The sequence below is a fragment of the Nansenia antarctica genome (assembly GCF_963989245.1).
Source record: "Nansenia antarctica genome assembly, chromosome: 15".
NCBI lineage: Eukaryota > Metazoa > Chordata > Actinopteri > Argentiniformes > Microstomatidae > Nansenia > Nansenia antarctica.
The window spans coordinates 23,512,021-23,584,109 of NC_137685.1; the positions used below are offsets into that span (position 1 = coordinate 23,512,021).

Sequence of the window (72,089 nt, forward strand, 5' to 3'; positions counted from 1 at the left end):
GCATTGAAATGAAACCAGGCCTCTTCCTACTGAGTCTCCCTGAACGAAATATGCCATTGAATCAGTCTAATGTTCTGCTTCTCCAGAAATTGCTAGTTCTGGCTAGGAGATGTATTCTATTCAACTGGATTATGGAAAAGCCCCCAACAATCACTCAATGGTATCGTGAGATCTTCAAAATCTTACCGATGGAAAGACTGAGTGCTAGAGTAAAGGGCAACGAACAGCTCTTTATTAGAATATGGAAACCCTTATTTGACCACCTGCCACGTGACGTTGCGAGTCTGTGTATAGATTAGTGTGTTGTGCTGACTGATGAGCTTGTGAAAGGTGCATATTGACCCCCATTTCTTTCACATTTTGTGTATATGTATGTATATATTCAGATTCAGATAACGTTTATTGCCATTATGCATACACATATAGGAATTTGCTTTGGCGTTACAGTAAGTGCATTAATATGCATATATAGTGTATATGTGTACGCGTATGTATGTATTAGGGATGCACCGAAATGAAAATTCTTGGCCGAGGCCTAAGCCGAATTTAAGGAAACACTTGGCCGAATACCGAATACCGAATGTGTATCGGCAGTTTTTAATTTTATCATTGCATAAACTAAATACATTTTGCTTTTTATTCATGCTTCTCAAAGAAAGAAATTGAGATTGAAAAAAAAAGAACTTTTATATATAACTTATTATAACTAATTATCATGGGATTTAATCTCTACTGCTTTCCAGGGTTCAAGTTAATGATATTCATGATTTGTCTCTACATAGGCTTCAGAAAGTATTTAGACCCCTTCACTTTTTTCACATTTTTGAATAGATTTGCCATCAATCCACACACAGTACCCCATAATCTAAGTAAAAACGTTTTTTAATGTTTGCAAATGTATTAAAATGTAAATACAGAAATACCTCATGTACATAAGTATTCAGACCCTTTGTCACTCTTAAAATTAGGTCAAATGCTAAATGTCTTCAACAAGTCATTCAACAAGTTGAATTGAGTCCACCTGAGTGTAAGGATAATAGTTCATGTTATTTCAGAATGAATATCTTTTGTTTTTATAGTCTCTGGTTTGCATAGAAACCACCGCATGATACAGCTGCATGTCATAAACTCGTGTAGAACAGCTGGGAGTCTGAATATGTTTTCAACAAGGCAACAACTCTGCTTCTTCCGCTACGACTGCTAAGCTAACTAGCTAGATGAGTGTAAGGTTGCGTTCGTAAAGTCGCTCTGAGAGCGCTGGAGCGCACACTGGGCCCGACGTCATAGAGAAACCGAGTCATTTGATTGGACGAGAGGCATTCCACGAGTGCTGATCGGACTTCCTGAGTGAATTTACGAACGCAGCCAGTTTTGAAAGCGCGTCGCCTCGCGCCGCGCGCCTGTTGAGAGTTATATTTAATTGTATTGCGTCATCAAAACACGGCCACTATTCGGTGGTAAACATTCGGTGTTTTCACACATTCGGCCGAATACCGAATGTGCTTTATTTTGCGATATTCGGCCGAATACATTCGGTGGCCGAATGTTCGGTGCATCCCTAGTATGTATGTGTATATATATATAATGTGTAATTTATGTTTGTTTGTCTCTTGTATGTAGGTATTGTGGAGGTTTGTTTTGTTGATTCAATGTAGTGTTATATGTATTGTGTATCTAAATCTAATAATACAATTTAAAAAAATAAAATAAAATAAATAAATAAATAACATATGGACATTTGATTTTCATTTGAACAATATTGATGGATGGAGGTAATATAACTAATCAAATGAAACATCAATTATTATTTTCTTAAATATTTAATCTATTTGTAAAATGGAATTAATGGAAATACAATTTTCTTGTGAGCAAAAACAAGACATATATTGCTACTTTGTGTATTGCTATTCTGTGTGTAAATGATTAGAACATTGTTAGAGAGGATTTTGGAGGAGCCTGTCTTATTTAAACCTCAGACATTTAGTTTGGTTCGCTCTTGATTGTTGAAGTGAGTGGTGTCACCATGGAGAGATAAATCGAGCTCTCTGAGGCCTGCAGAAAGAGGGTTGTAGATGTGTATGAGTCTGGGAAGGGATTTATAAAGATATCCAAACAATTAGAAATCAGCCATTCCACTGTCCTGAAAATAATTTACAAGTGGAGAACATTTAAAACAACTGCCAACATGGCCAGGTCAGGCCGTCCAAGCATGTTCAAACACCATGACTTCTGGAACAATGTGTTTTAGATGAAGTATTTATGCACAGTAACAGAAGACTTGTTTGGTACAAACCAAAGACAGCATTTGAGCACAAGAACCTCATAGCAGCTGTGAAGCCTGGGGGTGGAAATGTAAGCAACTTACCATGAGAGGAAGGGGGTTGTGGGTGGGCATCAATGATCGACGATCGATAAGGATCTTGGTCATCACAAAATATTTTGCTCGATAATCTTTTTTTTATTTATTTTTATTTTTTTATTTTAATAATAATAATGGAAATGAGTTTGTCCACGTGTCACCAGATTGCGTTCGTCTCTCACCCCTGAACATGTTAACATGATCATCTTTCTGAAGAACCAGTAGGCCTGCCGCCTACAGTCTCTCGCTTGAGTTTAAATTGAAGTTAAGCTGGACGCTCTTAAGGACACTAACGTTTTCAGTCATCCTCCTATTTGTGAGTAACTGTTTTTTTACTGCTCCTATGGTGAGTTACTTATTTTCTATATGTTTATTTATAACGTAAAATGTGTTTTTAAGTTAAACAATTTAGGCTACTCACTGCCTTGTTTAAGAGGATTGTTATCTGACTGTAGTGTCTAGTTTGAATGTGAATGAATGAATGTGTGCAATAGCAACACAAATAAAGTGTTTTCCCCAAGGGAAAAATAAAAAAAAAAGCTTATCAATTAATCGATAATTGATCGTTAATTATTGCGATTATCGAAAAATAAATTTTGATTGTTTGCCCAGCCCTAGTTGTGGAGTACCCTGTACCAGTGGTAAATGTCTCCACAACCCCCTGCCCTCGAATGGTTAATTGCTTTTCTACAAAAGCTACCACATAATATAAAAAATACACAGATGTAACATTATAAAAAATACACAGTTGTAAGTTGTAACATTAAATTCATTTATTTACAATCATTAATCATTTCTTGACTTACTTGACTTAGGTCCTTTTTCTTCAGGGGGGTATTCCATCAACAACGCTAAAAGAAAATCCAGGTTTCGTCTGACAAGTCTCGCGAGAGTTCCTAAAAATATCCAGGCATATTCTGATAAGTCTCGCGAGAAGTTATCAAAAATAAGCCAGGATTTTCCTTTAGCGACGTTGATGGAATACCCCCCGGGTGTGAAGAGTAGGGCCTCCAACGAGTTTACGCCACCGGTCTCCGTCCCTCGCCACCGGTCTCTGTCCCTCGCGACAGCGGCCGCCGCCTCCCCGGGTCTCAGACCCGGCATGTCCCGCTGCCTCTCGACGGTTCTCCTCCAGGTTTCTTTGGGGCGTCGTCCCCTTTTTCTCCGCCCATCAGGGGTCCATCTGAGGGCTCTGCGTTGATGGTCATCCGGGCTTTTCCTCAACACGTGGCCGATGTACTTCCATCTTCTCTTTCTGATCTGCGTGGTAACTTACCATCTCTCTACCAGCACGTTTTCTCACTTCTTCGTTTGACATTATTAATATCACAAGATATCACAAGAAAAGAGGATATTACATACCTGGGCTCCATCTTAGAGGCAAATCTTTCCGGAGATAAAATGGCAGCAAAAGCAATCAAAAAAGTGAACCATAGAACTAGATTCTTGTACAGGATATCCTCACTTGTCAGTAAAAACACACTGAGGACCCTATCAGGAGCTCTCATTCAATGTCACTTCGACTATGCCGTAACATCATGGTACTATAGAACCACAAAGGCCCATAAAACAAGACTCCAGACAGCCCAAAATAAACTGGTTAGGCTTCGGCTAGGCCTCAACCCTAGGACACATCTAACCGCTGCTCATTTTTTGAGCCTTGATTGGCTACGAGTAGTTGACAGAGTGCAGCAGCTTGCACTGGGCCTGGTCTTCAAGATACGCTACACCACAAAGACACCCAAGTACCTGTCAACATACTTCCAAAAAGTGAACAACGTCCACACATACAACACCAGAGGAAGCTCCACGAACCACGTTCAACCGCGTTGCACCACAAACAAGGGGTTAAACTCGTTTGCAAACTATGCAGTAAAAATGTGGAACGCCCTTCCAATAATCTTAAAGGAGTGCAAAACACTGCCCACCTTCAAAACCACTCTCAAAAAACATTTACAGGAGGCTGCAATCCGTAACTGGACCCTCTAAATCAAAAATCAGATTAAAAGACCCGAACTACCCACTGTACATACTTTGTGTTTTGTCCCCCGCCCCCACCTGTGGTGTATGTCCCCACCTGTCCTACCCGCTGTACATACCTTATGTTTTGTTGTATTGTTCTTCCCATGATGGATGTGTGTTTATCTTGTAGATAGTAATAGTTATTTGTCTGTATTATCTTGTAGATAGTACTAGCTTTTTTGTCTGTCTTACATGTAACGATGAATTGAGAATCAAGGACCCCAATTGAAATAAGCCAGTGGCTTTCTTGGGTTTTTATCCTGTTAGTTGACCTTGTATGTAATATGTACTTTCATGTACCTACTTCTGCAAATCTTCTAATAAAGTTTTCAATCAATCAATCAAAACACCCATTTCAGAATACATATATCCTTCCGCCACAGAATATAGTCCCATAAACAACATTAACGATTGCATTGTAGGCTAGGCCACATTCACTTGCCTTTGAGCCAACTTGTTCGTGATTGGTGCCTTGGAATGACACTCCAGATTGGTAGACTGCTATTGGCTAAACAGTGGGCGGAGTCAGCACAGGTGTTCTTTATCAGATTGATTGGGAGGCGCATTGATACTGGAAATGCGGTCGGAGCTGAACTGAAGGGAGTTGGGGGTATTTACCACTGTTGCTAGCCAATCAGAATCCAGTATCCAAACATGCTGTTAGAGAAGTCATTGCTCACCATCATAGAATCCACTAGGAATTCTATATTGTATCACAGGGTGCTTGAGGAAAATGTGAGACCATGCAGAATTGAAGCTAAAGCAGATGTGGACCATGCAACATGACAATGACCCAAAACATTCCAGTAAATCCACCAACGAACGGCTCAAAAGAAAGAAATGGAGAGTTCTGGAACAGGCCAAGTGAAAGCCCGGATCTGAATCCTATTGAGATGCTGTGGGGTGATTTGAAACGGGCTGTGCATGCAAGACAAGACACCCCTCAAACACCACACATCTGGAATAATTCTGCATGGAGGAATGGGAAAAAACTGTGTCAGAGATTTAATTGAGGTTATTTCAGCCAAAAGTGCAACACCAGCTATGAGGGCGAGTTAGTTTTCATTGTTTTTTTTAACACATTTCACATACTTTCAGAATGTCCTTTTGGCCATTTATTTGTTATTTATCTCAATATATCCCGTGTATCAACCAGCCAGTCCAGGTGTGTCCCAATGATCTAAAGCAGCAGTATCCTCCTCTCTCTATCTACATGTCCTTTATGCTAACTCATACATATACATACTAGACCAAGAGGTTAGTCTAGCCTAGCCTGGGACATGGCCCGCTACACCAAGAGGTTAGCCTAGCACGCCTTAGCTTAGCATACATGGCCCGCTACACCAAGAGGTTAGCCTAGCACACATGGCCTCTATAAAAGTCATGACCTATTTGCATACTTCATGGTCAGGTAGTATGGTTGCATGTAGGTATACTACAAGTTCAGAGTCTCACAAAAGCGAATGGAACGAATGGCTATGGTTTATTCAGAGGAATCTTAACTTGAATAATGAGGAAGAAAGTGCGAAACAAGCCAAAGACAATCCCCCAAAAGTGAAACTCTGGTAATATCCAGTGCGTCGTAATGATGTTTGTGTAACATCTGGCAACTTACCATCTTGCCATCGCTGCCAAACAGCACCAGGCCTGCCTTGGTGACCAGACCAGGTCGGCTGGCACCAGGGATCTCCAGGGGCTGTCCGTTAGCAGCGGTGCCGTCGTTTACCAGAGTGGAGCCGTAGAACGTCATCTTCTACAGAGAAAGGTTGGCATGACAACAGTGGGATGAGTTTCTGAGGTGCATCTCAGTACTCACTTTCACCTCTTGTGTTTTCAAGTCAGTGCTGATGAGGGAGAGGGAGAGGCCACTTTACACTACTGTGATTCAGTCTCTGTCTCAGAGGATTTCCACTATAAGTGACTGTGGGCGTATTCTTTTTTTTCTGAGTGGGGCAGTCCCACTCATGGTTTTCTTTTTAATGACAGAGACAGATAGAGATTATGACAGGAAGGATGGGTGAGAGAGAGAAGGGACGACATGCAGGATATGTCCCCGGCCGGAATCGAACCGGGACCCTGCGGTTACATGGTCAGCACTTTAACCCGCTACGCCACCCAAGCGCCCCACTGTGGGCGTATTCTTACCTGTCCATCAACATCAGCCCAGGCACCGGGGACTTTGTCATGACCTCTGATCCAGTTGTGAAGGGCCTCGGCTGACTGGTTCCAGTCAATCTACATCACAGACAAAATGCAAAAATACTGATCAATTGTACATCTCATTCTAACAATGGAGCAATATACACAGCAGAAACCCTAGTGAGTAAGTACAAATGTAAGTACGTCTGGTCATAATAGATTTGACATCACCGAATTTCTATGGAATTCCAGATAGCATTGTAGTAGTACTTGTGGGAAAAGCAAGATGGCAGGAGCAGTCTAGAGTGTTCTGTCCAGGACTAGGTCTTCAGTACCTTTGCGTTGTCTTTCTTCTGGATGCCCTCATAGGTGGCTCCCTCCTCTGATTGGGTGATCTTTGGTGCTTTCCCCGCTGCGATCAACCTCACCGCCTCCACCTGTGAACAACCATGCATACTCAGCCCCCCCAACGGCATGGAATGGATATGTGTGAACCTATTCAAGTGTTATGACGGTGACATTTGGCATTTCCATGTTCATGCTTCATGCATCTTTCTCGAGACAAAACATGCTGGCTGTTTGAGATGTCACGAGTGTCGGTGTGCTTTTGTGTAAACACATCTTTACCATTCAGTATATCACATACAGCCAATACAGCCATTTACCGATTGTGATACTTTGACACAGTAACCTATCCCTCCATTGAGATACATTTGATAAGTGTCAATGTTAGGAATGTCTCCCATGGCCGTAGGCTGCCACTGATTCTATTCAAATGTATTTAATACAGTATTTAATACAGTACGTGTTTATATTTGGAATGTCACACATGGCCCTACCCCCCAATTTACAATGCCATTGTCTGCAATTGTGCCTCTCTGTAAATGTATATATTTGTTTTTGTTATGATGACTGATGTATAGATGATTCACTTACTTTAGACGTAAGTTGCTTTGGATAAAGGCGTCTGCTAAAGGTCTGCTAAAGGTCAATGTAAATGTTACTTATAACACAGTCATTGATCATATTATTATGCCCGGCTGCAACAGCTAAGCATTAGTACATGATGCCTTTTATGGATAATTATAATGCCATAATTGTAATGTCATAGCAAGTTTTATGGTAACCAATCAGGTCACCATGATTAGTCACCCTGACACATGGATATGCTCAATGTTATATCTATTTCAACCACAGGGCGGCGATTTTGTACAGGAAAAGTTATTTTGATTGCTTATGCCTGCCAGCTGCTTCCAACATTGCCCAGGTTAGGATCTCAAAATCACACTAAGTTCCTATACATATTTGAATATTCCCTGATTGTAGGTTAAAATAACATACAGGTTTCAATCGTCAAATCTCAAGTCAAGTCAAGTCAACTTTATTTATATAGCACATTTACATACAGCAGCAGCTGAACCAAAGTGCTTCACAGATGTAAAACAGGTAAAGTGCAGGATATTAAATAAAATGCAACACAATACAAGATGTGATAACAATTTAAAAGAAGAGAAGATAAAAGGACTAAAAACAATAAAACAATAAAAGCCAGGGACATAACAATGGCTAAGTGGGGGGGAAGGCCAGGGAAATTTAAAAACCTCCAGATCTCTGTTGCTATCCACACATCTGTTCTGCTTAGTATTAAAAGTAAAGCAGAAACTTGTCCTGGTTAAAACAGGAAGAGGAGCTTTTTAATATGGAAGCATATAGTAGACTAAATTCAAATGCTAATGCAATATGAGATTGCAATTGCATGTTCCACTTTTGCATGCATTCTTTCAGACAATATTCAAATTCAAATGCAATTCTAATGATTTTCATTTTCATGTACCTGATGTGCACATTCACTGTCAATATTAAAATGATAATGCAAAGCCATTTGACATTTAATTTTCAAAGTCATGCGCTGCTTTGTAACTGACAAAATTCAAAAGTTCATTCTAATGTGCAAATGACTATGCAATCCCAAAATAGCATATTCATTTGCCACTTTTGCCTGCGTTATTTGAGTCAATATTCAAATTGTAATGCAATAATGTGATTCGCAATTGCATTTACATGTTCTAGTAAACACATCCGCTTTGTAGCTGACAAAATTAAAATGACTATGCAATCCCAAAATAGCATATTCATTTGCCACTTTTGCCTGCGTTATTTGAGTCAATATTCAAATTGTAATGCAATAATGTGATCAGCAATTGCATTTACATGTTCTAGGAAACGCATCCGCTTTAAACATTCAAACTCTCTATGCAATTCTAACGCATCCGGGTAGTCATGTCCACGCCCCTTTTTGGGTGATAGCAGTGTAGAAGTTTGACTGGCGGTCAATGGAAATTTCTGGTCTTTGCTACTTTAATCAGATAAAATAAGAAAACCGTAGTGCTTTTTAGATATTAGGAGCCCAAATCCGATTGCCAGTTAGGCAAACTATTATATAGTGTCGTTGCCGATCAATGATCGACTTCGTTATAGAGAGAAAATTAATGAAATAGGGGTTGATTCATCAGAGCAGTCATACGTCCTCTCCCTGTCATCAGGGATGTGTCGATCTTTGATTTGATTTGCCGTGTAAATCCCCAGATGCGAGTGTTACATTAGTTTTCTTAAGATAGGATAATGAATAAATCTGTTCAATGGGCATTTGCCTAATGTTAATCAGTGCCTACTGTTAATCAGTAGCCTGTATGGTGTATATGAAGATGTTATAGCTAGCTAGCTACAATTTATCATGAAAATAATGAACAGCAAGCTAGATCCAAAACTAGGGCCGGTGGAGGAGGGCAAGTGTCACATTGGACAGACTACCGAAACAGAAAAATAAAGTATCTTAACGACAGCAAAAGTGATGGTTGTCAGAAATTGCCTACATTACCTGGAGATTCAATAACATACTTTTATATGACAGGATATGGGTTAGGGTTATATGACACCTGTAGCGAGATAGATAGATAGAGCCAAAAGTAAAAAGTCGCTGAGAGACGCAAGCAGGGTCTGGGCTCGTAATTGTATGATGCGCCAAACAATCCGCTGAGATGAAAAGTACGTTTTAGAGCATTAATTGAATAGAACAATCAAACTTGGCGACGTACAAAAATAATCCATAAGCGATCAAAACCAGAAAAACAACAAACAATGCGTATAGAATATAGAATAGAATATACTTTATTGTCCTTGTACAGTTGCCTATACAATGAAATTGTAGTGGTTCTTCTGAAGGTGCAAAAACAGAAAAACATATTCACATATTCACAAACCTATACACATAACATATCACAAATATTACACACTAGAAAAATTCAAAAGTGAAAATGCTATAAAACAAGCTAAGAGACAATGAGGTCCGTGGTGTCAAGTGCAAATAAAGACAACAATATTAAGAAAATAAAAACAACTATAAAAGCAAGCTAAAAGACATGAGGTCAGTGTCTCATCATATGACTTCTCAATACGGTGATCAAGGCAATAAACAAACAAGTAAACTCACAATAAACCCAGCCTGTTATACTAAATACCCCCTAAATCATATTCATGCCTCCGACAACACCTCAGGCCTTTGGGTGGTTCATCCACATGGATGGAGGCAGACTGAAAGTCTGTAATCCTACTTTGATTGTTTGTTTATTGCCTTGATCACCGTATTGAGAAGTCATATGGTTATGGGGGGTGATATTGCAAGGTATTTTAAGCACCTGCGCACCTTGCATTGCGGTAGTGGAGAGAGAAGGGAGCAATGTATTTTTGTTGACCGCATTATACGCATATGACGCAGATGAACCACTGATGAACCAGATGAGACACTGACCTCATGTCTTTTAGCTTGCTTTTATAGTTGTTTTTATTTTCTTAATATTGTTGTGAATACCGGTATGTGAATATGTTTTTCTGTTTTTGCACCTTCAAAAGAACCACATTTTCATTGTATAGGCAACTGTACAAGGACAATAAAATCTATTCTTTCAACCCTTCCAACTTTCTGAATGAGCAGGGAGAGTTTGAGAAGCCTGAGGCCTTCCTGCCCTTCTCTGCAGGTATATAGCGCAAAACAAAGTACATCGCTATAGATAAATGTTGATGATGGATGGAAATAAATGGCTGATTTAGCTTTTTTCTTGTTATTGTTGTTAATGTTTCAGGGCCTCGTATGTGTCTTGGGGAAGGACTAGCTCGTATGGAGCTTTTCCTGATTATGGTGACGCTTCTGCGACGCTTCCAGTTTGTCTGGCCTGAGGACGCAGGGGAACCTGACTACACTCCTGTGTTTGGAGTTACTCTGTCCCCCAAGCCCTATAGACTAGGTGTAAGGCTGAGAGGGAACCAGTGAGGGGGAAGAGGTCAGGTATAGTCTGATATTATTGATGTGATATAGTTAAACCCTGTATGTTGTTGTTGTTGTTGTTGTTGTTGTTGTTGTTGTTGTACGTAAATCTATTGTACTTGCTATTGTGTTTTACACAAATAATTGTTGCTGTCAGTTTTGCTTTGTATAACCTTGATTAAGATTGATGGAACACTTGGCGCACTGTGTGACAAAATGTTGGTTCAAGTAAATATGTCTTCCTCCTTCGTCTCCTTCCTTACATGCGTTACCATTGAAGAGCATACGTTGTTAAAATGTTATTGGACTGGTATGTAATATTTTTGTAAAATAAATAGTTAGCAAACATTCGTTTAACATAAGTTATGTGGAATGTTTGGCTTGCTGAATTCTTAATAAAAGTATTTATAAATGATTGTTCTGCAGTTGTTCCTCGTCTCTAAAGCATCTTTCACACAGGTCACAACCAATGAATCGAGACTAGCAACCTGTCTTGTACAGTTGCAATCAAAATTATTCAACCCCCAATTGCACATTAGGTTTATTGGCAAACTATTTCTCAGCTGTTTGCAATAAACAAATTACACAATAACTGTTTAAGTAGTTCAATGAAACTAATATTACACGTAAAAAAAAAAAAAAAAAATCAACACAAAATTCTACTTGAGTAGGCTACAGCTCAAGCAGGAGTTGAAAATGTGAGAAAGATGCGGTGCCAACAACAGATTAACATCGCTATTAAAATCGATTTTTCTCGGACCTAGCAAAAGTGAACCCTCGCATATGGAGTATACGGTTTTAGCAACAATGCATATCAGACTGAAAGGATATTATGGAAGGAGTCGCAGAGCTATATTATTTACAGTGCAATAAAATATGAAATAAAATTGTATTGGTCATTTAAACACAATATGCAAGACACAGCGTAATGAAGTGCTTTTGGGCAAACAATGATGCAACAATCAACAATACATTTTGTTGTCCTGGTGACGCCATGACGTAATAATAACGTAACGTCATCATACATTGATATATAGCCCATAACAATCATCAACAACATTCAGACACGCTGTATCTATCAGAGAGTACACGTATTGCGACAGACTGCGCTTACTTATCTATAGCCATGGCGATGTTACCGGACCGTTAACATGTCAGCCACTTCAACCAAATTCGTGCGCTTCCGCGTGCCCTTGCAGTCGTCTGCAAGCTTGGATCCAAGCTCGGTTCCAAGGTTGGTTCCCAGCTCGGAGCTTCAAGGTTTCGATGCGGTCATTGGATTGCAGCTCATGGTGTGTATCCTCTCCTTGCTCTGGCTCCTGAGCTGGATGATTAACCGGAGGAAAGGTGGCACCGGCGCGCTCCCGGCAAGCGAGGTAAACTGCGCGTCAATATTAATATTAATGAGCGTAAAGCACCGTTGGGCTAGTGCTGTGTGTTATGATTAAGGTTGTGTGTCAGGGCTGTGTGTTTTAATGCTGTGTGTCAGGGCTGTGTCTTAAGGCTGTGTGCTAGGGCTTGCGTGTATTTAAAAGGCTAATACTTACATTACATTCCCATTTTGTATTTGAACAGGAGGAAATCTCGACACCAACAATTGACCAAAAAATGTAAGTGTCATTAATTATGATTTGTCATAATTCTTTGTTAAACTAAAGTGGTTTGATGATAACATGAACAGCCTAAATGCCTGCTGTGTTAGCCAGAATGAGAGCCCTGTTTGTTGTCCTCCTGCAGAAAGCTGTTGAAGGAGTTCACAGACCAAATAAAAAAAAAGCGATTGGAGAAGATGCTGGACATCCTGGAGTTTAAGCTGGATACTCACCTGGGCTCTGACTCCTCCTCTGACTCCGCCTCCTGCTCCAATTGGCCCTCCTCCTCGGCTCAGTCGTCCAGCTGCTGGTCTCAGAGGCCCTGTAGAACGTGTCGCCATAGGAACAGAAGAGGGGGGGGGGACAGGTGTCCAGGCGTGCCAGACTTCTTCCAGTCAAAAAGTTCAGCCTGCCAGCAAGACTCCGGTGCCTGTCACAGTTCCTCTGAGAACACGACCCGTGACCCCCTGCTGTCTCTGGAATTTCAAGACTCTGACCCGGACCTCCATCACAACCAGCACAAACAAGACCTGACCACTAACCCCCACGCCACTCTCAACCAGAGCCCCGAGCAGAGTACTACCCACGCCACTCTCAACCAGAGCCCTACCCCCAGACCGGGCCGGCTGGTCGTGCAGTGGAGGCGTGGACCCCCGGAGGCCCAGTGCCGCCCCAGACGCCCCCTGGAGTCCGGCACGAGTGCCTCCTGCCCACGGGCCAACTCTCCGTGCCAGCCTGTCACCACGGCAACGGAGGGCAAGCCCATCATGATGTTCCTGCGGGCCGCCTCCGTCCCCTTCATCTCTCAGGAGACCAGAGAGAAGTTGGAGTCGCACGTCCGAGGCAAACTCAGCCATCGTCTCTGGGGCTTCCCCCAGCGGGTCACCAGGTACGTGGGAGACCTGACGCCTCTTCTGGTGCCCTCGCTGGCCACGGGAGACAGCAGGGTCATGGGCCATGTGACCGGCTCTGTGTTCTCTCTGTGGGACAGCCGGCTGAGGGACAAGAGCAGACCACAGGTTAACCCCAACCTGAACACAAAGCCTAACCTGAGAACGGTCATCCTGCCCCACCCGGCTAGTACTGGTGACACCAACCCTTCCCAGAGGGCTTTGCAGGAGAAGCAAGAGCCCAGGCTGGACATGAGCCTGAGGAGGAAGTGTCTGGAGGTCAAACTGTCTCACAATCAGGGAGATTCCCTCCATGAACCAGCCAACCAGGGAGGTACCCTCCACCAACCATGTCATCAAGGAGGTTCCCTCCACCAACCAGCCAATCAGGGAGGTTCCCTCCACCAACCATGTCATCAGGGAGGTTCCCTCCACCAACCAGCCAATCAGGGAGGTCCCGTCCACCAACCAGATCATCAGGGAGGAGAAAAAAAAGCTCAGTGGCTGTCAGTGGCTGTCTCAGTGGCTGAGTCAGTGGCTGTCTCAGTGGCTGTGTCAGTGGCTGTCTCAGTGGCTGTCAGTGGCTGTCTCATTGGCTGTCTCAGTGGCTGTCTCATTGGCTGTCTCAGTGGCTGTCTCAGTGGCTGTGGCTGTCTCAGTGGCTGTCTCAGTGGCTGTCAGTGGCTGTCTCAGTGGCTGTCTCAGTGGCTGTCTCAGTGGCTGTCTCAGTGGCTGTCTCAGTGGCTGTGTCAGCGGCTGTGTCAGTGGCTGTGTCAGTTGCCGTGTCAGTGGCTGTCTCGGTGGCTGTCTCAGTGGCTGTCTCAGTGGCTGTCTCTGTCACGTCCTAACTCTGTCACGTCCTAACTCTGTCACGTCCTCTCATTTGAGTGAGGATGCTGCAGTCATGGCTGATGCAACAAGAAACAGCAGAAAAGCTGGTTCAACCCCATGGCTCCCGGACATATTAAGCATTATATTTTGGACATTTTGGATACAGTGGAAGATGTATACATTAAACTGTCTATCTTTCTCTACATATTTCTCAATTTTGTGTTCCTGAGCTGATTGTTGACTTCATGTAGCCTATGGGACCAGCCTCATTTATAAAGCTTTGCGTATAACTGGCGTAAACGGCTTGCGTACCAACGCAAAGCAAGAACATTTACCCACACCAACATTCGGATTAATAAAACGGTGCGCACGCCAGTGGCATTTGCAAGTCCCACACCTGCTTCCATTTATGAATCACAATCAACTCTAAAATGTTGTGCACGTGAACGAGCATCTTGTACCACCCTTTTGACGCCCATAGTTGCCTATAATAATAACTTTGTATTTGTATAGCACTTTTCCTGCAAACGTTGCATATAAATGGTCAGTCAAAAGCCAGACAGAACTCCGAAAAATGCCTGTAATAACTCCGCATAACCAGTAGGTAATGTGCGTACGTCAAGTCAATTACCTGACGTAGAGCTACGATCGTTTCCACGGTCAAATTGACTCACGTTGAAATTTTATAAATCACTACTTTGACGTGGTTTTCTACGTACGACACGGGTAAGATCAAATTTGATCCAAAGTACTTTCTATAAATGAGGCCCCAGGAAACGCAGATGCATTTCATGATCATCGACACCCCAAGAGGCGAGATCTTGTGAAACTGTGCGCACCTCTAAGCACACTGGCAGCCATGCGTACGCATAGAAACTGGAGAAATTATCAACTGCGCCTCCGCTGGCAGAAGTATGAAAGAGGAGAAACGCTTTGAAATGGATACCATTTCCACCGACATAAGAAATATTGCCTCATGTATTATGAAGGAGTGCACAAAGGATACGTGCGCACTGCACATATCTTATTCGTCCTTGTCCTGTACGCATCACACTGTATAGATATATCTTTACTGTACATATTGATATTCATGCAAATATATTTACTTTTTACATTCATATTCAGTGCATGTAGCGCGAGGCTACATTAACAACTTGACCACCGTCCGCATTGACTTCACAGTAATCAACGTCAGTAATGACTATTCTGAAGAAAATATGCTTGCTTCAGCTTGATAAAAGTATGTACATGTCAATGAATAGACAGTAGGCTACAGTGGTTAATGTGGGGTAATATAACCAGGCTATCCAATTTTATGGAGAGTGAGGACACGATACTGTACTCAGGGGCGCCGCTAAGGGGGTGGTAAGTTAGGACGATTCTAAGGGCCCAGCACTGACAGGGGCCCATGAGAATCTTAAAAAAAAATATATATATATTTATAAATAATATTATTATTATTATCATAAGGACGTTAATGTAGCCGAATTCAAATTATAATTATATGTATTATTCTCTATGTTTAACAAAATTAAGCCTTATTATTTACCCCTCTATTTATTCATTGCATGGTTCAGTCCACCGTGCGCGAGCTGCTAGACTAGACTAGAGGAACGTTACCGCAAATATTCTGACAAGGAGAGAGACGATGTCGTGAAAGGCAAAGCCAAAGTCAGGGTCTCAAAAGAGAAAAGTAAAAGTAAAGAACGAGGAGAGTGACAAAAAAGGGCGACAGCTAGTATGTAGGCTATCTATCTAGACAACAGTGGTTTAGTGATCTAATCACTGCGTGGATGATCTAGTTAGCTCGCTATAACTAATTAACATTAACTTCAAGTAATGTTAACTTACAGTGCACTGTCAGTATAATTTCAGTTAAATGTATGAGATGAGTGCAATTTTGGTCCAAATATAGGTTATTAGAGCTCAGTGAATTTGTATCCAGCAGCTATGCACTCTTGCTATAGCTAGCTAGCTAACTAGTATAATGTTACATGCTAATCACGTCATGCACAGATGCAGGATCAGGACTCCTTCCCTCAACCCACCTCCCAGTTGAAGGAGAAGGAGGTGAGCAGTAGGAGTTTGGGGTTAACAAACATATTTTGAATATTTTAATGTATGCTGCATTACCATGCATGCATTGAATACAACTTTAGCTAATATTCATATTTAGTTAATAGTTCTTCCAGTAATTGCAATAACATTGACCACTGGCATCTTAACTCATTGACTGCCAAAGACGCCAATTGGCGTCTTATAGAATAGTAACGTTGACTGCCAAAGACAGATTTTTTTTTTCTTTTCGCGGGGATCGCGTTATTGACATGTTCTACACCTAGCGAGTGAATTTCAGACTTGGGTGTAATGTATTTCGGTCCCAGATGGGGGCAGTAGTTCGATAAAAGCCTGGAGAAGGAAGTGGCTTGCTGTGGGTTGGTAGTAATGGCGAAACGGATCAGGGTATGTGCCAAACGCGGCGCGGAGCATTGCGGCGCGGAGCATTGCGGAGCATCGCGGCCATCGCGCGACTCTTCAAACAGTTCAGAGTCGGATGATACAGAAAAAGTGCAGAAAAAAAAAAGAAAAAAAAAGTTCTGCAGAAAAAGCTCGTTTTCTCTGTTTATTGGTCAAAATCAGGTGTTTTTGCTGAAACCACCCTATGTTCTACGGCCGATTTCTAAACACTCAAAGAGGCTAGAAACAAACTTTCTTTTTCTGATGAAAGAAGAGAGTCTAAAGTTTTGGTAGATATGTTCAATGTTTATGTAGTCCGAAAAGTCAATATTTGGTGGGTCTTCAAAGTTCAGCGAAAATGCCCCAAAAGTCTGGCAGTGTGGAGCTCTCCGCTCTGAACATGGCTGGCAGTCAAAGAGTAATATTGTTAGCTAGCTAGATAACATCTAAGTTAGCTAATCTGGTGTAATGTATGTATTATTATGTTAATACTATTATAGGACATAATATGAATTATGTACCTATGGATACTCCATGCCAGGGCCCTCTTCAAGCAAGGCAGCCAGAGAGGAGAGCAGAGGTAAAGAGGCAGAAGAAGCAGAGCAAGAAGTAACAAAGGACAATGACAGCAGCACAGCAAGTTGGCTTCATCACTAGATTTCAAGGATCTTATTAAAGATGTTGCTACTAAGAAGGCCCAGCGTTTAGCTTTGATTTGATTTGATCTCTTTACTCCTATCTTGAATCGTTGTGCATTAGGCTAGATATAGTTTTTAGCTCTCCAGGTATACTATTCCACAGTACTGCCGCAGTGTAAAAATAAAAATCTTCCCATTTCACATTCAATTTCGCTGGCACCATGTCTGTGTTGCTCCCTCTTGTATAAGACACGTTTGTCTTTGTGTGAAACAAGCAATGCTGAGTCAGTAAATATCTCTCTGCTGTAATTCTTCATTGATCTAATCCTGACAGTATTATGGCCAACTGATCTTTACAAGATCTACATTTATTTAGACACAATACCACCCCATTACAATTATATTTTTTACTTTTTGTGTGATTTATACTTTTATAATTGGGTTCCAATCTTCATTTAATTATACTTTTGTCCTTGTGTTGTTCAAGTCTTAATTTAATAAGTTAAAGAATGTTGAGATTTCTTTGCTGAATTGTTGATTCCTGTATTAACTGTAATTTTAAATTACATTTACAAAAGACGTCCATCATTGGATTTCTTGCAGTGCATCAATAGTTCATCAACTTCAACTGGGTTTAGGTTGATGGGTGGTTTAGGTGGGGGGGCCCAAAATGATATTCTGTCATGGGGCCCAGAATCTCTAGCGGCGCCCCTGACTGTACTATCAATGAGCAACGACATGGTCACTAGGCTACCAAGGTATGGAAGCATATAGTAGACTTAACTCAAATGCTAATGCAATATGAGATTGCAATTGCATGTTCCACTTTTGCATGCATTCTTTCAGACAATATTCAAATTCAAATGCAATTCTAATGATTTTCATTTTCATGTACCTGATGTGCACATTCACTGTCAATATTAAAATTATAATGCAAAGCCATTTGACATTTAATTTTCAAAGTCATGCGCTGCTTTGTAGCTGACAAAATTCTAAAGTTCATTCTAATGTGCAAATGACTATGCAATCCCAAAATAGCATATTCATTTGCCACTTTTGCCTGCGTTATTTGAGTCAATATTCAAATTGTAATGCAATAATGTGATTCGCAAAACCGATTGCTAAACCGTATACTCCATATGCGAGGGTTCACTTTTGCTAGGTCCGAGAACATCGATTTTAATAGCAATGTTAATCTGTTGTTGGCACCGCATCTTTCTCACATTTTCAACTCCTGCTTGAGCTGTAGCCTACTCAAGTAGAATTTTGTGTTGAATTTGGATTTTTTTTTAAACGTGTAATATTAGTTTCATTGAACTACAGTTATTGTGTAATTTGTTTATTGCAAACAGCTGAGAAATAGTTTGCCAATAAACCTAATGTGCAATTGGGGGTTGAATAATTTTGATTGCAACTGTACAAGACAGGTTGCTAGTCTCGATTCATTGGTTGTGACCTGTGTGAAAGATGCTTTAGAGACGAGGAACAACTGCAGAACAATCATTTATAAATACTTTTATTAAGAATTCAGCAAGCCAAACATTCCACATAACTTATGTTAAACTAATGTTTGCTAACTATTTATTTTACAAAAATATTACATACCAGTCCAATAACATTTTAACAACGTATGCTCTTCAATGGTAACGCATGTAAGGAAGGAGACGAAGGAGGGAGACATATTTACTTGAACCGACATTTTGTCACACAGTGCGCCAAGTGTTCCATCAATCTTAATCAAGGTTATACAAAGCAAAACTGACAGCAACAATTATTTGTGTAAAACACAATAGCAAGTACAATAGATTTACGTACAACAACAACATACAGGGTTTAACTATACCACATCGATAATATCAGACTATACCTGACCTCTTCCCCCTCACTGGTTCCCTCTCAGCCTTACACCTAGTCTATAGGGCTTGGGGGACAGAGAACTCCAAACACAGGAGTGTAGTCAGGTTCCCCTGCGTCCTCAGGCCAGACAAACTGGAAGCGTCGCAGAAGCGTCACCATAATCAGGAAAAGCTCCATACGAGCTAGTCCTTCCCCAAGACACATACGAGGCCCTGAAACATTAACAACAATAACAAGAAAAAAGCTCAATCAGCCATTTATTTCCATCCATCATCAACATTTATCTATAGCGATGTACTTTGTTTTGCGCTATATACCTGCAGAGAAGGGCAGGAAGGCCTCAGGCTTCTCAAACTCTCCCTGCTCATTCAGGAAGTTGGAAGGGTTGAAAGAATAGACTTTATTGTCCTTGTACAGTTGCCTATACATTGAAAATGTGGTTCTTCTGAAGGTGCAAAAACAGAAAAACATATTCACATATTCACAACAATATTAAGAAAATAAAAACAACTATAAAAGCAAGCTAAAAGACATGAGGTCAGTGTCTCATCTGGTTCATCAGTGGTTCATCTGTGTCATATGCGTATAATGCGGTGTGAGAGAAAACTATTATATGTAATAAGACATTTTTCTCTATTTAAGATTCAAACTTCACAACAGAAAATTGAATATCTAGAGAAAGCTATAGAAACTGATTTCCTGTTGTAAACACAAAATGAAACCAGTTTCTCTACTTGAAGCTTGACATTGGCTAGACAACAGACATAATTAAATGATTACAAAGACCTGATTGCTCTCTTTTCTACCTAGATGGACTAAGCCATCTAGAGCAGTTTTGGACTTTTGTGTTTCCCCAGACCCAGTACTCTAAGACCAGACTAAACCAGTTGTAGCCATTGTGTTCCTTTTTCACCTTTGTGTCTTTAGGAGAAAGTGGGGGCCGATTCCCCCTTAACCTTCATCCCCCATCATCTTCCTCGATGTACAAATCCACACCCATTGCTCATGATTGGTCTAGACCTCACCCGAGGGCGGACCTCTTACCTGAGGGTACCTGAGTGCATAAATACTGAGATGTAATGAATGATCTTGACTTTACGAGGAACTTTGAATCTTCAGATGCGTCTGACGAACCTGTAAACTTCCTCCTTCTATAGAGGAAAATATTAAATATCATTTCTTATACATCTTGAAATGAAACAGGCTGCCTTTATTGATAATTTGCTCTAACAGCGGTCAACAAAAATACATTGCTCCCCTCTCTCTCCACTACCGCAATGCAAGGTGCGCAGGTGCTTAAATTACCTTGCAATATCACCCCCCATAACCATATGACTTCTCAATACGGTGATCAAGGCAATAAACAAACAATCAAAGTAGGATTACAGACTTTCAGTCTGCCTCCATCCATGTGGATGAACCACCCAAAGACCTGAGGTGTTGTCGGAGGCATGAATATGATTTAGGGGGTATTTAGTATAAATTTAGTGGGTTTATTGTGAGTTTACTTGTTTGTTTATTGCCTTGATCACCGTATTGAGAAGTCATATGATGAGACACTGACCTCATGTCTTTTAGCTTGCTTTTATAGTTGTTTTTATTTTCTTAATATTGTTGTCTTTATTTGCACTTGACACCACGGACCTCATTGTCTCTTAGCTTGTTTTATAGCATTTTCGCTTTTGAATTTTTCTAGTGTGTAATATTTGTGATATGTTATGTGTATAGGTTTGTGAATATGTGAATATGTTTTTCTGTTTTTGCACCTTCAGAAGAACCACTACAATTTCATTGTATAGGCAACTGTATTCTATTCTATATTCTATACGCATTGTTTGTTATTTTTCTGGTTTTGATCGCTTATGGATTATTTTTGTACGTCGCCAAGTTTGATTGTTCTATTCAATAAATGCTCTAAAACGTACTTTTCATCTCAGCGGATTGTTTGGCGCATCATACAATTACCAGCCCAGACCCTGGTTGCGTCTCTCAGCGACTTTTTACTTTTGGCTCTATCTATCTATCTCGCTACAGGTGTCATATAACCCTAACCAATATCCTGTCATATAAAAGTACCTTATTGAATCTCCAGGTAATGTATTTCTGACATCCATCACTTTTGCTGTCGTTAAGATACTTTATTTTTCTGTTTTGGTAGTCTGTCCAATGTGACAATTGCCTTCCTCCACCGGCCCTAGTTTTGGATCTAGCTTGCTGTTCATTATTTTCACGTCATAACATCTTCATATACACCATACAGGATACATACTGATTAACAGTAGGCTACTTTGGCAAATGCCCATTGAACAGATTTATTTATTATCCTATCTTAAGAAAACTAATGTAACACTCATCTGGGGATTTACACAGCAAATCAACTGAAGAACTACAAATGCCTGATGACAGGGAGATGACGTATGACTGCTCTGATGAATCAACCCCTATTTCATTCATTTTCTCTATATAACGACGTCGATCATTGATCGGCAATGACACTATATAATAGTTTGCCTAACTGGCCATCGGATTTGTGCTCCTAATATCTAAAAAGCACTACGGTTTTCTTATTTTATCGGATTAAAGTAGCAAAGACCAGAAATTCCCATTGACCGCCAGTCAAACTTCTACTCTTCTATCACCCAAAAAGGGGCGTGGACATTACGGGAGGGGAAAGCACCCGGATGCGTTGCTCTGATGAATACCTCCATTGAGAAGTTGGTGGAGCTCACACAGGAACACCTCTCAAACTTCTCCAGGCACATTTATAATATCAAGCACCAGTTTGAAAGACTGAGGAGTTTGAGAGAAACCCTGACCCAGAATGACATAGTTATTCACGTAGACTATAGTGAGAACTATTCTTGTAAATATAGCAGAGAGATTAAAGAAACTCACTTTGAAGGTGGCAACCAGCAGGTAACCCTCCATACTGGACTGGAGTCATCTATCACAGTGGGGGCAGGGTGGAGTCATTTGCATCGCTTTCAGCCTGTCTTCAACACGACGCCACAGCCACATGGGCTCACCTTTACCCATGACCATGAGGCTTTGCGGCTGCTGCACCTAAACTTTGGAACAGCCTCCCCCTCCACGTACGGGCCGCTCAGACCCTGGAGATTTTTAAATCCCTCCTTAAAACACACCTGGCTCAAAACAAAGGGTGGCCGTGCTTTTACTGTTGGAGCTCCAACATTATGGAATCGCCTCCCCCTCACTGTCAGGTTAGCTGGGTCTGTACCACTTTTTAAAAAACGTTTAAAAACCGTAAAAACGTAAAAAACGTTTAAAAACCCACTTATATAGGATGGCATTTTTATACGTTGTTTTCTCTTTTTACTTCTGATATTTGCATTGATTTTATCATTCGTTCATTTTATCATTTGTTTTATTGCTTGTGTGAAATGCTTGTTTACTTTTTTATGAATTACGCTGGCTGTTTATTTGCTGTGTTATGCAATATTCTACCAAATGTACTGTGAAGCACTTTGTGACTGCTGTCTTAATAAGTGCTATACAAATAAAGAAAAGTACAGGATGTCTCTTTCTGGCACCATCATGAGGGACTGCGTTCCATATTGCTTTTGCAATTTGGGGTTTGTTCACTGGGAGAAACACTGTTTTTGAGCAGAGCGCAGGTGGATACCCACAGAGTTCATACTTGAAGGCTTCAGATAATTTGTTCAGTTTGACTGTGGATTTGTAATCCATGGTGACTGCATGTGCTTTCCTCTTGAAGGTATATTCTGTCACCCTTTTCCCTACCATGTCCTTTAAATGAAGGCTGTTCATAATCGTGGTGTAATCTTTCCAAAGTTAGAACTTACGTGGAGTTTTTCAAAATGTAGAAAGTCCTCCACATTCTCTTTGCAGACCGAAGCTATAAACGCCTCTCGCTTCGACATTGTTATCAAATGCCGTGAGATAGATAGCTATGTTGTGAGATTTAAGACCCTTCTACCAACCTCTTTTGAATGGTCCACATTCACCGTATTATGGGCTGTCACACCAGTGATTAGGTGTTGAAGGTGTTCATACCCGGCAACAGATTTTGTGACTCCAACAATCAAGTATCATCAAGTATTTTGATGTCTGCCTATGTCTGTTTATTTAGTGTCTGCGTTGTCTCTTTCCTGTGTTGATGCAGAACGGTCCTTGTGCTGTTCACTAGTTTCATAGTTTACCCATGTCACTTCTTTCATTGCATTGTTGATTTCAGATGTTGCAGGGTTGGAAAGAACCCACATCCACTAGAACCAAACGTTGTGTTTCAAACATTTCATACTTCGCATGAGGGCTTGTTCTATTACAAGGTCGGGGGACCTTTAGCTCAGCTTTTAACACAATCATCCCCCAGCAGCTTGTACAAAACCTGGATGGGCTGGGAGTGAACACCTCGCTGTGCTATTGGCTGTTGGACTTCCTGACCGACTCTGTGAACCATAGACATTATGGTATTTCATGCAGTTGAAAATCAATCAATCAGCGGTGTTATGATACAGTTGACAGATGACATTTATATAGGCTACTTCATTATTGTCTAATTATGTATAATGAGTAAACATGTACTAACTGTTTATATTTTTTGCTTTATGTCCTGTTTCATTGCAGACAGTCAGCAGGTGGAAAAAAAAGAGAGCTTTAGCAAAGGCTAGGCTGACAAAATTCAGAGCCAAAATGTACACCGACCCAGAACTACAGGAAGAGTACAGAAGGTTACAGCGAGATACATTAGCATACAGTAGCCTATGCCCTTGTAGCCAAGTCAATATTGTCTATTATGCTATTTTATTTGTGTTGTGAATTTCCCCAAAATGAGATTGAGATGATTGGTTCCTACCCCGTTAATTACATTGCATACCTTTTTTTGTTTCACTAGGGAGCGCTATTACGGTGACACGCATGGTCCAACTTCAGAACGCGTTTTACTCTGAGCTCAGTGAGCTGGTAACACGGTCTTTTTCTGCTCTCTCCATCGTCAGTTATTTGAGATTTTGCGGTTGAATATTTTTGCGACACACACAGAATATAATGTGGATGTTTATGTGTTTGCTAAGCTGTGTAGAAGAAATTGTCTTCTTATATTTTGTTTTGATTAAGATTGAGGAGTGAGACTGGCTACTAGGTTGTATGCTAGCAGCTAGCCATCGTGTGAACGTGAGGGGAGAGGCGCGCGCTGGTCTTGAGAATGTACATTGTGCCAGTTGTAATGGCGATGTTGCCTCGTGATACAGTATATCGTGAGCTTAGAATGAGAAGGTTCTATCTCCATTTAGGGTAGTTCAGAGATATTGAGCACCAAAGTTTTTACATTCCATTATGTTCTATGAAATGGAACCTTTGTATTTGATTAATTACTAACTGAAAAATGTCAACATTTTAAAGATAACACCACACAGGCATTAATAAACACCTAATGGATCAGATTATGTAGAAAACTAAATGTTGACAAAAATTGAGATAGATATAATTCTAACGTCACAATATGTTGGTGTTCATCATTGTATTTAGTTTTTACAGTATGTGGATGGTGGAAGAGAACTGATGTGACACCTGTTTCTGATGTGTCTATGTTAAAGGGAATAAATCCACTGCTCATCCAACCGGTGTTTCTTCGTGAAAAAGACACAACGCAGAATACTAACCCAGCAGAAAGTAACCTGCTACACCCTCATACAGTGTAGGAAGTCAATACCCTACAGTGTTAGGAAGTCTACACACATTAATACTTTTTACAGTCGCCAAAAGCAAAGCCATATGCAAGCTGTGTGCAGTGGAGGTTACATTTTGTGGAAACACCACACATCTACGGAAACCACTTATTGAGGCATCACCCTGACGTGAAACATGGAAAAGCGGATCCGAAACAAGCCTCAGACATCAGAGCAGTCATACGTCATCTCCCTGTCATCAGGGATTTGGAGTTCTTAATTTCAGGGATTACGTCGCTACGACGGATTTCCGTCAATTTATTCCAAGTTGTGACGGATTTATTCCAAGTTGTGACGGATTTTACCTGGTGTAATATGATTTGTAGAGGCATACAATCTATTTTGATGTTGGTATTAGGTATATAAATGATATATAATAGCCTATATAGCCTACATAAAGGCCTTTATTGGCTACAACTATGCGACAGTAACAGAGCGGGGTGCACTGACGCTGAACCCCTCATAGTGATAAATAGGTGGACAATGCGTGGTGCTGAAATAGCCGACATGCGGTGTGTGGTTTGAAAAAAGTAACGCCAGCTCAGTAAATCATTCAAACTTAATGTTTACTTATAGGCTATGTGAATGTGACTGCACCACACATGTGAACAGTAACAAAGTAAATGCAGTTTAATTTTATGAAAAACATTGACAACAAAATCGGCGCAAAAAAAAAGAAAGCTGAATCCGCTTAGCCTATATGCTCCTGAAACGACAGAGCAAACACGCTACATTACTAGGGATAATAATTACAATGAGCCATTCATTAAAAATAGAAAAAATAATATTAGGCTATTAAATCTCACTTAATGAGAAAACTGGCATCTCCCATCGGTCACTATTTGTTGGCTATCTGGTGATATGGACGTCTTTGAGTGTCTAGAAAAGCGCTATAAGTCTAATGTATTATTATTATTATGGACGTCAATTTAATCCGGCAGTTCTCAAGGTTTTTATGCATCAATCGATTCCTCTAGTCCGTCTTTATCGCATTCATTGACGAAAGGACGACTCGCATGTATAGGTGGAAGGGAACATTCATTGTGAGCACGTAAAATGTGAGTCTCACAACGGCTTTGCATTGATGAAACCAGGTAGGATGAATGCATAGTTCGCTGTCCATTCCTCTTTAAATGCCCTGTTTTCACCGTCAACTTTCCTCTTTAGACCTTTGGAGAGTGACATTATGTGTCTCTTGCTAGCTAGCAGGTTAAATGTTTAGCTAACTTCACCCAGCACGCAAACAACCAATCCAATAATAATGTGACCTTGTAAGTCTGGGAGGAGGGGGGAATAATTATCACAATAAAACTATGTTAAATAATTATTAGAATAAGTTAGGCTGCGCTACATCGTCAGTCCACACATTTATTATTCAAAACTATGGAAAAGGGTGAAACTACGTTTCAATGTTGTTGAGAATCACAACACAAACTCGCTAGTCAAGCCAAAATACTGCAGCGAAATGGATTGGACTGCTACCTAGTAAACTAGAACACTACTTTACATTGTTAGCAGGCTCACAAAACAAGCTGTGTTAGTTGACTAGCGATGTGTCATTGATTTTATACAACGCGGAAATGTGTTCACATTTTTCGAAAGAAAAGTCAAAGCATTAGAACATAGAACGGAAAATCGCACGCGCGCTTTGCGCACGGAAAGCCACCGGCCCCGATTTGGCCTGAATTTCTTTTTCCGTCAGGAGATTATTTTTTTTGCTTTAATCCCTGTCATTTGATTTGCCGTGTAAATCCCCAGACTGCCCAAATCCGATGGCCAGTCAGGCAAACAATTATATAGTGTCGTTGCCGATCAATGATCGACGTCGTTATATGGAGAACATTTATGAAATAGGCAATGAATGTGTGTCCTTTCAGTCTGCCTCCATCCATGTGGATGAACCACCCGACCTAAAGGCCTGAGGTGTTGTAGGAGGTATGAATATGATTTAGGGCAGGCCTATTCAATTAGCGGCCCACGGGCCGCATGCGGCCCAGACGCGACCCCCGATTGGCCCAGCCATAAAAGCAGAGAAAAACGTATTTCGCGAGTGTTCATACTGTAGCGAACGGAGACTTGGTAGTGTAACTCGCCCCATGCGGGAATCGAACCCCGATCTCCCGCATAACCGACGACCGCGCTAACCATTAGACCAAGATAGTTAACTCCCTTGGTGGAGCTGTTAACGGGCCTCATACAGGATCGTTACCATACAATAGTAGCCTACAGAACGTGAATATAACACCAGGGCTCTCAAATGTCACGCATTGGGCGTGGCAAGGTGTGACGTGTGAGCGTGTGAACAGTCAACCCAATCAGGGCATTGTTTAATATAACGTTGCTAGACACACTTTAACAAACAATGCCCTGATTGGGTTGACTGTTGCTAGAGCGTTCTGTAGGCAGGCTAGCTAGAAGTCCGATATCAACTCCAAAAATGTCTTCGACTTTCTCCACCCTGAAACGCAAAATTGACGATGAAAACCGTCGGTTTAACTCTGCCTGGACTGAAAAATACGCGTTTATTTTACCACAAAGTCCAAATGCCAAACCGATGTGTTTAATATGCAATGAGTGCGTTGCGGTACTTAAAGATTACAATATTCGGAGGCACCACATGGAGAAACACCCGACTTTCCGGGCCAACTTTCCAGAGGGATCTCAGGAGAGGGCTGCAAAAGTGCAGAGTTTGATTGCATCCTACAATCGGAGCTGTACAACGATGGTACGGACATGCACAGCCCAAGAGAGAGGTACAGCAGCATCCCTTCGTGTTTCCTGGATCTTAGCAAAGAAGAAAAGGCCATTCACTGATTCTGAAACCATGAAAGACTGTATGCTGGCCGTCATAGATGAAGTGATAATTGACAGCAAAATTAAAACGAGTGTGTCATCTGCTATTAAAAACGTTCCCCTGTCAGACACTTCAAACATTCGCAGGGTTGAAATTCTTGCTACAGATGTGTTTGAAACACTGTTAAAAGAACTGAAGAAAGCTGATGTTATGTCTATAGCAGTAGACGAGTCCACAGACAGAACCGATATCGCACAATTGTGCATATATGTCCGTTTTTTTGACGGCAAATGCTTCCGAGAGGAATTGCTCGGTTTACTGCCGTTAGAAGGACACACAACTGGCGAGATAGTCTTTAAGAACATTTCAGAATTTTTCAAAGACAATGGTCTAGATATGAAGCGTGTGGGAATGCTTGTGACGGATGGGGCTCCATCCATGACAGGGAGAGTAAATGGTTTGACAGCACGCTGGTCCGCTGTTGCACCTCAGATAACATCCTTACACTGCATTGTGCATCAGACGGTGTTGTGCGCAAAACTCAGCGGGGAGCTTAAAACAACAATGGACAACGTGATGGCTACAATTAATTTTATTCGCTCCACTTCGAGCCTCCAACATCGCTTATTCCGCAAGCTGCTGTCAGAAATGTCTGCTGAGCACCACGACCTGCTTTTGCACAACGACGTCAGGTGGCTGTCCAAAGGCAAGGCACTGGAGCGTTTCTGTGATCTCAGAGAGGAGATTACAACTTTCCTCCGCAGCAGCAAGCAAACGAAGGCAGAAACACACTTGAATCGCATACTGGACGACAACTTCATGGCTGATGTCTGCTTTCTGAGCGACATGTTCAAACACCTGAATGACCTAAATGTGGGGCTACAAGGCAGAGACAAAACTGTGATTGATCTTGTGGAACAGACGCGCGCGTTTCAAATCAAACTGGACCTTTTCGCGGTCGACTTGTGCACCGGCAGAATGCTGCATTTTCCAACGCTCCGCAAATGCGTCTCATCCCCGGCACAAATCACAGATGTGATGACTGATTTCATTGCGAGGTTGAAAGAGAACTTTGCTGGTCGACTGGATGGGCTTGCTCTGCCCGCAGAGGTGATGGGCTTTGCCAGAGACCCGTTCACTGCTGCAATAGAAGGGGACTTATCCACCAGAGGAAAGGGAGTGGTGCCTTCCATCGACGAGGGGAAATTCGTACTTGAACTTGTTGACATGCAGTCATCCTTAACCATGGCACAGGAGCTTCGCACTAATGGACCTGCGAAGTTTTGGAGTGATGTCAACGTGCACCAGTTCCCTAACATTAAGAAAGTAGCAATCCATGTGCTCAGTATGTTTGGATCAACATACACCTGTGAAGCAAGCTTTTCACACATGAACACAATAAAAAGCAGCTCTCGTTGTTCTCTGACTAACAGTACTCTTCACCAATGCCTTCGGATTGCATTGACATCTTATGAGCCAAATGTCACTGCTCTTGTTCAGAATAAAAAATGTCACTTCTCACACTAAGAAAGTCAGCGGGGTAAGATTAGATTAGATTAGATTCAATGTTATTGTTTAACTGTAACTGTAACTTGTTTAATTGTGCACTCAAGGCATTGATGGTTATTTTCATTCAGTTAAAAGCACTTTGTGATGTGCCTGGGTCAGCTATGACCAAAATGTTTATTTTCCAAAAGGACTTTTTTATTTATTTGTATATGTACACTTTTTTATGCACTTTGAGATGTGCATGGGTCAGTTGAGACCAAAATGTTGTTGTTTTACCTAGAAAGTGAAAAAAGTATTGCTATTAGGTTCTGTTCAATTACAGCTCTTTTATTGTGTTCAGTCAAGTCTTTTTGACGTGCCTGTGTCAGATGTTACCTAATTTAAAAGGAAAACTATAAATAAACTGCTTGTATTTCATTAGGCCTACATTCATTTGTGTTGGTTTGAAATGTGTCATTACCTGGTGCCTAGGCTACTGGTCGCTGAAAATGTCTGGCCCAGCAAAATTTCTTGGTTTTCAAATCTGGCCCAACTGAATTTGTAATTGAATACCCCTGATTTAGGGGGTATTTAGTATAACAGGCTAATGGGTTTATTGTGAGTTTACTTTGATTGTTTGTTTATTGCCTAGATCACCGTATTGAGAAGTCATATGGTTATGGGGGGTGATATTGCAAGGTAATTTAATCACCTGCGCACCTTGCATGGCGGTAGTGGAGAGAGAGGGGAACGATGTATTTTTGTTGACCGCATTATACGCATATTCTATACGCATAGTTTGTTATTTTTCTGGTTTTGATCGCTTATGGATTATTTTTGTACGTCGCCAAGTTTGATTGTTCTATTCAATAAATGCTCTTAAAAGTACTTTTCATCTCAGCAGGATTGTTTGGCGCGTCATACAATTACTAGCGACTTTTTTTATTAGCGACTTTTTACTTTTGGCTCTATCTATCTATCTCGCTACAGGTGTCATATAACCCTAACCAATATCCTGTCATATAAAAGTACCTTATTGAATCTCCAGGTAATGTATTTCTGACATCCATCACTTTTGCTGTCGTTAAGATACTTTATTTTTCTGTTTTGGTAGTCTGTCCAATGTGACAATTGCCCTCCTCCACCGGCCCTAGTTTTGGATCTAGCTTGCTGTTCATTATTTTCATGATAAAACGTCATAACATCTTCATATACACCATACAGGATAAATACTGATTAACAGTAGGCTACTTTGGCAAATCCCCATTGAACAGATTTATTTATTATCCTATCTTAAGAAAACTAATGTAACACTCATCTGGGGATTTACACGGCAAATCAACTGAAGAACTACAAATGCCTGATGACAGGGAGATGACGTATGACTGCTCTGATGAATCAACCCCTATTTCATTCATTTTCTCTATATAACGACGTCGATCATTGATCTGCAATGACACTATATAATAGTTTGCCTAACTGGCCATCGGATTTGTGCTCCTAATATCTAAAAAGCACTACGGTTTTCTTATTTTATCGGATTAAAGTAGCAAAGAACAGAAATTCCCATTGACCGCCAGTCAAACTTCTACTCTTCTATCACCCAAAAAGGGGCGTGGACATTACGGGAGGGGAAAGTACCCGGATGCGTTGCTCTGATGAATACCTCCATTGAGAAGTTGGTGGAGCTCACACAGGAACACCTCTCAAACTTCTCCAGGCACATTTACAATATCAAGCACCAGTTTGAAAGACCGAGGAGTTTGAGAGAAACCCTGACCCAGAATGACGTAGTTATTCACGTAGACTATAGTGAGAACTATTCTTGTAAATATAGCAGAGAGATTAAAGAAACTCACTTTGGAGGTGGCAACCAGCAGGTAACCCTCCATACTGGACTGGTGTCATCTATCACAGTGGGGGCAGGGTGGAGTCATTTGCATCGCTTTCAGCCTGTCTTCAACACGACGCCACAGCCACATGGGCTCACCTTTACCCATGACCATGAGGCTTTGCGGCTGCTGCACCTAAACTTTGGAACAGCATCCCCCTCCACGTACGGGCCGCTCAGACCCTGGAGATTTTTAAATCCCTCCTTAAAACACACCTGGCTCAAAACAAAGGGTGGCCGTGCTTTTACTGTTGGAGCTCCAACATTATGGAATCGCCTCCCCCTCACTGTCAGGTTAGCTGGGTCTGTACCACTTTTTAAAAAACGTTTAAAAACCCACTTATATAGGATGGCATTTTTATACGTTGTTTTCTCTTTTTACTTCTGATATTTGCATTGATTTTATCATTCGTTCATTTTATCATTTGTTTTATTGCTTGTGTGAAATGCTTGTTTACTTTTGACAATGATGGTAATTCAGCGTATGAATTACGCTGGCTTTTTATTTGCTGTGTTATGCAATATTCTACCAAATGTACTGTGAAGCACTTTGTGACTGCTGTCTTAATAAGTGCTATACAAATAAAGAAAAGTAAAGAAAAGTATGGGTTGTCTCTTTCTGGCACCATCATGAGGGACTGCGTTCCATATTGCTTTTGCAATTTGGGGTTTGTTCACTGGGAGAAACACTGTTTTTGAGCAGAGCGCAGGTGGATACCCACAGAGTTCATACTTGAAGGCTTCAGATAATTTGTTCAGTTTGACTGTGGATTTGTAATCCATGGTGACTGCATGTGCTTTCCTCTTGAAGGTATATTCTGTCACCTTTTTCCCTACCATGTCCTTTAAATGAAGGCTGTTCATAATCGTGGTGTAATCTTTCCAAAGTTAGAACTTACGTGGAGTTTTTCAAAATGTAGAAAGTCCTCCACATTCTCTTTGCAGACCGAAGCTATAAACGCCTCTCGCTTCGACATTGTTATCAAATGCCGTGAGATAGATAGCTATGTTGTGAGATTTAAGACCCTTCTACCAACCTCTTTTGAATGGTCCACATTCACCGTATTATGGGCTGTCACACCAGTGATTAGGTGTTGAAGGTGTTCATACCCGGCAACAGATTTTGTGACTCCAACAATCAAGTATCATCAAGTATTTTGATGTCTGCCTATGTCTGTTTATTTAGTGTCTGCGTTGTCTCTTTCCTGTGTTGATGCAGAACGGTCCTTGTGCTGTTCACTAGTTTCATAGTTTACCCATGTCACTTCTTTCATTGCATTGTTGATTTCAGATGTTGCAGGGTTGGAAAGAACCCACATCCACTAGAACCAAACGTTGTGTTTCATACTTCGCATGAGGGCTTGTTCTATTACAAGGTCGGGGGATAGTCCAGCCTAGTATTAATTTGACGTATGAACAACTTGCAGACCATCTTCCAGAAATCTTTTGTTAACTTGGGGATGTGTGTCTTCTATTTGGCGCATTTTCTGGAGGTATGGAAAAGATCTGAATATTCATTTATGTAAAATAAAGAAGGAACACTAGTATTTTGTCAATAATAATATCTGTTAAACAATAAATAACCAATGATGTCATCAAATACATGTTTGTAATACCATCAAAGATCTAGAAAAAGTTAAGAGACATTTGGAAAAGCTATCAATCGTTCACATTCAAATCAACGACGAAGAGAATTGTATTTGGCCCACATTTTCGCTGTGTATTCAAGTTACAGTTAGCAGGTGCGGGTATAGAATTATAGGATTATTGTATATTTCACATACAAGCTATGTCCGGAGGCAGCCGGAATGAATGGCATCATGTCTGTCAGGGTATCAAGGTGCTGATCCCAATTTCCAGTTTTCTCCAATCTGATGAATGCACGGACTAGGTCAATCATCTCCATATACTGTGGCCAGAGTGCTGCTGTCCGGTCATCTACCAAGGTTGTCTTCTCTGCCTCCAAGCGCTGAGCTATGATCTGGAGTAATTCACTTGCTTTGTCCCGGTTATGGTGGCAGCCATAACACTGTCATACAGATCTGAGGCTTCTGCTAGTTCCTCTGGTACTTTGGCATGGTCTGTGGATTCTCCATCTGGCTGATCAGAAACTGGTTAATCTGGAGCTGTTTTACTTGTGTGTCCTCGCTGTCATCAGCAACGGCACCATCTTCAGTCAACTCTGACACATCCTCTGAGTCTACTCTACACCATCATTTTATAGCCTACATACTTTTTTAGATGAGATTTTAGATTAGATTCAGACAACGAAATGCAGTAAAAAGTGTGTCTGAAGAGGGATTTGAACCATCGTCTTAAAATTATGATTTAATACTATGGCAGCGGTCAAAACCACTATGTCATCGTGACAATATGACTATATGTAGCCTGCTACTGATATCACCACAGTAGTAAATATTCATTCATTAAAATATGAACATTTAACAATAACTGGGGCTAGTATGACCTACGCATTTAATCGGTCAGCAATTTCTTGCCAAACCATTTCCCTCGCCTTGTTAATTGCGGCAGTATTGCACTATTTTACATCTTATTTTTCGTCTTCTGTGAACACTGATGACATAAGCCTGATCCTCGTTCGAGGAATCACCTGAGGCTTGAATCCCATTCACGAGTTGCCTGAACGCGGCTTTTATTTTAATCGCTGATATACTAATCAACGTACGTGGAATACCCCCCTGCATTGTTTACTAAGCTGTGTGTATGTACAAGTTTGTATGTTTATTGCAGACACACCGACAGTGAGTTACATGGCATAGCCAAATGTGTTAGTTTGTTAACTATGTAGTAGGTTACATTCCATAGCCAAACATGTTAGTTTGTTAACTATGTAATCACATTCCATAGCCAAACGTGTTAGTTTGTTAACTAGTGTACTGAGTTACATGCTAAGCTGTGTCAGTGTTTACTAGGCTAGCCACACAGGTGTTGGCTTGTTAGCTATCTAGCTTTGTTAGAAGCTTGTTTGTTTGTTTTTTGTTAGTGTGGTTTTGTTTGTTGTGTACGAACGTACACAAGTTATTGTGTGTGTGTCAGGGTTTCCGTTAGAAAAAATTGGTGTCGGTCAACGTGTCCGGGAAGATTTCAATTTACCGGACAAACGTGAGATATTCCGGTCATCATATTAAAATATAATATAGCTGTTTGTCGCGGTGATTACTGTTGTGTAGCCTATATATGCCGTTTAATGTCTATTTCTCATCCGATACGATTAGATGCGAGCTATATAATAAATATAATAATATAGGCTTTCATGATTTGCATGCGCGCTATGCCATATGTCCAGCGCTGAACGCGCGCCACACTGGGAACTGAACAGACTGCATCGATCAATGAACGGACTCCACATTACGTTAACTGAAGTCTGTTAAATTGTTTGGGATTAATGTGAGTTTTCTATTTTCTCTTTCCAGTTTTACCCTTTTTTATCAATAAAACAACGTCATTTCTATAACCAGGTCTCGCTGGTTGGGAAGGCATTTAGTTTAGCTGCCTGTCAAATCATACTTAATCGGACTCGGGAGTAAGACAATGAGGAGAACATAACTGTTTATTGAGAAACAATTGATAGGCAGGCTGGGATACGTATATAAAGAAATACCACAATGTCTAGATTTATAACATTTTATTGAAAAGTGCAAGAGGTTACATGTAGGCTTCTGGCGTGACACATAGGCTAGCCTAATTTCCGTTCATATGCCTTTTATCAGATAAAATAAAATAGAATAAAACTTTGAAAATAAATAGGCTGTTAGTGAGGTTATGGGAAAGGACTGTATAAGGTGAATAGTTCAATGAGAGTATGCTCCATTCGCCCCCGGGGCGTCGATCAGGACACACATGACAGGAGATTGACTTTGTGTTCAGGTTTCTTTAGTGGGTTCAGGCAGGGTACAGTTCAGGCATGGGTAGGATGATTGCAAACACTACAATGGGTGTATGTGTGGTTCTTGCAAAACCCGTCGTTGACTCATAATTACAGATTCATAAAAATGAAATAACAATTACAACAACATCTGACAATGGAGTTTCATAAAATAACAGTAGTGTTACTGTTGCCTTACTGTTGATGTCACACCGCTGGCTAACTGACTGGAGTTGTAACATGAGAAACTTGTGGTACTTTCAACTTCTTCTCCGATCTGAATCAATGCGGTCCTGAATGCACTGCGCACTTAAGGTGGCAGGTGATATTACGCACAGCTTAGCTCTTAAGGTGGAAATGCTAACCAAATATAATAATCATGAACTTAGAATATTGGAACCTTTCTTTTATTTATTTTTATTTTTTCCAAAGATTTGTTGATGTTTATTTATTGTAATTGGCAGGAAGAAGTACTAAAAGCATTAGCACTGGCTTTGAGGTTGGAAGGGTTTGAGACTGGCAATCTCAAAAGTGTTTGGTCCCCCTGGTGGATGTGTGAGAGTATGGCACCGGTAGAGAGGAATACATTAAGGGCCAATCCCGATTCCTTTTTCTACCCCTATGGCTCATTTTCGAGTGTGACTCGATTGGAAGCCAAGGCCTTCGAACAGAGCCGCAAGCCATAATGGTTGAAATCTACCCCTACTCCTTTGCTGCGTCTTTTCTTTGGACTTTATGTCTCCGTCAACTGTGGCCAAGGTAGGTGCTGACACTGGACACCCATCCACCACCGTTCCATCAGCCCCTCTCTGATCCATCACCTTTGTTTCTGTGTTTCCTTCCCTAGTAGCATCCCCAGTAGAGGATAATTCGTTACGGTTCACATCCTTAACCTCAACCCCGGATTCAGTAGCCATGCCCTCATCTCTCTCTGAAGATCCCTCCTTGAGCAGGGGATCCAATCCAGGATTGAGGGGGGCGATGGTCTCTGATGAATCCAGTTTGAGTCCTGTTGGAAGGCCTGATGTGGACTCCCCTGTGTGTGGCAGTCTGTCCTGCGATCCTTGCTGAATGGTTGATGCCACCTTGTCCACTTCTATGCCATCTTGGGTATCTACGGCTGATGATCGCTCAAGCTTGGCATGTTCAGGCTGGGTGCTATCCCTTTTCTTGTCATTAGAGGGCAGGCTGCCCCTGTCTGCCTGGGCCCTGGTGTTCTTCCTTAGTGCATAGCCCTTCTTGATGTCAGCCAACAGGTGGTCTTTGATGCAGCCCTCCTCCTGAACTGGGGGGGCTTTACGAATTATTTTTCCGTTCTCCCCCCTCGGTCTCTTGGCGTCATCCTCCTCTTGCTGTTTCTTCCTCTTCTCTGCCTTGATGGCCTGCTCTCTCCAGGTCTGGTTGTCCTTGATTGCTTTAAGGAAGAGTCCTCTGAAGGTCTTGATGGTGTTGAACAGCTCCTCTAGTGAGAGGCGGGACGTGTCCTCACACAGATACTCTGCTAGCTCTTCCTTCTTCTTTTCGATGGAGGCAAAGAGCTCCTGCAGCTCCTCACAGGCCTCCAGGTTCCCCTTCATAGCAGTGAGATACTGCTGCTTGATATCCTCCTGAGAAGAAGAGGACACTTTTTTCTCAGAACCCTTCAACCGTTTGACCAGTGAGCTCGACTCCGCCTGAATAGAATCCACATTTATTCCAGCAGCCTTTTCACAGATCTCTAGATCATCCGGAAGGTTCAGCAAGTCAGCATGGGTTTTCTCCGCCTCCTCCAGGATGTGATGGAGCAATGTGATACGGGACTTGTTGGCTTTGGTTTCTGTGAGCTTCAGCAAGGTGCTGATCTTGAAGCCATCTGCATTGCCTGTGTGACTCCCATAGTTGAGGAAGTTTCCAATGTCAAGTATGAGCTTGCAGAAACTTGGAAGGCGAGTGCTCTCCATCAAACTCTCACAGGCTGCGTCCAGCAGCTCAGCTTTGGGTTGCAGCATCTTTAACACAGAAGCGGTCTCCTCACAGAGAAGCATGCACTCGATCCTCATGGTGTAGCATGAAACTGATAGGAGCTCGAGGTAGAACCGATCCACACCGGCCAGCTTCTCTATCTCCCCTTGGTATGACTTGAGGTTCTCAATCTCATGTTTCTCCGGCAGTAACGTCTGCATCTGTTTCAGCACCTCGACGTCAAACTTGGAACGGTCCCCATTTTGGATCATAGCTACAACGTCTTTATGTGAGCATCTGAACTGCTTCAAGAATATGTTCAAATTTAGATTTTTCTTGGCATCAATGAAGGATATCTCGTTTGACCGTAGTGTTGGTACTTTTGGCCTTTGAGTCAGTCACTGGCAGACAGAAGAGCTCCTCAATGCTGGAGTAGTCAGGTTCCAGGGAATCAGACTGCACTGACGACCACATGGATTGGCTTTCAGACACCACTCTGGAGGGCAGCTTCTGCCAGTTGAGCTTCTTCATGCGCAGTGTGGGACAGCGGCTGGCCTTGGGGAGAGGAGCGTAGTAGGATGCCCCCAAGAACTGCACGTTCTGGGGCACAATAATACCTCCTCCAATACCTGGGGGAGGGGGTGGTGGGGGAGGGGGACCCATACCAGGCAGGGGAGGGGGAGGTGGGGGGCCCATACCAGGCAGGGGAGGGGGAGGTGGGGGGCCCATACCAGGCAGGGGAGGGGGAGGAGGTGGACCTCCCTGCCCCATCCCTGGTAGAGGTGGTGGAGGAGGAGGTGGCATCCCAGGTAAAGGAGGAGGTGGTGGGGGTGCACCAGGGGTGGCGCACCAAAAGTGTGCCATAAGTGGTGCACCATAAGTGGTGCCTGGCAGGGGTGGGGGTGGGGGAGGAGGAGGGTTTGGGGTAGCAGCAGGAAGTGGAAGGGGGAGGAGGGGGAGTTACGGAAGCCATGTCTGATTGGTTGGTTGTGCTGCCGAGCAAGTCTGTCTGGATTGCCCTGTTGGTGGTCTTGGTCTTGGGACTGGCTGAGATCTGTTGTCTCATGGAAGAGAGGCGCTCCATCAAACGTTCAGCGGAGTCCATTTGTGAGTCGTGGGCCAGCAGAGTGGCACGTTCAATATTGGAACCTTTCTAACATAGGATTTAAATGAACTTGCAATGCGCATACGCCTATGCCTTTTCTCAGATAGGGGATAGCCTTAAATAAAATAGCCTAGAGTAAAAACTCTGAAAATAAACAAAAAAATAACAATGGCTGCTCATATCATTCAGCTACTTATTACGTCGCTTTTTGAAAGCATTGAAGCGTGCAGCTGCGGACTTGAAATCAAAGGTGCAAAGTGTCTCTCCGCAACTTGCAATGCGCATTAGCCGTGTGACCTTGCCCTCCCCAAGGCGACTTCGGTGCGCAGTTTTAATTGGGTTCAGGCACACTGGAGACGGGAATCAAGCAGGCTATGTTGGCCAGTGTGGCCCACTCTGGGTAAATTTCGCTGAAGTCTCGGATGAGGACTTCGCAGGCTGTTGAGAAACGCAAGCCCCCATAACCACGAAGCGCTGTCATGACACCGATGGCATCTCGTTGCACGTTTGTGGCATCGATGACCGGGGCTGTGGCTGGTGCTGAGTCATCATCGCTGGTAATTTCTTGGCCAAAATGACCAATGATGGTCTGGATGGCCGGTTCGGCATATTCTTCAAGCGCTGAGTGGACGGAATGAGTGATAATGAATCAGTGATGGCCTGTTTTTTTTTTATGACAAAATGACATCAACAGCCAGATTAACTGAAAAGTAGGAAGGTTTAAATGTTATCCTGTTGTTTTCATCATTGTTGTTATTATAGCCTAATAATTATTATTGTTATTATGATGATGATAATTATTATTAGCCTATGATGGGCGGCGGCCATAGTCTACATTTCGCAATTTAGACAAGCATTTTAGGTTATTCAAAAAGGATAGGCCTATTTAAAGAATTATACTATGCATTTTGCAACCAACTTAATTAAATAGGCCTAGCTTCTACTTACCATCCTGCGTCTGTGGGTATTGGGAGGGGTTCAGAAGGATGTCGAAGCTGTTCAGTACATCTAGGGAATCTTCGGGGAATCACTCGTGTAGTGCATCTACTAGATGCTGGATGTAGCGTGCTCGGGCATTTTTAAACGCCTGAACGGACCGGTCACCTACATGTGTCACTCTGACATCATTGTACAGGCCGTCTTGGCAGTCTGCCTGGAACTTAACTTCTTCTGGGCCTGGGGCATCTCGTAGCTGTGTTAGTGCCGCTACGGATGCGTGAACCATTGGTCGGATCATGGCCAGATTTACGTCGTCTTTCTGGAAAACCAAGTTCAATTTGGTCATCACCGGTAGCACATCAGCCAGTGCGTGAGTCCAGGCGATAAAGCTATACGGCTGGATTTGACCTAGGAGGCCTTGGGCTTGGGCATTTCCTCCCACAGCCTCTTCATTTAGCTCCATCACCAGAGCAGGCCAGTTACGTTTGATACCCTCCACTGGGGTTCCATGAACATGTTTATTAGAGTTGAAAAGAGAAGAACACTGCTGCCATCCAGGTGTATTGTAAAATGTGAACGCAAATAAAGATATATATATATATATATATTTATTTTTTTAACAAAAAAAAAAGATTTATTGTCCAAAAACATCAAACAATTAAAAGTAACCCCTGGAAAACCGTGACGCCATAAACCGAGAGACATGAGTCAATGTAACACTTTAGTAAGAACCAATAAACGTCATATGAATACTGTGTAGCGTGAAAGAGTAGTAATGAAAGAAGCCACACCCCTCCCCCCAACCCCTCCTCCGCCCCCCCGCGGACGACCCACTCCCCTCCTTCCACTTTAGTGCCACGTCAGACGTTCCTGGTAGAAGTAGATGAGCACCTTGGGACACTTGATTTTGGCCTCCTTGGCCGGGACCAGGTCCATCTCATCAGAGTTCTTCCATTTCATGAGGAACATGAGTCTGTGGCTCCTATGATGCGTTCCGGATTAAGGCCTCTGGCGAAGCCCCGCGGTTTCTCTGCCTCGTCTTTCCTCTTCTTGGGCCGGCTCTCCTCTCCTCCCGCCTCCTCAGGGTCCGCCGTCTTCCTCTTCCCTCCCGCGGTCTCTTTCTTGTTGTCGCTCTCGGTGGGCTTGTGGTTCTGCATGTACTCGGCGATGAGATCTGGGCAGTCCAGGTTGCCCTGCGGCTCCCACGTGTTGTCATCGTCTGAGAAGCCTTTCCACTTGAGCAGGAACTCCACCCGACCCTTGACCATCCTGCGGTCTAGAAACTTCTCCACCACATACTCTTCCTCCTCCTCCTCTGCCACCTCCTCCACCTTCTTGTTCTGCTTCTTCCCCGCAGTGGGCACCAGCTTGACCTCTTCTTTGGGGGGCTCTAGTCGGTCCGTCGTCTTCCTCTTCCCTCCCGCGGTCTCTTTCTTGTTGTCGCTCTCTGTGGGCTTGTGGTTCTGCATGTACTCGGCGATGAGGTCCGGCCAGTCCAGGTTGCCCTGCGGCTCCCACGTGTTGTCATCGTCTGAGAAGCCTTTCCACTTGAGCAGGAACTCCACCCGATCCTTGACCACCATGCGGTCTAGAACCTTCTCCACCACATACTCTTCCTCCTCCTCCTCTGCCACCTCCTCCACCTTCTTCTTGTTCTGCTTCTTCCCCGCAGTGGGCACCAGCTTGACCTCTTCTTTGGGGGGCTCAGAGTTCATACTTGGAAGGCTTCAGATAATTTGTTCAGTTTGACTGTGGATTTGTTCATACTTGGAAGGCTTCAGATAATTTGTTCAGTTTGACTGTGGATTTGTAATCCATGGTGACTGCATGTGCTTTCCTCTTGAAGGTATATTCTGTCACCTTTTTCCCTACCATGTCCTTTAAATGAAGGCTGTTCATAATCGTGGTGTAATCTTTCCAAAGTTACGTGGAGTTTTTCAAAATGTAGAAAGTCCTCCACATTCTCTTTGCAGACCGAAGCTATAAACGCCTCTCGCTTCGACATTGTTATCAAATGCCGTGAGATAGATAGCTATGTTGTGAGATTTAAGACCCTTCTACCAACCTCTTTTGAATGGTCCACATTCACCGTATTATGGGCTGTCACACCAGTGATTAGGTGTTGAAGGTGTTCATACCCGGCAACAGATTTTGTGACTCCAACAATCAAGTATCATCAAGTATTTTGATGTCTGCCTATGTCTGTTTATTTAGTGTCTGCGTTGTCTCTTTCCTGTGTTGATGCAGAACGGTCCTTGTGCTGTTCACTAGTTTCATAGTTTACCCCTGTCACTTCTTTCATTGCATTGTTGATTACAGATGTTGCAGGGTTGGAAAGAACCCACATCCACTAGAACCAAACGTTGTGTTTCATACTTCGCATGAGGGCTTGTTCTATTACAAGGTCGGGGGATAGTCCAGCCTAGTATTAATTTGACGTATGAACAACTTGCAGACCATCTTCCAGAAATCTTTTGTTAACTTGGGGATGTGTGTCTTCTATTTGGCGCATTTTCTGGAGGTATGGAAAAGATCTGAATATTCATTTATGTAAAATAAATAAGGAACACTAGTATTTTGTCAATAATAATATCTGTTAAACAATAAATAACCAATGATGTCATCAAATACATGTTTGTAATACCATCAAAGATCTTGAAAAAGTTAAGAGACATTTGGAAAAGCTATCAATCGTTCACATTCAAATCAACGACGAAGAGAATTGTATTTGGCCCACATTTTCGCTGTGTATTCAAGTTACAGTTAGCAGGTGCGGGTATAGAATTATTGTATATTTCACATACAAGCTATGTCCGGAGGCAGCCGGAATGAATGGCATCATGTCTGTCAGGGTATCAAGGTGCTGATCCCAATTTCCAGTTTTCTCCAATCTGATGAATGCACTGACTAGGTCAATCATCTCCATGTACTGTGGCCAGAGTGCTGCTGTCCGGTCATCTACCAAGGTTGTCTTCTCTGCCTCCAAGCGCTGAGCTATGATCTGGAGTAATTCACTTGCATTTCTCCCGGTTATGGTGGGAGTCATACAGATCTGAGGCTTCTGCTAGTTCCTCTGGTACTTTGGCATGGTCTGTGGATTCTCCATCTGGCTGATCAGAAACTGGTTAATCTGGAGCTGTTTTACTTGTGTGTCCTCGCTGTCATCAGCAACGGCACCATCTTCAGTCAACTCTGACACATCCTCTGAGTCTACTCTACACCATCATTTTATAGCCTACATACTTTTTTAGATGAGATTTTAGATTAGATTCAGACAACGAAATGCAGTAAAAAGTGTGTCTGAAGAGGGATTTGAACCATCATCTTAAAATGATGATTTAATACTATGGCAGCGGTCAAAACCACTATGTCATCGTGACAATATGACTATATGTAGCCTGCTACTGATATCACCACAGTAGTAAATATTCATTCATTAAAATATGAACATTTAACAATAACTGGGGCTAGTATGACCTACGCATTTAATCGGTCAGCAATTTCTTGCCAAACCATTTCCCTCGCCTTGTTAATTGCGGCAGTATTGCACTATTTTACATCTTATTTTTCGTCTTCTGTGAACACTGATGACATAAGCCTGATCCTCGTTCGAGGAATCACCTGAGGCTTGAATCCCATTCACGAGTTGCCTGAACGCGGTTTTTATTTTAATCGCTGATATACTAATCAACGTACGTGGAATACCCCCCTGCATTGTTTACTAAGCTGTGTGTATGTACAAGTTTGTATGTTTATTGCCGACACACCGACAGTGAGTTACATGGCATAGCCAAATGTGTTAGTTTGTTAACTATGTAGTAGCAGTGGCGGCTGGTGCTAAATTTTTTGGGTGGGGCACAGCAGTGTGGCGGGGGGGTCCTCTTTCGCCCGCGCAGCGCGCGTTTTTTTTCGCGTGCACGGTTTTTTTCCGCGTGCACGCGCATAAACACGCACTGGCGTTACAACCATTGTATAATTTCAACTTTCACCCTTAAAATGACCGTGTGGGCCATGGAGAAGTTACCCTGTCAACTACAGACACTGAGGTGGAAGAGTGACCGGTCTATGGACGTCGGTACGGTCCAATACCCAGTGTCAGACAAGGAGGAAGTCTAGTCAACAAGGCTAGTACAGGCCTCACAGCTACACTCAGGTTAATAAAGGTAGCAGATGAATATGTGTACTATGTGTCTGTGTGACATGGCTACATCAATGAGCAGAGATGAATGCTGCAGTCAGTAGTACAGTACTATCTATTTCATAGACACATGATGGATGATGATGGAGAGTGATGGTGGTCAACACATCACAGCAGGTCAACACATTCAATGATGTATCACAACCAGACCATGTCAGAAACACAACCAGACCATGTCAGAAACACAACCAGACCATGTCAGAAACACAACCAGACCATGACTGTAACACAACCAGACCATGTCTGTAACACAACCAGACCATGTCAGTAACACAACCAGACCATGTCAGAAACACAACCAGACCATGTCAGAAACACAACCAGACCATGTCAGAAACACAACAATGCATCAGCTGAGTTAAAGAAAACCAACTCTTACCTTTGATGACAGAACATGAGCCGTGTTTACCCGTACCTCCGCCTTGCTCCGCGCATATTGCTATGAATAGTTCGATGATAGGTGCTTGCACGTTAGGTGCGAGGCTGCTTGGTTAACCCATTAGCGGGAACATTATTAGTTGCACAAAATAGGCTGATTTAATTGACCATGAACATCAGAGACAGACATTACGAATGTTCATTTAAAATACTCCGGAAGCCCGAAGTCCGGAAAACCGGAAGTCGGGAGTCCTCAGCATAATGCATTGTCTGCAATACAACAGGAGATTCAGGAGGACGCACATTTGTGCGCCCTGGCCAAGAAATAGAGACAGCCAATTGGAGCGCTGCTACAGCTCACGTGTAAACGAAAAGTATTCGTCCTGGCATAGACATCCATTGACCGGCGCCCCCGCGTTCTCCCCTATGTATTTTAACAGTGAGTTTTACACACACACACACACACACACACACACACACACAGATAAAAATGTTTATTGTATTGGAGGATTTTTAATGAATGCTGATAGGCGCCGACAGAATATCAGCCGCATTTTGTGAATAAACAATGTTTATTTAAAAAAAAAACTTTTTTTGTGAAGGTGGGGGCGGCGCCCCAGCGCCCTCTATCGGCCAGCCGCCACTGTGTAGTAGGTTACATTCCATAGCCAAACATGTTAGTTTGTTAACTATGTAATCACATTCCATAGCCAAACGTGTTAGTTTGTTAACTAGTGTACTGAGTTACATGCTAAGCTGTGTCAGTGTTTACTAGGCTAGCCACACAGGTGTTGGCTTGTTAGCTATCTAGCTTTGTTAGAAGCTTGTTTGTTTGTTTTTTGTTAGTGTGGTTTTGTTTGTTGTGTACGAACGTACACAAGTTATTGAGTGTGTGTCAGGGTTTCCGTTAGAAAAAATTGGTGTCGGTCAACGTGTCCGGGAAGATTTCAATTTACCGGACAAACGTGAGATATTCCGGTCATCATATTAAAATATAATATAGCTGTTTGTCGCGGTGATTACTGTTGTGTAGCCTATATATGCCGTTTAATGTCTATTTCTCATCCGATACGATTAGATGCGAGCTATATAATAAATATAATAATATAGGCTTTCATGATTCGCATGCGCGCTATGCCATATGTCCAGCGCTGAACGCGCGCCACACTGGGAACTGAACAGACTGCATCGATCAATGAACGGACTCCACATTACGTTAACTGAAGTCTGTTAAATTGTTTGGGATTAATGTGAGTTTTCTATTTTCTCTTTCCAGTTTTACCCTTTTTTATCAATAAAACAACGTCATTTCTATAACCAGGTCTCGCTGGTTGGGAAGGCATTTAGTTTAGCTGCCTGTCAAATCATACTTAATCGGACTCGGGAGTATGACAATGAGGAGAACATAACTGTTTATTGAGAAACAATTGATAGGCAGGCTGGGATACGTATATAAAGAAATACCACAATGTCTAACATTTTATTGAAAAGTGCAAGAGGTTACATGTAGGCTTCTGGCGTGACACATAGGCTAGCCTAATTTCCGTTCATATGCCTTTTATCAGATAAAATAAAATAGAATAAAACTTTGAAAATAAATAGGCTGTTAGTGAGGTTATGGGAAAGGACTGTATAAGGTGAATAGTTCAATGAGAGTATGCTCCATTCGCCCCCGGGGCGTCGATCAGGACACACATGACAGGAGATTGACTTTGTGTTCAGGTTTCTTTAGTGGGTTCAGGCAGGGTACAGTTCAGGCATGGGTAGGATGATTGCAAACACTACAATGGGTGTATGTGTGGTTCTTGCAAAACCCGTCGTTGACTCATAATTACAGATTCATAAAAATGAAATAACAATTACAACAACATCTGACAACGGAGTTTCATAAAATAACAGTAGTGTTACTGTTGCCTTACTGTTGATGTCACACCGCTGGCTAACTGACTGGAGTTGTAACATGAGAAACTTGTGGTACTTTCAACTTCTTCTCCGATCTGAATCAATGCGGTCCTGAATGCACTGCGCACTTAAGGTGGCAGGTGATATTACGCACAGCTTAGCTCTTAAGGTGGAAATGATAACCAAATATAATAATCATGAACTTAGAATATTGGAACCTTTCTTTTATTTATTTTTATTTTTTCCAAAGATTTGTTGATGTTTATTTATTGTAATTGGCAGGAAGAAGTACTAAAAGCATTAGCACTGGCTTTGAGGTTGGAAGGGTTTGAGACTGGCAATCTCAAAAGTGTTTGGTCCCCCTGGTGGATGTGTGAGAGTATGGCACCGGTAGAGAGGAATACATTAAGGGCCAATCCCGATTCCTTTTTCTACCCCTATGGCTCATTTTCGAGTGTGACTCGATTGGAAGCCAAGGCCTTCTAAAGGGATGGTCTGCCGTCTGTAAAGAGTGTTTGTTATGTGTAACAATGCTCTTTATTGACGCAGGTTTATTATGCCTGATAATCCGAATGTTGGTGTGGGTAAATGTTCTTGCTTTGCGTAGGTACGCAAGCCGTTTACGCCAGTTATACGCAAAGCTTTATAAATGAGGCTGGTCCCATAGGCTACATGAAGTCAACAATCAGCTCAGGAACACAAAATTGAGAAATATGTAGAGAAAGATAGACAGTTTAATGTATACATCTTCCACTGTATCCAACATATCCAAAATATAATGCTTAATATGTCCGGGAGCCATGGGGTTGAACCAGCTTTTCTGCTGTTTCTTGTTGCATCAGCCATGACTGCAGCATCCTCACTCAAATGAGAGGACGTGACAGAGTTAGGACGTGACAGAGTTAGGACGTGACAGAGACAGCCACTGAGACAGCCACTGAGACAGCCACCGAGACAGCCACTGACACGGCAACTGACACAGCCACTGACACAGCCGCTGACACAGCCACTGAGACAGCCACTGAGACAGCCACTGAGACAGCCACTGAGACAGCCACTGAGACAGCCACTGAGACAGCCACTGACACAGCCGCTGAGACAGCCACAGCCACTGAGACAGCCACTGAGACAGCCACTGAGACAGCCACTGAGACAGCCACAGCCACTGAGACAGCCACTGAGACAGCCAATGAGACAGCCACTGAGACAGCCAATGAGACAGCCACTGACAGCCACTGAGACAGCCACTGACACAGCCACTGAGACAGCCACTGACTCAGCCACTGAGACAGCCACTGACAGCCACTGAGCTTTTTTTTTCGGAATATTATTCCGGCGTTTCATGACCAGGTTCTCCTCCACACGCCTCAAAGCTTCCTGGGTCATAAACAACGATACCTTCCTCCTGAGGAGAGCTGCTGCTTGATGATAGGCTGGCTGAAGGGAACCTCCCTGATGACCTGGTTGGTGGAGGGAACCTCCCTGATTGGCTGGTTGGTGGAGGGAACCTCCCTGATGACCTGGTTGGTGGAGGGAACCTCCCTGATGACATAGTTGGTGGAGGGAACCTCCCTGATGATCTGGTTGGTGGACGGGACCTCCTTGATTGGCTGGTTGGTGGAGGGTACCTCCCTGATGACATGGTTGGTGGAGGGAACCTCCCTGATTGGCTGGTTGGTGGAGGGAACCTCCTTGATGACATGTTTGGTAGAGGGAACCTCCCTGATGATCTGGTTGGTGGACGGGACCTCCCTGATTGGCTGGTTGGTGGAGGGAACCTCCCTGATGACATGGTTGGTGGAGGGAACCTCCCTGATTGGCTGGTTGGTGGAGGGAACCTCCTTGATGACATGGTTGGTGGAGGGTACCTCCCTGGTTGGCTGGTTCATGGAGGGAATCTCCCTGATTGTGAGACAGTTTGACCTCCAGACACTTCCTCCTCAGGCTCATGTCCAGCCTGGGCTCTTGCTTCTCCTGCAAAGCCCTCTGGGAAGGGTTGGTGTCACCAGTACTAGCCGGCTGGGGCAGGATGACCGTTCTCAGGTTAGGCTTTGTGTTCAGGTTGGGGTTAACCTGTGGTCTGCTCTTGTCCCTCAGCCGGCTGTCCCACAGAGAGAACACAGAGCCGGTCACATGGCCCATGACCCTGCTGTCTCCCGTGGCCAGCGAGGGCACCAGAAGAGGCGTCAGGTCTCCCACGTACCTGGTGACCCGCTGGGGGAAGCCCCAGAGACGATGGCTGAGTTTGCCTCGGACGTGCGACTCCAACTTCTCTCTGGTCTCCTGAGAGATGAAGGGGACGGAGGCGGCCCGCAGGAACATCATGATGGGCTTGCCCTCCGTTGCCGTGGTGACAGGCTGGCACGGAGAGTTGGCCCGTGGGCAGGAGGCACTCGTGCCGGACTCCAGGGGGCGTCTGGGGTGGCACTGGGCCTCCGGGGGTCCACGCCTCCACTGCACGACCAGCCGGCCCGGTCTGGGGGTAGGGCTCTGGTTGAGAGTGGCGTGGGTAGTACTCTGCTCGGGGCTCTGGTTGAGAGTGGCGTGGGGGTTAGTGGTCAGGTCTTGTTTGTGCTGGTTGTGATGGAGGTCCGGGTCAGAGTCTTGAAAATCCAGAGACAGCAGGGGGTCACGGGTCGTGTTCGTAGAGGAACTGTGACAGGCACTGGAGTCTTGCTGGCAGGCTGAACTTTTTGACTGGAAGAAGTCTGGCACGCCTGGACACCTGTCCCCCCCCCCCTCTTCTGTTCCTATGGCGACACGTTCTACAGGGCCTCTGAGAGCAGCAGCTGGACGACTGAGCCGAGGAGGAGGGCCAATTGGAGCAGGAGGCGGAGTCAGAGGAGGAGTCAGAGCCCAGGTGAGTATCCAGCTTAAACTCCAGGATGTCCAGCATCTTCTCCAATCGCTTTTTTTTAATTTGGTCTGTGAACAACAGCTTTCTGCAGGAGGACAACAAACAGGGCTCTCATTCTGGCTAACACAGCAGGCATTTAGGCTGTTCATGTTATCATCAAACCACTTTAGTTTAACAAAGAATTATGACAAATCATAATTAATGACACTTACATTTTTTGGTCAATTGTTGGTGTCGAGATTTCCTCCTGTTCAAATACAAAATGGGAATGTAATGTAAGTATTAGCCTTTTAAATACACGCAAGCCCTAGCACACAGCCTTAAGACACAGCCCTGACACACAGCATTAAAACACACAGCCCTGACACACAACCCTAATCATAACACATAGCACTAGCCCAACGGTGCTTTACGCTCATTAATATTAATATTGACGCGCAGTTTACCTCGCTTGCCGGGAGCGCGCCGGTGCCACCTTTCCTCCGGTTAATCATCCAGCTCAGGAGCCAGAGCAAGGAGAGGATACACACCATGAGCTGCAATCCAATGACCGCATCGAAACCTTGAAGCTCCGAGCTGGGAACCAACCTTGGAACCGAGCTTGGATCCAAGCTTGCAGACGACTGCAAGGGCACGCGGAAGCGCACGAATTTGGTTGAAGTGGCTGACATGTTAACGGTCCGGTAACATCGCCATGGCTATAGATAAGTAAGCGCAGTCTGTCGCAATACGTGTACTCTCTGATAGATACAGCGTGTCTGAATGTTGTTGATGATTGTTATGGGCTATATATCAATGTATGATGACGTTATGTTATTATACGTCATGGCGTCACCAGGACAACAAAATGTATTGTTGATTGTTGCATCATTGTTTGCCCAAAAGCACTTCATTACGTGTCTTGCATATCTCTTTTCAAAGGTGCTTTTCCCTGGGGCGATGGGGGAGGTGGGGGTGGAGGGGAGGAGGAGGAGGAGGAGGCGGTGTGGAGCAGCCTGGCCGGGTGGAAGAGAAGGAGGAGGAGTGGGGTGGTGGTGGGGGTTCCTCCAGGAGGATGGTGTACTGGCTGTGGCTGGAGGAGAGCCAGGGGTTGTTCTGGTCCTTGTGAGCGTGGGCACAGAAGTCCATGCAGGCGGTGACCCCAGAGAAGGGCCTGGTGGTGCTTTTCCCTGGGGCGATGGGGGAGGTGGGGGTGGAGGGGAGGAGGAGGAGGAGGAGGAGGCGGTGTGGAGCAGCCTGGCCGGGTGGAAGAGAAGGAGGAGGAGTGGGGTGGGGAGGTGGGGGTGGAGGGGAGGAGGAGGAGGAGGAGGAGGCGGTGTGAAGCAGCCACAGACCCGGAGGCTTCTGCTGCTGCTGCGGTAGCCCCACCAGGGGGGCCTCCGTCTCCGTGCGCCGACCCAGGGAGAGAGAGGGCGAACGGGCCAAGCTGTCCTGGGGGGCACCCTGAGGGGAGGTGGCGGAGGAGGAGGTGGAGGGGGAGAAGTAGGGCTCGTCCCCGGCCCCGGGCCCCCCGCTACCCCAGACGCCGTCCCCCCCCCACCGCCATAGTGGTTATGAAATCAAACATACTGTATTTACATATGGTTTTCCCATTTCAGGCATGCAAGTTGTTTTTTGATGCATAAATTGTCGTTGATTGTCTGCCCCAATTATTTCAGGGGATCATCCGAGTGCCTGCACCCTGCCAGTATGCCTACAAGCTTGCTTTCCTGGTGGGACAGAGCATCCACAGAGAGACCAACATGAACCTGGATGACTTCCTCTACTACCTGTGAGAGGGGAGCAGCTACCTGAAGAGCACTTTGGAGTGAACTTGCCTGCCCTGGCAGTGGTGGTGGTGGTGCTTTTCCCTGGGGCGATGGGGGAGGTGGGGGTGGAGGGGAGGAGGAGGAGGAGGAGGCGGTGTGGAGCAGCCTGGCCGGGTGGAAGAGAAGGAGGAGGAGTGTGGTGGTGGTGGGGGTTCCTCCAGGAGGATGGTGTACTGGCTGTGGCTGGAGGAGAGTGTCCCGCCCAGACCCGGAGGCTTCTGCTGCTGCTGCGGTAGCCCCACCAGGGGGGCCTCCGTCTCCGTGCGCCGACCCAGGGAGAGAGGACGCACGGGCCAAGCTGTCCTGGTCCATAGTGTAGGCCTATGTCTTCACTGGTCCATAGTGTAGGCCTATGTCTCCTACTGAATCACTGGTCCATAGTGTAGGCCTATGTCTTGGTCTCACCATCACTTCCTACCGATTGTCGGAAGAGAAAAAAAACACACAAGTTAAATGCCAAATGACAATGACATGATTGACACCAACCAGTCTTCAATCATGTCTTCATCTACTCTCCACCAGTCCTGTAGCTCCCTCTACTGGCCAGACGCTGCATGCTCCCCACAGGGGGCCCAACGCCCAAGTGTTTACACAATTTAGTCTGGCAGTATTGTTGTTAATAGGACCACAGTTATAGTCTGGCAGTATTGTTGTTAATAGGACCACCGTTATAGTCTGGTAGTATTGTTGTTAATAGGACCACAGTTATAGTCTGGTAGTATTGTTGTGAACAGGTCTACACAGTATAAATCCTGATTTTATGACATTATAATTGTACTGTGACCGTCATATTTTTTCTCCGCCAACTTGGAATGGATCTCTTATCCTTTAAAACCATAAGAAGAGACATGCACCATGCATGTCCATATGCAATTTTGGACCAATCAGACTTACAGGTGATTTTAAGTTAATTTTTATAAGTTTGGCCAGATTTTCCACCTTCAGAAAAATCCATCATGGCGGACCTTATCGGTTCTTGAGGCAAATATGTTCCCCATGAGGAAAGACACATACGTACCAAGTTTCATACATCCGGGGTGGAAATGCCAGCATTCTGAAGTTAATTATTTACTTTTGGTTATTATAGCGCCACCTATGGTTTAATCATGGTCATTCTTTCTGCCATAGTTACTGATGCTCTCTAGTTGTGGCATGCAAATTTATAGCATTTTCGGTCAGGGACTTTTTGAGCTATTTGACCAAAGCGGGGAAAAAGAATAATAAGGAGTATACCACCAATAACAATACTGTTCCTACGTAGTAGTAGTAGTAGTAGGAACACTAATTAAGACAAGTATCCCAGTTCTAGTGGCAGCCGTCATGTGAAAAAGATAGGATACTACATGAAAACCATTGTCTTTTTCAACATATTTAAACATATGGACATTTGATTTTCATTTGAACAATATTGATGGATGGAGGTAATATAACTAATCAAATGAAACAGAAATGATTATTTTCTTAAATATTTTATCTATTTGTAAAATGGAATTAATGGAAATGCAATTTTCTTGTGAGCAAAAACAAGACACCCCCCACATGTATTGCTACTTTGTGTATTGCTACTCTGTGTGTAAATGATTAGAACATTGTTAGAGAGGATTTTGGAGGAGCCTGTCTTATTTAAACCTCAGACATTTAGTTTGGTTTGCTCTTGATTGTTGAAGTGAGTGGTGTCACCATGGAGAGATCAATCGAGCTCTCTGAGGCCTGCAGAAAGAGGGTTGTAGATGTGGATGAGTCTGGGAAGGGATTTTATTTTTTTTAAAAATAAAAAATAAATAAAAATGAAAAAAAAGCTCAAAAAAGCGTATCAATTAATCGATAATTGATCGTTAATTCTTGCGATTATCGAAAAAGAAATGTTGATTGTTTGCCCAGCCCTAGTTGTGGAGTACCCTAGTGGTAAATGTCTCCACAACCCCCTGCCCTCGAATGGTTAAATTGCTTTTCTACAAAAGCTACCACATATTGTAAAAAATACACAGATGTAACATTATTTAAAAATACACAGTTGTAAGTTGTAACATTAAATTCATTTATTTACAATCATTAATCATTTCTTGACTTACTTGACTTAGGTCCCTTTTCTTCGGGTGTGAAGAGTAGGGCCTCCAACGAGTTGACGCCGCCGGTCTCTGTCCCTCGCCACAGCGGCCGCCGCCTCCCGGGGTCTCAGACCCGGCATGTCCCGCTGCCTCTCGACGGTTCTCCTCCAGGTTTCTTTGGGGCGTCCCCCTTGTTCTTCGTCCATCAGGGGTCCATCTGAGGGCTGTGCGTTGATGGTCATCCGGGCTTTTCCTCAACACGTGGCCGATGTACTTCCATCTTCTCTTTCTGACCTGCGTGCTTACTTACCATCTCTATACCAGCACGTTCTCTCACTTCTTCGTTTGACGAAGACTGACTGCTGTTCCACAACTTCTATCATTTCAGAATACATATATCCTTCCGCCACAGAATATAGTCCCATAAAACAACATTAACGATTGCATTGTAGGCTTGGCCACATTCACTTGGCTTTGAGCCAACTTGTTCGTGATTGGTGCCTTGGAATGACACTCCAGATTTGTCGACCGCTATTGGCTAAACAGTGGGCGGAGTCAGCACAGGTGTTCTTAATCAGATTGATTGGGAGGCGCATTGATACTGGAAATGCGGTCGGAGCTGAACTGAAGGGAGTTGGGGGTGTTTACCACTGTTGCTAGCCAATCAGAATCCAGTATCCAAACATGAATCCTATATTGTATCACAGGGTGCTTGAGGAAAATGTGAGACCATGCAAAACTGAAGCTAAAGCAGATGTGGACCATGCAACATGACAATGACCCAAAACATGCCAGTAAATCCACCGACGAACGGCTCAAAAGAAAGAAATGGAGAGTTCTGGAACGGCTGAAGTGAAAGCCCGGATCTGAATCCTATTGAGATGCTGTGGGGTGATTTGAAACGGGCTGTGCATGCAAGACAAGACACCCCTCAAACACCACACATCTGGAATAATTCTGCACGGAGGAATGGGAAAAACTGTGTCAGAGATTTAATTGAGGTTATTTCAGCCCAAAAGTGCAATACCAGCTATGAGGGCAAGTTAGTTTTCATTTTTTTTTGAACACATTTCACTTACTTTCAGAATGTCCTTTTGGCCATTTATTTGTTATTTATAGCTCATGGACCTCAATATATCCTGTGTATCAACAGCCAGTCCAGGTGCGTCCCAATGATCTAAAGCAGCAGCGTCCTCCTCTCTCTATCTACATATCCTAAATACAAAGGTTCCATCTCACAAAACATAATGGAATGTAACAACGTTGACGCTCAATATCTCTGAACGACCCTAAACGGAGATAGAACCTTATAATTCTAAGCTCACGATACTGACCTGGAAACACAGGACAGAAGAAGACAAGAGGGAGGACGACTTTCAGCTGATGGTTTTAATCTGTTCAGGTCTATAAGGTCAGTGCAGAAGAACAGTAGGAGACAAAGAGATAAGGAAAGGCAGCACTCAAGTTGAGGGGGGGTGGCATGGCCCCCCTAAATAAAAACAGTCAAAATCATCCCCCTTCTAAAACTGCCATCCCCCCTTTCTATCCCTTATGTCATTTTATCAATGAACGTGGTATTACTGCTATTTCAACATTTAGTTTTGCGCATATTGAGTAAAACACTGTGGGCGAGGGAGGGGGCACGCACACATGCAATGACATTTTTACCAAGTCACTGACGCTGTGGGGATGCTAAAATTGTCCCCATATGATAAAATCCACCATCCCCCCTGATTGTCTTTTACAACTTGAGTCCTGAGTAAAGGAATGGAGTTTCTAGATCATTCCAGCCAGCCAGGGAGGCAGGAAGAGGCCGACGGTTCCCAGGATGCACACCAAGATGAACACACAGAGGAAGATGCGGTCGATCACCATGGCGACATACTTCCACTCCTGCTTGACCTGGAAGGCAACGGACACAACAATACATCAGTGTCTCAATCCAGTCAGAGAATTAGCAAGACAATGTTGATTATTATTAGTTCTGTTATTATGATCATAATGTTTCCTTATTATGTGAACCGGTTTTAACTCTGTTGTAGTGTGTTGTTGTGTAGTGGTCATGTGACCTTGAAAAAGGTAGCCACATCATGAACTCACTGGCATCATTTATGGTATTTGTGTGTGTGTGTGTGTGTGTGTGTGTGTGTGTGTGTGTGTGTGTGTGAGTGTGTGAGTGTGTGTGTGTGTGTGTGACATAGATGGTCAATCATTAAATACACATTTCATACAGACAGTAAAAATGATTGGGCTCTATATTATTTTCAGCCGGCATATAACGGAAGCAGGACGCAGGTGTATTGTTTAGTTTGCGTCGGCAAGTAACAGGTGAAATTACCACAGTGCTAGGCTAGGGGGCACTGTCTCGCATGCACTCAGGTGGGCTGAATAGCGGTCAGGTGCACTGAACAATTCTGGCCTTAAAATTAAAAGCACTAATATTACAGACACGCCCCCCCCTAACACCAGCTCCCACGTTCGCACTAGAACTTGTTTTTTTTACGTAGAACAGCACAGAACCCATAAGGTTGTGAAATAATTGATTTCTCTTCCAAAGCATGTAGTGCTTCCAAAACATTACACCATACTGTATTCTTATTCAGTCACTCATCCACCTAATGTAAAAAGGGTAGGCGCATTAATATAGTTTTTTGTTTGGTACTTTTGAGTTTTCTGTTAAGATGCGTAAGTGAAATTTTGTTTATAAAAGTTGCAATGTTTTGATTATGTACTCATGGGGAAAAACCATACATGTAAAAAGGGTAGGCGCAATAAGGCATGGCTTCAGCCTACACCTTTTTGGTCCTGGTGTTACGCATTGTGACTGTGTACATTTGTTATGTTTTTAATGTTTTTAATGTTTAATATCTGTATTATGAATTGACCAAAATAAACATTCTCAATCAATCAATCAATCAATCAAAACCTACAGAGAAGTCCATGTCCTCGGCTCGGAGGTGGTCAGCGATGTACTGCACCCCCTCCACAGCCTTCCACAGGGAGGGGGACAGGGAGAGGAGACCCTGGGCGTCCCCGGAGTTGCTGGAGCCTCCAGCCTTGGTGACGTCTGCCCGGTATGGACCCCCGCCTCCACCTGTGTGACGCCTACACAGGACAGGACAGCTCTGCCTCCTCTCCTCCCCCAGGGGGTGGGGCTGGTTCTGGGAGAGAAGCTGTGGCTTACTGAGGCTTTGACCGTTCAAGCTCTGCGATGAAATACAATGAAAATGTATTGTATGATTTTTTGGGGGACAAGCTGATATTTGTCTTCTGCCTTTGCTGACCCTCCAACACATACGCACACATACTCATACACACACACACCCACACCCACACACACACACACACACGCACACCTCTAAACTGGGGGTCCTGAACCAGCATCCATGCATTACCTTGGAGGCCACCTCGTGCAGGCTGCAGTACTGGATGCTGCGAGAGCGACCGCAGACAGAGCTCTGGGGCCTCTCTCTCTCTCCCAGGCCATACTGCACACTGAGGGAACGGAGCTTAGGCCTGCCCTGGCAGTGGTGGTGGTGGGGGTGGGGGTGGTGGTGGTGCTTCTCCCTGGGGCGATGGAGGTGGGGGTGGAGGGGAGGAGGAGGAGGCGGTGTGGAGCAGCCTGGCCGGGTGGAAGAGAAGGAGGAGGAGGAGGAGGAGTGGGGTGGTGGTGGGGGTTCCTCCAGGAGGATGGTGTACTGGCTGTGGCTGGAGGAGAGTGACCCGCCCAGACCCGTCTCCGTGCGCCGACCCAGGGAGAGAGAGGACGAACGGGCCAAGCTGTCCTGGGGGGCACCCTGGGGGGAGGTGGCGGAGGAGGAGGTGGAGGGGGAGAAGTAGGGCTCGTCCCCGGCCCCGGGCCCAGAACACACACCGCTACCCCAGACGCCACCCCCCCCCGCGCCGCCGCCGCGGCCGACCCTGGTGCGCATCATCTCCACGAGCTTCCCGCCGTTGACCTCTTTGACCACGGCCGGAGGACGCCGTATGCACAGGACGCCGGGCACGACCTCCAGGAAGACGGCGCGCACCCAGCGCGGCATGGTGTGCGTGCGCGGCGAGCGGTGGTGCACGTTGAGCACGAAGATGGTGATGATGATGGAGAGGGTGACGAAGATCATGGTGAAGAGGAGGTACTCGCCGATCAGCGGGATCACCAGCGAGGTGGAGGGGATGATCTCGGTGATGAGGAGGAGGAAGACGGTCAGGGAGAGGAGGACGGAAATGCACAGGGTGATCTTCTCGCCGCAGTCGGAGGGCAGGTAGAAGACCAGGACGGTCAGGCAGGAGATGAGGAGGCAGGGGACGATGAGGTTGATGGTGTAGAAGAGAGGGAGCCTCCGGATGAGGAAGGAGTAGGTGATGTCGGAGTAGACCTCGTGGCAACATTCGTACTTCTTGATGTTGTAGTTGGCCACGGCGCTGACGAGCACCCACTCGCCGCTCTCCCAGTAGTTCATCTGGCGGTCCAGAAAGAGGGGCAGGGAGAGATGGAGAAAGAGAGAGGAAGGGAGGGAGGGAAAGAGAGAGAGGACAAAAGAGAAAGAAAGCAAGAGACAGAGAGATAGAGAGAGATGAGAAATGATAAAGGCATTCCGTTCATATTGACCCATAACAGACAAAGTGTCCTCAACGTCACAGCCTGGAATGTAATGACAGGGGAAAAGAGCAGAATTCTCACCTGGTCCACGGTGCTGGTCACTCACCTGGTCCACGGTGCAGGCCCACTCCCCTGGTACACATTGGCTGGCCCATTCACCTGGTCCACGGTGCAGGCCCACTCCCCTGGTACACATTGGCTGGCCCACTCACCTGGTCCACGTTGCTGGCCATGCTGACCAGGTCGATCTTGGCCCTGTCGTAGGTCCACGAGCCAAACTTCATGGTGCAGTTCTGCTGGTCGAAGGGGAAGAAGGTGACGTCGATGCTGCAGGAGGACTTGTAGATGGCCGGGGGGACCCACTTTATCCAGCCGTCGTGGAAGAGGTGGGCCTTGGTCAGGTGGGTGATGGTGAAGTCACCGTCGGCACTGGAGAGGAGAGAGAGGGGAGTGTTGTGGATATAATTGATTCTTAATAGATTTAGTAGAACTTACAAAGCACAAAGAGCTTAGATCAATTGTCTCCAAAGAGGCCTTTTATTAAGCCAATGTTTACATGAGCGCAGCAGCAAGAAGCAAGCAGGAAGCAAAAAGCCCCCAACGATGGGCGGGACTCATATTTATAGAACTGTCCTTGGTCATGAGGTCACCATTCTTGGGAACCAATCATATTATACAAATCTGTGATTACATAAGTTATGGGCCCTGTCCATAGTCAGAATGATTCACTGCGCCACAAATCTTGGCTCATACCTTACAGGAAGGAAATGGGCCTTCCTTGAGTGCTAGATTCCGCCCCGACTTACAGTTCTCAGTATAACATGATATAAAACCACTACAGGAGCCAAACGAATCACACATGTACTGTACATTCAAGCTACAAGCACGATTCGATTGGAGTGAGATTGTATGCCGATGGAGAGGTAGAGTATCTTAACTCCATGGTTAGTATGTGGATGGAATGTATATGTACAGCATTCGGTATTTAGGGTATTTGGATGTTTTTTGTCTATTAGGGGAGGCCGGTTGAGGCATCAGCTACCTCCACCAGCCTTCCCTGATATGTATATACTATCATGTATTTGAGGGTGGTGGGTAGCCTGGATGTTGGGGGCTATAGTGGATCAATAATGACACTTTGGGGTGAAAACCTAAACGTACTTGTTGTACAGAACGATGTCTGGTCTCCAGATGAGCTGTGAGGGGATCCTCATGGACGTGATGTTTTCATATTCTCTAGGGTTCCACCTCAGTTTGTAGTCGTACCACTCCTGAAAGAGCAGAACCAACAGTAACAGTATGGCAACACAAACAGACAACCTCGACACCAAATCGCTGTCCAAAAACGGCTGTTGTCGACAGTATCCATATGATTCAATGGAGAGATACTCACTTGTTTCACCCAGACATTTGTGGTCATCATTTGATTTTTCTCGTCCTTGGAGGAAAAGAACAATGAGACAGAGTTGGCTGTTGGAAGGGGATACGTACTGTATGATCACGGTCTTAAATGACTAATAAAGTGCAAATTCATGGTACCCCTTGAAAAGAAAGGTCACATGTTTCAAGTGTCATACTGTACTATTAGCACCACAGATTCTAATTCATTATGATAAGGGAACGTAATTATTATAATAATTACGTATCATTATTATAATAAGGGAACGTAGGATTTACAATGTAAATATCACAGGAGTGAAATCAATGGTTCATTGTCCCTCACCACGTCGATGAGCTGAGCGATGGACAGGCCGAAGCGTACGCTGACCACGTCAGTGGTGTTAGCCACGGGCCGTGCTAGCTTGTTGTAGCGGCTGAAGAGAGTGTTCAACAGCCTGTCCTCCGCCTGAGCCCTGGCCCCGGGGTGGGAACACTCTGGAGGAGGGGAGGAGGGGGAGTAGGGGAGGGGGGAGAGGGGAGGAGGGTAGAAGGGGGAGTAGGGGAGGGGGAGAGGGGAGGAGGGTAGAAGGGGGAGTAGGGGAGTTGGGAGAGGGGAGGAGGGTAGAAGGGGGAGGGGGCAGAGGTGGGGAGGGGGGGAGGAGGGTAGAAGGGGGAGAGGGGAGGGGGGAGAGGTGGGAGAGGGGAGGAGGGTAGAAGGATGTTGTTTGGGATGAGTAGGATAAGGATGAGAATTAGGGGGAGAAACAAAGGGGAGACAGAGAGACAGAGAGACAGTCAGAAATGAGAGGAAGATGGAAGATGGAGGGATGTGAAGAGGGGAAGGAAAAAGGAGTGATTTTAGCGGGAGGGGGGAAGAGGGAGAGAAGGAAGAAAAACAAACATTATTTTACATACAATTACACATTACACGTAAACATACAGTATTCATCGTAAAGTGTATATGCGACCTGCTTGGATTGTTTTACTAACGACACAGTACACGCTTCATGGTTCAATCCCCATTGATCAACCTCCAACCATCCAATCTCCATCTGCTTCATATTCCTCCCCTAAAATATAATGGATCAATACCAGCACAATGGAGCTCTTCATCTTTGGAGTTTGCATGCAGGGAGCATACACTACCTTCTCATCTATCCTTCTCTTGGCCTTCAATGTAATCCCTGTGTTCTCTAGAGTAATCCCATCATGGTAATACCAAGATGCCTTTCCCGTCAGTAATATCTGTACATGAACTTGAATGACCTACAAAACGAAGTCATATAACCATAGCAGTGGAGGCCGGTGGAGGTAGACATCGGAGGATGGGGCTCATTGAAATGCATGGAACGGAATTAGGGAATGGTTCCTTATTCCATCCCATACATTACAATGAGCTCCGTCCTCCGATGTCTACCTCCGCCAGCCTCCCTGAGCCATACATTCAATTGCGTGACGCAAGATGTGTGTTCTTTTGGCTACATCATGTGGCTTATACATTTGATCATGTGTGTATCCTGACTTGGTTGTTTGAAAAGATCTCAAAAGAATATAATTGATGGTATAATTTGGGTTCATTCACAACTGAGACTACCTCTTCCCACTAGAGGGCGCTGTTCGTGAGCTTAGAATTATAAGGTTCTATCTCTGTTTAGGGCAGTTGAGAGATATTGAGCGTGTTTTATGAGATGGAACCTTTATGAGATGGAACCTTCGTATTTTATTAATTACTAACTAAAAAATGTCAACATTTAAAAAAATAACACCACACACGGCATTATTAAACACCTAATGGATCAGAAACTAAATTTTGACAAAAATAACCTTATAATTCTAACGTCACGTGTTACAACATAGAGTCCAACAGTTTCTACTAACCTTATGTGTGCGTTCTACAACGTAAGATTAGATCAGATTCAACTTTATTGTCATCGCATTGTACAGAGTACTGAGACAACGAAGTGTAGTTTGGCATCTAACCAGATGCAAATAGTGGCATAGTGCAATGATATCATAGACAGTGCATGATATTACAGTGTAAGGTATTACAGTGAGTATAAATAAATTAGTACAATATATACATGAGATGAGAATATCAATATGATATGTACAGCTGAACAAGGGCAATAGGTATTGAGGTATGTTACATGTAATGTAAGTTGTATAATTGGAGACTGAATAATTATGACCATAATAAATACAGTATGTGTAAACAAGCAGTATAGTGCAAAAAAGTTCAATTGAAGTCCTGAGTGTGCAGCCAGTAGAGGTATGGGGGGGGGGAGGGGGTACACTGATACTGGGAGATCATGTTCCTCTTGTTGGGGGGTGGAGGGAGGGTGGTGGGGGGTTCAGCAGAGGAACAGTTGCAGGGAAGAAGAAGCTGTTCCTGAGCCTGCTAGTGTGGGAACGGAGACTCCCGTTCCTCCTCTCGGATGGTAAGATGATAAGCCTCACCACCTCTACACCAACTTCACAACACTGGCTCCCCGCTGGTGGAATGAGCTTCCCACGGCTGTCAGAACTGCAGAGTCACTACCCATCTTCCGTCGTAGACTGAAGACCCATCTCTTCAGGTTACACCTTATTAACTGCTCCTCCTGAGACATCTTCTGCCCCTCAGCACTGCGTCTCCTGAAGACACCCGCTTTTCCCCTCTACTGTGTCCCTAAAAACTTCTATTGCCCCCTTGTACTGTTTCTCTGTTTCTCCAGTGTCCCCAAAAAAAAAAAATCTAGGTTTAGAAGAAGGTTTTTCCTTCTATCAGTGGCCCCGGGCCTGAGCTGGATTACTCTTCCTGCTACGACTGGTGGATTGATGATTCACTTGCTTAGTATTCAAATGTATTGATTGTAAGTCGCTTTGTTTAATGTAAGCCTCACTTTAACACATGTTCATATCAATGAGAGAATTGAGCTTTGGAACCCGGATCGTCAGTAGATACTGAGGTAAAGTATGATCATGTTAAACACATAACAATGTTATGTTGTGTAAAGGAATAGAATTAATTTGTAAAGTCAAGGTGAAGATAAAAAAATACTGAGTTTCCCCCACTGCAATCACTATCTATTACTATTGCCTTTATGTGCAAGAAAGAGGGTCATAGGACATAATAAAACAAATCTATGTATAGCTGCTGTTTACTGTACCTTGGAGAGGGAGAAAACACATCAGAATTCCCACAAGGCGATAGGAGTCGATAGGAGACATATTCCTGACGTTCCCAACTTCTCTTGTCGCCCATAACATGGAAAACAATCAAAGTCTTCTCCTTTCTTTGAGCTGAAGCACCATCTGTCTTTCACTCCTTGTTTCCTTTGATTGCCTTCCTCTGTGTCATCCTTCTTCATTTGTTTTGATACGCGTTTACGTATTACCCAATCTTTACCTGATCTTTATTTTTACAAAGTTGGCCGAAAATCAACATTTCAAAACTCCTGTCACTCCTGTCTCTCCTCTGTCTGTCACTCCTGTCTCTCCTCCTCCGTCCCTGAGCCCTCTCTCCCCATCCTCCTCTCTCTGTTTTCTCTCTCTCTCCCTCTCCCTCTCTCCCTCTCTCCCTCTCTCTCTCTCTCTCTCCCTCTCTCTCTCTCCCTCTCTCTCTCTCTCTCTCTCTCTCTCTCTCTCTCTCCCTCTCTCTCCCTCTCTGGGGCCAGCTGGTACACCCCGGCCAGGGCCTGAGATAAAAAGTTCTTTACCTATGATAAGGGGTTCTTTACCTGTGATAAGGGATGTTCAGTGAAGTGGTAACGGATGTTCTGCGAAGTGGTAACAGATGTTCTGCGTAGTGGTAACCGGTAGTCGCTGCTTGGGTCTGATACAAAGAACGGAGTGTCTGTTTTAGGAATAAAAGTTATAATTTAGGGGGGGGTTTTGGAAAAGGAGAGGGGGAGTATACTGTATATGTAGTTTTACTGTCTAAACTTCCTTCCATTATCCTTATCAGCCAACATAGTGAATTCAAATCATATCTTTCATACAAGCACAACATTGACTTCAGAACATCAATTTCTGGGGCAAAGTAACCACACATTTCACTTTCCCCTTTGAACATCCAGAGGAAATTAGATGCAGTATGTCCATCCAGAATCCATGTTCAGCTCTGTTATGTGCTTTTCCACAAAAACAGGCATTTCCCATTGATCTTGGCTACATCAAAACAAATGATGTTGATGAGACGGACCAGAGAGGGACTACGGAATGCAATCATAAGCAGCATCAAAACATGTCTTCTAGTTTAATGTACATCTTAATACATATAACAAGATTTAAAAAAAAATACATTCCACATAATTTGATTATTACTTTCATTTCTTAATTCGGGTAGCACAAGAAAACATTAAATTAAATATTGAGTGACAATTACTGTAATGAATACAGTATGTAATTCATCTTATCAACTATGATGTTGTGTATGGTATCATTGTAATCCTTGACCTTCAAAACATGGGGGTAGACATCATTTGTTCAGTGTTAAGTTATCATGTTTGGTTCAGGAGATATGAAGCAAAATACATTATTCGGCTATGGCGGAAAGGAAAATGCCCGCCATGGCCACCTGAACACTTCATGATGTTGTGTATGGTATCATTTTAATCATTGACCTTCAAAACATAGGGGTAGACATCATTTGTTCTGTGTTATCATGTTTGGTTCAGGAGATATGAAGCAAAATACACAATTGGGCTATGGCGGAAAGAAAAATGCCCGCCATGGCCACTAGGAGGAGTTTTTGCGAGGGCTCCACGTCTGAAAATGTTCAGCACCCCAAACTGTACAAGTGTACCAAGTTTTGTGCTTTTATGAAAAAGTGAACTATTTTTTCACATATTAACCGGACTATACCAACTAGTGGACATATTTTAGATTGGAGCAAATCGCATGTGACTTGATTACGAAAAGGGGAGGTAGAGCTCTCCCCGAAATGTCCGTGGTCGTAGTGATTACTGCGCCGTTATACTACCAAAAAGTAGTTCTCTCTCCTACCCAACTGTATAGCCTACTATATAACTATACAATGAGTATGTGTACAGTGTATAGTAAGACATTTGTTTTACTTCCTTTGAGTCGAAAATGCTGCCCGTGTATTCAATAAATAACATATTTATAGAATTCAGTATTCTGTGAACCAATGAATGACAGGAGAATTGTATGACGTGCGGAGCGATACTCAGGGGTGAGAAGCCCTATAAATCACCTGACCCAATTCGTATCGCAGACAGTTGATCAGATTTGAAAGAAGTCACTTCTATGTAAGTACATCTAAGGCGTTCTGTGAGGAAATAGAGCTAGCTACACGATGTTTATGACCTTACATGCTGCCAGATAATCACTGTCAAAGTAATTAAAGAATATAAGCTTTTAATTGAGCCACATGAGATGGTTTCAAGTCCAGTTGCCACCAGTTGTGATTTTAGCGAGCTAGTTTAGACAGGCCGCCTGTTCTAACGCGATGTTTAAATGTTCAATAATATTAGCCAGTTAGTAATTAATACATCTAAAGCAATGCATTTTAACTGTAGACTACAGAAGCAACGATGACTCTATTAGCTAATGTATGAAGTACAAAGTGGTTGTTAGTTAGCTAGCTAAGGCTGGTCTCTTGCCTCGTGCAGCACTTTGCGCCAGTATGTGGTCACGACTGTGTAAGTAAGTAAAGTAAGTAAAGCTTTATTTATATAGCGCCTTTCGTACATGAAATGCAACTCAAAGCGCTGTGGTCACATAGACATGTGCTCGTGACTGTCTTTAACCATCTATGGCACCTTGTTGCCTCTAGCCATTATTGGCCTTTTACATTCACACAATGCATCCCCAGTTATGATGCAATACTTAGAAAAAGAGGCAGGGCCATAAGGAACCAATAGCAGTGTTTGAATTTGTCACATGTCTCTCTGGAGGCCATGCAGCATCCCTTTCTTCCAGACCTTCCCACAAGAATTAGCTTAGACATTTCTGTCCACAAAAATCGATTAAAAACATATTTTCCTGGCCTTTTTCAACTTTGAAAAAAATATATTCACAATAATAGGTAAGTAAAGCTTACTTTCTAATAGTTTAATTTACTTTATTTGCTAATTAAGTAATGGAAACAATCCTAGTCCCTAAAATTAACTACTCTGTCCATTTACCTCATAACCATAAAACCAGACTCAACAACCTAAACAACTCCATTGAGAAACTTAGCCACATCCCCCAAATCCCCCCACAGGACTTTCACACCTACCAAGATCTGATTCATTGGACACCCCTTACAGGAACTAACATTTGGACTCTCTGGCAGAAGTCTTTAAACTAGTGACCCTCTCTAGCGCAGACCAGCGGGAGAGCGGTACTAATCCCCATCACCTAGAAACGAGTGTCAAAAGCATCTTCAACCTCTCTAAGTCCTTCCGACCTACCCCAGCCCAAATTTAGAAACAGAAAACATCAAAACACAGACATGCGTGATAGAAGCCTCTCCATGGTAGAGGCAAGCAACCATACTTTGATTAGAGTCAGTTTGAGGATAAATGTCGATATATTCTGACAGATTACATCTCCATGGTAACGCCATCGAGGTAACATCAACAGATGATAAGGAAGTGGTGGGCGTGGTCTCAGGGGGGCACAGGAAGTGCTCAGGGCATGGTGACATCACATCCTCTCTCCTCCGATAAACATTGGCTGTGTTCGGAATAGCGTACTAGCATACTCAATGAGTATATACTGCATACTACCTACTAAATTCATAATAATACTGTTATGACACGGGGGCGAGGGAGCTCAAGGACACGACACCGGAGGCAGAATATAGTGTTAGCCCCGTAGGGTATTTATTTACAGTGCAGGTGGGTGGAAACACAGATGATGAGTCCGGAGGTTTCAGCCTGGCGGGCTGGGGGTTTCAACCTGGCGGGATGGCGGTAGTGGTTGGCATAGGCTGTGGAGGAACAGGAAAGCAGGGTAAGTCTCCACGGTAGGCCAGTACACAAGATATCAACGAATCACAAGAATAGGCACAAGAGCAAAGTTCATAACTAATCACAGCGGATACTTGCCAGGTCATTCTTAGGGAAGAACTGACGATGATTGAAGGGAGTCCAGGGTAGATGTAGCCAGAGGGTTGATTGGGGAGTGGAGACAGGTGTGTGGGTTTGACTGTGGCTGGATAACCCTCCAATCACCGGGAACGAGCTTCACCTGCGGCGGAGAGCACGCTGTGCTCGGGTTGTGGGGGCGGGGGAGGGCGTGTGTGACGGCCCAGCCGTAACAGGACCCCCCCCCGAGGGGGAGCCTCCTGGCGACCGGCCCGGAGCCTCCGGGTGGGCCCGATAGAAGTCCCTGAGGAGGACTGGGGACATGATCTGGGACCGGGGAATCCAGCTCCGTTCCTCTGGGCCATATCCTTCCCAGTCCACCAGGTACTGGAAACCCCGGCCACAGCGACGAGCCCTGAGGAGCCTCCTTACCGCCCACTGGGGGTGGCCATCCACCAACTGAGGAGGGGGCGGTGCAGGGGCTGGTGGCATCAGGTCGCTGGCGACATGGGGCTTAACCCGGGAGACGTGGAACACCGGGTGGATCCGACGGAGGGAGTGAGGGAGGACCAGCCGGATGGCAGCGGGGTTGATGACCCGGTCGATGACGTAGGGGCCGATGTACCTCGACGCCAACTTCCGGGAGGGGACATTGAGGGGGAGATCCGCCGTGGAGAGCCAGACCCTCTGGCCCACCTGGTACACCGGAGCTGGAGTGCGACGACGGTTGGCGCTTCGGGTAGTTCGGGCGGTGGCCCGAAGCAAGGCCGAGCGTACGGAGGTCCAGACCCGACGACAGCGAAGGAGGTGTGCCTGGACTGATGGTACCGACGCTTCGCCCTCCTGGGTAGAAAGCAGGGGTGGCTGGTACCCCAAGGAGCACTCGAAGGGGGACCGGCCGGTGGCTTCATTCACCATGGCGTTCAGGGAGTACTCCACCCAGGGTAGGTCCTTGCTCCAGGAGGATGGATGGAGGGAGGACATGCAGCGGAGTGCCGACTCCAGGCTCTGGTTGGCTCTCTCCGCCTGCCCATTGGTCTGGGGATGGTAGCCGGAGGAGAGGCTGGTCGTGGCCCCAATCCCTGAACAGAAGGCCTGCCACACCTTGGATGTGAACTGGGGGCCACGGTCGGAAACCACATCCTGGGGAAGCCCGTAAAGCCGGAAGACGTGGGTGGTGAGTAGCTCCGCCGTCTCCGCCGAGGTCGGTAGCTTTGCCAGAGCTACCAACCGCACGGACTTGGAGAAGCGGTCCACGATGGTGAGGATGACCGTGTTGCCTAGGGACGGGGGAAGGCCGGTCACGAAGTCCATGGCGAGGTGGGACCACGGTCGACCGGGCACGGGTAGAGGCCGCAGCAGTCCTGAAGGCGGCCGGTGGGATGCCTTGCTGCGAGCGCAGGTAGGGCAGGCCGAGACGAACTCCCTGACGTTCGCGGCCATGGTGGACCACCAGAACCGCCGGCGCAGGAAGGACAGTGTGCGTAGGGCCCCAGGATGGCAGGCGAAGCGGCTGGCGTGGCCCCACTGCATCACCTTGGTTCTGACGGCGTCCGGGACGAAGAGACGGCCGGGGGACCCCGGTCGGGGATCTGGCTGGGTGCGCTGTGCAGCTCTGACCACCGCCTCGATCTCCAGGGTGACCACTCCAACGACCCGGGAGGATGGAACGATGGTGTCAGGAGTGGTGGGTTCCTCCTCTGCGGCATGGAGCCGAGAAAGGGAGTCAGCCTTGGCGTTCAGGGAGCCCGGACGGAACGTGAGGTGGAAGTTAAACCGCCCGAGGAACAGGGCCCAGCGTGCCTGACGGGAGTTCAACCGCCTGGCCGACTTGATGTAGGTTAGGTTCTTGTGGTCCGACCAGACGGTGAAGGGGTGCTCTGCGCCCTCCAGCCAGTGCCGCCACTCGTGGAACGCCTCCACCACCGCCAGCAGCTCGCGGTTCCCGATGTCGTAGTTGGCCTCGGCGGAGGTATAACGGCGGGAGTAGAAGGCGCAGGGGTGCACGGTCTGGTCCTCCGATCGTTGAGAGAGCACGCCACCGACGCCCGTGTCTGAGGCGTCCACTTCCACAATGAAGGGCCTAGAGGGGTCTGGGTTGATTAGGACCGGCGCCGAGGTGAAGAGCCTCTTCAGGTCACTGAAGGCAGCGCTGGCTGCTGGTGTCCACGTGAACTGGCGCAGGGGGGAGGTGAGGGCAGTGAGGGGGGCGGCTACCCGGCTGAAGTCCCGGATGAATCGCCGGTAGAAGTTGGCAAAGCCGAGAAATGACTGCAGCTGTTTCCGGGTGGTAGGTTGGCCCCACTCGACGACGGCCCGAGTCTTCTTGGGGTCAGGGCGAGTCAACCCACCCTCCACGATGAGCCCCAGGAATTCCACAGAGTGAGTGTGGAACGAGCACTTCTCAGCCTTAATAAAAAGGCGATTCTCCAGTAGGCGCTGGAGGACTAGGCGGACATGTTGGACATGCTCCTCAGGGTTCCTGGAGAATACTAGGATGTCATCCAGGTAGAGGACGACAAAGATGTCCAGCATGTCCCTGAGGACGTCGTTCATGAGGGCCTGAAAGACGGAGGGGGCGTTAGTGAGACCAAAGGGCATGACAAGGTACTCATAGTGGCCACGGGGGGTCTTGAACGCCGTCTTCCACTCGTCACCCTCACGAATCCGGACCAGATGGTAGGCGTTCCGGAGGTCCAGCTTAGTGAAGATGGTGGCCCCAAGGAGGGGCTCAAAGTTGGAGCTCATGAGGGGGAGAGGATAGGTGTTCCGGACGGTGATGGCATTGAGCTCACGGTAGTCAATGCATGGCCTGAGGGTTCCATCCTTCTTCTTCACGAAGAAAAACCCCGCTGCCACCGGGGAGTGTGATGGACGGATGAGCCCCTCAGCCAGACAGTCGGAGATGTAGGTGTCCATGGCTGCCTTCTCCGGGGGGGCAAGGTTGTAGAGGCGACTGACCGGAAGTTTGTTGCCAGGGCGGAGCTCGACGGCACAGTCGTAGGGCCGGTGAGGCGGCAGGGTGCGAGCACGCTCCTTGCTGAAGGCCTCTCCGAGGTCGTGGTAGACCTCTGGGATGGAGGAGAGGTCAGGGGGAGCCGGAGGCGGTCGCAGAGGCGATGTGGGGGTATGGGCGGCACGGAGGCACCGGGCGTAGCATGCGGTACTCCAGCTCAGGATACGTCCCTCACCATAGCTGACATGGGGAATGTGGAGCTCGAGCCACGGTCGTCCCAGGATGAGCGGGGACTGGGGGGTCTTGAGGATGTAAAACCGGATCTCCTCCACATGGTTCCCCGAGACGGTCAAGGAGAGGGGTGTAGAGCGGTGGGTGAGAGGCCCCAGGTTGTGTCCGTCTAGGGCTGAGACGGAGAGGGGGGTCTCGAGGGCAACGAGGGGAACGGCAGCTGAGCGGGCCAGCTGGGCGTCCATAAAGTTCTCGTCTGCTCCCGAGTCAATAATGGCCTCGACCGTGAGGTTCTGCCCCTGCCAGGAGAGGGTGACAGAGAACCTGGCTGGGCTGGTGGTAGGTGGGGATTGAGAGGCACGGCTCACCCGGATTCCCCCTTCGGGTGAGCCTGCCCTTTTGATAGGGACGGGCAGGTGTCACGGAGGTGTCCCTTCTCTCCACAGTAGAGGCACAGTCCCTGGGCCCTTCTCCTCTCCCTCTCCGCCGTGGTGAGGCGGGCTCGACCAAGCTGCATCGGCTCCTCGCCAGTGCATGGGGTGTAGGTCGACTCCCGTGCGGAGGAGGGGTTGGCTGTGACGATAGGGTCCTGGGGGCGTGGCGAGCTGGTCTGGTAGCGCCCTCTCTCTCTCCGACGCTCCCGGGAGCGCTCGTCAACGTCGATGGCTAGGGCCACTAGTTCGTCCAGGGCGGCGGGTCTGTCCCGGACGAGCTCGTCCTTGATGGCCTCACTCAGCCCCTGGCGGAAAGCAGATCGCAGTGCCCTGTCATTCCATCCGCTTCCGGCTGCCAGGGTGCGAAACTCGGTAGAGTAGGCCGCCGCGGTCCGGTTCCCCTGGTGGAGTGACATCAGTCGCGCCCCGACCTCCTGTCCGGCAGTGGGGTGGTCGAAAACCCTCTTGAACTCCGTGAGGAAGGTAGCGTAGTCACCGAACAGGTCAGGGCGGGCGCAGAGGGTGGCCTGGACCCAATTCAGGGCGTCGCCGGTGGTGAGGTTGGTGATGAACGCCACCCGGGCTGCCGGCGACCAGAACTGGCTGGGCTGATGCGAGAACATCAACTCGCACTGGAGGATGAAGCCTCGGAACTGGGCGAAGGCTCCGTCGAAGGGGCGGGGGCTGGCTAGGTGGGGCTCCCGTGGCTGTCCAGTAGGTGGTGCCGGTAGCTGGGCAGGGTCAGGGAGAGCAGGGGGGGGGGCAAAGGCTGCGAGCGCGGCCACCTGTGCTGTAAGCGCTTGGGTCGTAGAGATGAGGTGCTGCATCTGGGTGGCGCGGTGCTCCTGGTTAGCCTCCTGGGTTGTCAGGCGAGTGTTCAGGGCCTGGCACGCTGTAGCGGCCGCCTGGAGGAGGTGAGTGTGTTCCGCGAGGATCTGGATAGCCGTCGGGCCGGATCCAGGGGTGGGAGATGGTGTCCGGTCCTTCGTGTCGTCTGAGCCCAATTGCATGGTCAGTTCTTCTGTTATGACACGGGGGCGAGGGAGCTCAAGGACACGACACCGGAGGCAGAATATAGTGTTAGCCCCGTAGGGTATTTATTTACAGTGCAGGTGGGTGGAAACACAGATGATGAGTCCGGAGGTTTCAGCCTGGCGGGCTGGGGGTTTCAACCTGGCGGGATGGCGGTAGTGGTTGGCATAGGCTGTGGAGGAACAGGAAAGCAGGGTAAGTCTCCACGGTAGGCCAGTACACAAGATATCAACGAATCACAAGAATAGGCACAAGAGCAAAGTTCATAACTAATCACAGCGGATACTTGCCAGGTCATTCTTAGGGAAGAACTGACGATGATTGAAGGGAGTCCAGGGTAGATGTAGCCAGAGGGTTGATTGGGGAGTGGAGACAGGTGTGTGGGTTTGACTGTGGCTGGATAACCCTCCAATCACCGGGAACGAGCTTCACCTGCGGCGGAGAGCACGCTGTGCTCGGGTTGTGGGGGCGGGGGAGGGCGTGTGTGACGGCCCAGCCGTAACAAATACTGTAGTATAGTAGTATCCGAAAACCAGCCGACCATTATGCATCCGCCGGGAGCGGCGAATTCAAACCTCCATTTTAAACCTCCATTAGCTAAAATATGTAATTTTGGCTTTACAAGTGTTAACATGTCATTTTATGAAGTTTTAATATGTTTTCAGGCGAGAAAGTAACCACATATATTCCCAAAATGTGTCCAGTTTACCAAAATAACACGTTTATATATCTGATCTGACGATTTTTTTGCGCCTTCTGTTCGCTAGCTGCGTTCGTAAATTCGCCCTGGAAATATGATCAGCACTCATGGAATGCCTCTTGTCCAATCAAATTACCTGGTCCCTTTATGACGTTGCACCCAGTGTGCGCTCCGGCGCTCTCAGAGCGATTTTAACTTCTCCCTTCATCCAGGACACCTTGTGCATAGTCTACCCACAAATAGAGTGCTTATATAATAAAGTTCCATGAACAAGAGTGCTCCAGGCACAGGCATATGGATGCTAAGGGTCATGGTCCTGTTGCTCACGGCCATACTAGCCTGAATACGACCTGTCGTAGAGCGGAATAGCAGCGGGAGCGTTTTGAAAATTATTGTGTGCATGAGAGTTTGGTGTTTGAATATTTGCGTAGTTTGTGTGAGTGAAAGGAGAGTCAGTGTGTAAGAGTTTATTCCCCCAGCAGCTTGCTGTTAGGGGGGGTATTTTTGTTTTTTCGTTTTGTTTGTACACGGACGGCTCAAACATGGTAAAAGAACTCGGAACGACAGACGACACGACTAAGAAAACGGACACCGGCATGGCGAAAGAAGGAGAGAGAGAGAGAGGAGATGGAGAGACAGAGAGGGAGAGATGGAGAGAGAGAGGAGAGAGAGAGAATAGCGAGGAAGAAGCAGGCGGCGGAAGCGAGGGCGAATGCGGAGAGAGAGGAGAGAGAGGGAGAGAGGAGAGAGGAGAGTGAGGAGCCGGCCTACAGCAAGGAGTTGACGGTGGCGGTGGAGCTGGTCGGCGAGGAGAAGGTGACGATGATGGCGCTGCTCCGGGCGACGAAGGAGGTGTGCGGGCTCGTCGTGGGCTGTCGCTACATCAGATTAAACAAATACGAAGTCACGATGAGCCATCCAAAGGGGAAAGAGAGGCTGCTCGACGGCTTCAAGATCAAGGAGACGAGGGTCATGGCGAGGGAGCTGTGCGGGGACGAGATGGTGGTTTCCTTCATCGGGCTGCCGGTCTACACCAAAGACGGGGACATTTTACGGAAACTATCGGACTGGGGGGTGCAAGCGGTCTCCCCGATAAAGAGGAGGATGTGGCCGGGGACCAGCATTTGCGAAGGTACACGTTTTGTTAAGGTAAAATTCAATGATGTTGTTAAGTCACTGCCGTACTCTACCAAGTTCGAGACGGACAATGGGTCTGATTTCTTTCGGGTGATTCATGACAGACAGGTGAAGGTGTGTAGGATGTGTCTGCAGCCAGGGCACATCCTACGGGAATGTCCCGAGTTCAGGTGCAGAAGGTGTGGGCTCAGCGGGCATTATGCGAGGGAATGCGCGACTTTTGAAAACAAGTGCAGGGGGTGTGGGGACCTGGAATCCCAATGTAAGTGTAGGGAGGAAGAGGAAGTAGTGATGAGTCCATCCACTGTTTTTAGACAGAGGGAGGAAGAAGGGAAGGGGGGAAAGGGGGAAGAAGAAGAGAAGGGAGAGGGAGAGAAGGGAGAGGGAGAAGAGGAAGAGAAGAGCGAGGGAGAGGAGGAAGAGGGGATGGAGGAGGGAGTATCGTTGACAGCTCAGACTGTGTCAGAAACTCAGAGTACGAGGTGGTCGGGACTGACAGGAGAGAGTGGGGGGGGGGCATGGGGTCGAGCCTCGACAGCTTTATGGGGGTA

The 72,089-nt window shown here is 45.3% G+C and overlaps 2 protein-coding genes and 2 pseudogenes across 4 annotated transcripts; all 4 read right to left on the reverse strand.

The window, feature by feature from the left end:
- Positions 1-3,450: 3,450 nt before the first annotated feature.
- On the reverse strand, positions 3,451-6,975 carry LOC308171261 (mitochondrial 10-formyltetrahydrofolate dehydrogenase-like; the record flags this gene model as incomplete). Its single annotated transcript, XM_080546102.1, has 4 exons — positions 3,451-3,549; positions 5,997-6,134; positions 6,527-6,616; positions 6,856-6,975. The coding sequence occupies 4 exons, from the start codon at positions 6,973-6,975 to the stop codon at positions 3,451-3,453; spliced, it is 447 nt and encodes a 148-aa protein (XP_080402228.1).
- A 12,440-nt stretch (positions 6,976-19,415) lies between these two features.
- On the reverse strand, positions 19,416-37,678 carry LOC308171262 (inverted formin-2-like; annotated as a pseudogene). The gene is made up of 2 exons: positions 36,076-37,678; positions 19,416-19,466 (listed from the first exon to the last, which is right to left on the reverse strand). The product of its transcript is annotated as an inverted formin-2-like (transcript).
- Positions 37,679-39,707: 2,029 nt separating this feature from the next.
- On the reverse strand, positions 39,708-40,573 carry LOC308171263 (chromobox protein homolog 1-like; annotated as a pseudogene). Its single transcript has one exon. The product of its transcript is annotated as a chromobox protein homolog 1-like (transcript).
- A 13,252-nt stretch (positions 40,574-53,825) lies between these two features.
- On the reverse strand, positions 53,826-58,501 carry LOC308171264 (neuronal acetylcholine receptor subunit alpha-4-like; the record flags this gene model as incomplete). The annotated part of the gene is made up of 8 exons (XM_080546103.1): positions 58,373-58,501; positions 58,043-58,087; positions 57,811-57,920; positions 56,862-57,078; positions 55,826-56,509; positions 55,445-55,474; positions 54,980-55,210; positions 53,826-53,951 (listed from the first exon to the last, which is right to left on the reverse strand). The coding sequence occupies exons 2-8, from the start codon at positions 58,070-58,072 to the stop codon at positions 53,826-53,828; spliced, it is 1,428 nt and encodes a 475-aa protein (XP_080402229.1). The 5' UTR covers positions 58,073-58,087; positions 58,373-58,501.
- Between the last annotated feature and the right edge of the window lie 13,588 nt (positions 58,502-72,089).